This window comes from Bidens hawaiensis, unplaced genomic scaffold, assembly GCF_021521415.1.
Source record: "Bidens hawaiensis isolate Kalapana, Puna unplaced genomic scaffold, B.hawaiensis_p1.1 tig00419438_1, whole genome shotgun sequence".
Classification (NCBI taxonomy): Eukaryota; Viridiplantae; Streptophyta; class Magnoliopsida; order Asterales; family Asteraceae; genus Bidens; species Bidens hawaiensis.
The window spans coordinates 757,994-830,082 of record NW_027504861.1 but is presented as its reverse complement, the minus strand read 5'-3'; the positions used below and the strand labels follow the sequence as shown (position 1 = coordinate 830,082).

Sequence of the window (72,089 nt, the reverse complement as noted above, 5' to 3'; positions counted from 1 at the left end):
AATTTTAGTTTTTGTTTTTAATTTTTTCGAGTCGTGTTTCCAGTGCCCGCATTAAGGACAATGCAAAATTTAAGTATGGGGATGAGACACCGGTGTTTAAACTAATTCTAGTTTTGTTTTTGTTTTTCATTGAGTTTATTTTAAATATATATATATAATATATATATGGGAGGAATATTTTGAGAACCATGTTGAGTTTTAAGAACTTAAGAACTCAATTCTAGGCCCACACATTTAATTAAATGGATTGAAATATGTGGTTGAGATTAAATCTGGCAAAAAAGTCAAAGTAGGAGAGAGAATAAATATGTAAGTGGTTACACTAACTTTTACGTCCGTTACACATGTGTAAAAAGTCGACTCGGTGCGTAAAAAATTCTCTAATTTTTTTACGTGTATCTAACTTACATATATTACGCATGTGTAAAAAAAATTCAAAAAAAAAATCGTTACACTGAGTTCTTTCGAGTTCTTAAACCTCAATGTGGTTCTCAAAGAAATCAATCCTATATATATATATATATATATATAAAGTTTTTTTTTAAATGTCCCTTGAATCTTTTTTTTTTTTTTTTTGCGTTAAAGTGGGAGATGATAATGCTTATCGGAAATTGGTTTTTCAAACTACTAATAATATAAAAGAAAACACACTTAACTTGGGATGTGTCGGTAGGCTCAGCCTTGATAATGAAAGGGAAATTTGATAAAATGGATCGGAAATCTTTTATGGGTAAAGCGTTTTGTCCGTGGAAGATAAGTAATGAAAGGTCGGGCCATACCCAAGCCTCAATTCTTGGTATGAAAAGTGAATGTTTTAAATATTATGAGTTTTAAATTTTGAATACGTTATCATATGATGCTTGGGTAGGTTTAACGTTAGAGTATGTCGTGTAGCCTATGATATAATCCTAAACTGCTTAGTTTTAGTGTTTTACACTTCATTGGCATATGGTTTTATAACCTTAATTCTTGTATTGATGGGATGCCTCGGGTCCAGAGACCATGAATCTGTATGCCATCTATTCATCTGGGTATTCTTAATTCCTATGTGGGGTTGTGAATATTTAAAATAAAGCTAAAAAGAGCAAACCCGCAGTTTTCTGCCACGTAAGTCAATAAACATGATCACTACGTACAAAAAGTACAAATACACTACTGACTTGATCATCCACGATGTTGACCATGTGGGGTCCCCTTGCTCGCGTCTCATTACCATTAAGAAACGGACCACAATGGACACGCTACATGTAAACCCTACAGATGAAATTTTGCATACTCACATATGGTGATGGTTCGGTGTATTGCTTGATAACGGGTGTATGTCATGTTGTGGGGAACACTAGCTATTAATTAATTATACCTTAATCTTATCTAATGGCTGCTTGGTAGACTTTGATGCTTAAGCTTCGGTGGATAAACAATACCCTTGATCGTCTTAACTGTTCATGAAAAAAAAAATAGAGCAACAAAAGTTTTAAATCTGCTAATTTTGAGGTTTAAGTCAAGTTGGGGTGGTCTGGTCCGGTAAAAGCTAAAAATAAGCGGGTCTTAATTGTGTAAACCACTGAGTAATATTATTTCCGGATCTTATTTGTCCTGGTAAAGATTAAGGCATGGGTTTAAGTGGACAAAAATATCGGTGATCGCGGTTTTTGCGTTTTTCTGAGCTTTAAAATTAACCTATATGTTTTTAAGACTGTATTTTCCGATTCTGATCCAACTGCATTAGACTTTTTCGGGGACGAAAAAAGAATAAGTGTGGGGATATTTGATATAATGCTAAATATTTATCTTTCCCGTGTATATTTTATTTAATATTTTAATAGTTTATGTTCGTTTTTAGTCGAGATTTGTATACTACTAACACTTTTATGTTTCATAGGTTTCGGAAGTTGATCGTGATCGAAAAGGGCGAAAAATGGGTCAAAAATAACCAAAAAGAGGATCTTGAACGCGTCAGGAAAGAACCAGTCAGACCAGGCCGGTCTGACCTTTCACCCCACTCCCACACGCCGCGTCGCACGACCCCTGGAGGCACACATGTCACGCGGCGCCTAGTGATAGCTGAAGATTATTTTTTGGTTGTTTTTGTTAATTGTTGGGCCCTGTTTTCAGTATATAAACATCCCTAACTTTAAACTAAACATAACCTGCTGCAACCAGATGAATTTGGAGATTTAGAGAGCTATTATTCGAGTTTCGTGGAGGTTTGGAAGGCACGAGAACAGCCGGTGAAGGGCTAGACGTTCGCGAGTGAAGATTACGGGTTTTATCATCTTTGATTTCCCGTTCTTTATATTTTCACCATGTTTTCGGTTTTATTTGTTTGTTTGATTAAGATTACATGATGCTAGGCTAAACTTCATAAACTACCTAGGTCGTGATGAACCTCTGTTTGGTTTGATTTTGATTCGGATTTCTTTTCCTTATGGATTTTATATATGAAGTAAAGTGTTGAGTTTGTGTTAATTAATGCGTATGATTGCTTGGTTTTATTTAATTGGATTTATTGTTTCACATTGCCTTTCTTGCCAAAACTAACAACACCTTTCCAAGAAGATACCTTGAGAAGGACACGGTCACCAACATTACACTCGATTGGTCGTAGTCGGTTATCAGCGTAACTCTTTTGATGACTACGAGCGGTTAAGAGGTTTTGTCGAATTTGAGCAATTAAATCAGTAGTCTCTTGAACAAGTTCCAGACCGGTGATTTGGATTTCACCGATTTCACTCCAACAAATAGGTGATCGACATTTACAACCATAGAGTGCTCGGAACGGAGCCATGCCGATACTCGAATGAAAACTATTATTATACGAGAACTCAACTAAGTGAAGATGAGAATCCCAGTTTCCACCGAAATCCATGACACATGACCTAAGCATGTCTTCGAGCGTTTGGATCGTACGCTCGAATTTCCCATCGGTTTGAGGATTATAGGCAGTGTTAGGATCCAATCGGGTTCCCAACGCATTTTGAAGTGATGACCAGAAGTGAGAAGTAAAACGACTATCATGATCGGAAATGATACGCAAAGGTATACCACGATGACAAACGATACGCTGAACATAAATCTGAGCAAGTTGATCAACAGAAAACTTTTCGTTGATCGGAATGAAATGAGCGGATTTAGTCAAACGTTCAACTATAACCCAAATACCATCGTGGCGGTTTCGAGTAGTAGGAAGTTTGAATACAAACTCCATAGAGATATCTTCCCATTTCCAAACAGGGACGTCTGGTTGAACGAGCAAACTAGATGGTCGTTGGTGCTCGGCCTTAACTTTAGCGCAAGTAAGGCATTTTCCCACATATATCGCGATGTCTTTCTTCATGTTGGGCCACCAAAATGTGGTCCGTAGATCGAAATACATCTTATCCGCACCGGGATGAATAGAATATCAAGACTTATGAGCTTCGTCCATGATGAATGTGCGAAGATCGTCGCGATTAGGAACCCATAAACGATTGAGGTAATACAAAAAACCATCGCGCTTAGTTTCAAGTTGATTCTCGGCACCATAGGACATTTCTTCGTACATAGTACCCTCGGTGACAGAGACATGTTGGGCTTTGAAGATACGAAGTTGGAGATCAGTTTGAATGGTCACACAATGAATCAGAATTGATTTCACATGGGTCTTTCGACTAAGGGCGTCACCTACAACATTCGCTTTACCAGGATGATAACGAATTTCGCAGTCGTAGTCGCTAAGTAGTTCGGCCCATCGTCGTTGCCGCATGTTTAGATCTTTTTGGTTGAAAATATGTTGGAGACTATTGTGGTCAGTGAATACCACGCACTTAGTGCCATAGAGATAATGTCTCCAGATTTTTAACGCGAATACAACGGCACCGAGTTCAAGATCGTGCGTTGTATAATTCTTTTCATTAATCTTAAGTTGTCGTGAAGCATACGCGATAACTTTACCTCGTTGCATAAGGACACAATCGAGGCCTTGGTTGGAAGCATTGCAATAGACAACAAAATCCTCATTGCCCTCGGGAAGTGCAAGGATCGGTGCATCGCAAAGCATTCGTTTAAGAGTTTGAAAAGCTTAATCATGCTTCGGCCCCCATACATAAGGTTTATCCTTGTGATTTAATGACATTAGGGGCAAAGAGATCTTGGAAAATTAAGAATGAAGCGATGATAATAACCCGCAAGACCAACAAATGAACGAACTTCGGTAGGAGTGGTTGGCCGGGTCAACGTGGTACCCTTTTCGTTTACTATATGCCCTAAGTACGGAATTTCTTTCAACCAGAATTCGCTCTTTGAAAACTTAGCATAAAGTTGTTCCTTCCTTAAGAGGTCATGGACGGAATGAAGATGTTTCTCGTGCTCGGCTTTGGACTTGGAATAAATAAGTATGCCATCAATAAAAACATTTACGAATTTATCTAAGTAAGGTTTGCATACGCGGTTCATGAGATCCATAAACATTGCGGGTGCAATGGTTAGCCCAAAAGGCATAACCATAAATTCGTAATGCCCATAACGAGTCCGAAAAGCGGTTTTGGGTATGTCATCTTCATGCACGCGTAGTTGATGATAACCCGAACGAAGATCAATCTTTGAGAAGCATGAAGCTCCTTGGAGTTGATCAAAAAGATCGTCGATACGAGGCAAAGGATAACGATTCTTGATTGTGAGCTTATTGAGCTCACGGTAATCGATGCACGTACGGAAGGATCCATCTTACTTCTTGACGAAAAGAACGGGTGCGCCCCAAGGAGATGAATTAGGGCGAATGAACCCTTTGTCTAAAAGTTCTTGGAGCGGATTAGACAACTCTTGAATCTCGGATGGAGCAAGGCGATAAGGAGCCCTAGCAATCGGGGTTGCACCAGGCACGAGATCAATTCGAAATTCAACTTCAAGGGTAGGAGGAAGACCAGAAACATCTTCAGGAAACACCTCAGGATAGTCGTGAACAACAGGAATGTCCTCAATTTTTCTTTCCTACTTTTCCACCACATGGGCTACGAATGCTACATACTTCTTGCGTAAGTACGTTTGGACTTGAAAAAAAGTGATAAGATTTAGGCTCGAGGTAGAAGGCTTTTCACCAGACACACGGAGAATTTGACCATTGGCAAGCGTAATAAAAATGAACTTCTCGAAGCAAACAATTTCAGCATGTTGAATAGATAGCCAGTACATGCCTACTATGATTTCGAAACTTCCCAATTGCATAGGAATGAGGTCGATTGAGAACTTGTGGCCATTTAGAGTTAATTTGCAATCTCGAATAACCGAGTCAATTTTTACAGATTTACCATTAGCTACCTCAACAGAATACGAGTTCTTAAGCTTAGATCGGGGTTTAGCAAGTAAAGGCTCAAATTCAAAAGACACAAAGCTCATATCGGCACCGGTATCAAATAAAATGTTTGCAAAGTGGTCATTTACGAGAAACGTACCGTTTACCACATCGCCGTTTTGTTGAGCTTGATTGGCGTTTATCATAAAAGCACACCCAGGATTTTCTTGAGGAGCTTGAGCAGCTTGAAAGATTTGACCACCTGGTGGTGCAGGAGCTAAAATGACGGGATGTGGCTGAACTTGAGCTTGGTTAGCCAACAATGGTGGAACCTGTGGCTGATAAGCTTGCTGGGTTTGATACGTTTGAACCTGGTACAGCGGAGCTGGAGCAAGTTGAAGTGCATTCACATGGCGATTCGTGGACACGCGTTGCGAAAGTGGTTAGGGTCACCACAATTACAGCAAGCTCGCTTTTGGTTAATGGGTTGAGCATACGGTGTAGGGTGAGGGTTGGGTTGAGCAAACTGCTGAGGAGCAGTTGGCGCCATAGCAGTCTCATGACAAGCGATGCTAAGATGCCTAAAATGGTTGCAACGAGTGCATTGGCGACAAGCGGCATTGGCGGGGTGATGACGTCGGCAAAAGTTGCAATACGGATGGGGTCCGTTGTAGAGTTTCTTGGGTGGTGATGCAAGGTTAGTTTGAGGTTGAGGTACGGTTTGTTGAGTTAGCGCATAGTTCTTGCGCTTCTTGCTATGGTGGTGTGAGGAGAAAGCATGCTTTGATGACTCGGGTTTCGATTATGTGGACTCGGTAGAGGGTTTATCGATAAGTTTCTTTGATCCCTTCAATGTCAAAGTCCTCTCTTTAACATGATTATCAGTTAAAGTTGAAGCAAGGTTGATCGTGTCACCAAGTTCTTTGGGAGTGCTACTCAAGACACCATCTTGAACTTGTCTCGGTAGTCCCCGAATGTACTTATCGATGGCATGGAAAGTTGGGGTAACAAGGTGAGGTACCAGCACGCTGAGTTCATTGAAACGAGTAGTGTAAGCTGTGTGCTCACCACTCTCTTGTTTGAGGTTCCAAAACTCAGCTTCCAATTTCATAAGCTCACTTGGAAGGCAGAACTGCTTGGCCATCAGTTCTTTCAACTCGTCCCATGACATAGCCATGGCAGCTTCGGCACCATGGGTTGTCTTTTCCTTCACCCACCATGTAAGTGCCTGAAGAAACACGGATCAACTCCCGTGAGCTCGATATGAGCACAACTTCCCAAAATCCAGTGACTGGAACATACAAAACAAACACCGTGAGCTCGTTATGGGAAGAACAAGAGGGGGGGTCTTCCCGTAACCACCCTCCGGCGTGAGAATAAGTACAACACTGATGTAGAGAAAGTACTTGAATAGTGAGAGTAGATAGTGGGGAGTGAATGAATACCTCATGAAGATTGAAAATGTATTTATAGCCGAAGGATGTGGGAAGATGATTGGGCAACTGTCCTTTTCAGAAGATGCTCTCGTAACCACATGGACACGTGTCATCAAATGATAGGTTCGGCTATATGTCGCATGTGCATGTATAACAACCTGGACACGCGTCCTTATGATATAGGATGATAAATAACCCTGGCCATGTGCCCAGTTATAACGGCCTTGCCAGGTGTCCTTTATTCATTGGTCGAAAGATCACATATTGCCCAATAACAAATCTTGGTAAATCTTCTAGAAAGTAATTAGTTAATTACAGCTGTCCTGAGGCATTACCTCCTGGTTCTTCAAGTGGACGAATACTTTGTCTTGCGGATGACTTCTAAGGGTTCCAGGATGCTTCCACATAAGTCGTACGTGTGACATTCGTCAATTTCGGGTCACTTTTTTATTTGTTTTATTATGTAAATCGACCCGTTTTGTAAACCGAAACCTTCGATATAATCAAAATGATGAATTTTATGTTACATTATTGTTTTATACTTGTCGGGTCTCAAAAACACCCTTTTCGGTCCTCAAAATGGCCTTAAAACGCTTAAAAACAACTCCGGGGGCCAAAACTGCCAATTTTGAAAAGTTCAGAATTTTCCTTTGTGACCTTAGCACCGCGCTAACGTCCAGGGGCATAGACCTTAGCGCTGTGCTAAAGGCAGTCTGCACCAGATTTCGGTTTTTGTTATTTTGTGCTTGTTTTGACCCCTTTTTGCATGCAAATACTTGTTATTATCACCCATCTTTGACCCAACTCCTTCCCCTATATATATACTACCATTTCCACTCATTTACACCTGCTACAACTTCAATTTCTCTCTCAAACATCAAAGATTCAAGGTTAATATTATTGTGTTCTTGAAGAGTTTGACTTCTAAAAGTCAAACTGAGTTTAATCATTCTTTCAAATTTGTTCATCTAACATTATTTATACTTGATTATGGTGGTACAACATATATGTAATACACACCCCTTGTTACCTTTGGTAGTTACTTCTCCGACTCGGGTTGGTTAAGTTTCGGACCTCGTAAGGCAAGGCTTTATGGAGGACTTCGTGTTCTTGATATACACACACACATAACTTGTTTGCACATATTATTTATGACTAACTTCTGCTTATTTTAGTTTATTTACAAGTTCCATGGTGTGGGTTCTAAGAGTCTATGCTTCGGTTTAACCGCATATAGCTCTAAACCGGAAACCGAACTTTTGCTTACTATTTTTGTTAAAAATAGTTGTTTAAACATGTTTAATGTTAGATTTGAGTTTCTAAAATCATTTTTACAAGTTCTTTGATATTAAGCATGTGAATCCATCTATGAACTCGTTGGGAGATGGAAACCGAACCAAACCGAAACTTTTGCTTAAAAGACTTGTTGTAAACTTTTTAGTTGTAAAACTTAAATATTTTTCATATATAAATTATTATACAAGATCTATGATATTTGGGCATGTGGAAACCAGCAATGAACATATTGTGAGATGGAAAACGAACCAATCCGATTTTTACTCGCTTAAGACACACAAGTGTGTTTTTAGCTATCAAGACTTGTATATTTTTCTTTAAAAATAGTTTACAAACTGATTTTAATTATTTTCTTAAGTACTTGGAATTGTTGGATCCAACTTGATCTCATAACATAGTTTGGACCGACAAAACCGAACACTCGCTTAACGTACGTTGTTAGTTCTAAAACATTAGATCTACATACTTGGTTAAGTCTTATAAAGTTTTATTGAGTTATCTCATAACATTCATTATTTTGGAAAGTTGACTTTGGGTTTGACCAATTATCAATACCGTAACCAACAACCCGAAAACTCGCTAAAGACCCGTTTTAGTATCTTTGTCCCAAAGGAATTTGCATTTAACATTTTTTCTCACCTTATTACTTAACATAGGTTAAGTAAATATTAAGGTTAGATACTTTAACCCGGTTTCGAGCATACTTACATTTTTAAAGGGTTATTGTTATAAATTCTTAAATAGTTACATTTTAAACCTTGAACTTTAATTGTTTACTTTTGCAACAATTATTTTATTTAAAGACCTTCAAGACAACCTTTCTAAATCCAAAACTTTATTTTGTTTAGGCTTCATACGTTAAACCCGTCGTTTCGGCAAATCTTCAAATTACCAACTTTTCAAGTTTATTACTTGAATGTGAGTAACTTCATACATCATTTTCTATCTTTTGTTTTGGGGTGATATTTCATACTTATTCAAATCAAATGCTTTATACTTGAGTCTTAAACCACAAACCTTATTGTATACTTTACTTAAATAAATGCACGATTTGGTGTTTTATGCTTATATTATTATATGCTTATGTGTTTACCGCTTTTGGAAGGTTGATTCATAAATCCGTGAACTATCTGGTATTCTCTTATAGCACGGAGCCGTTAATGTATTCTTATTAACGACCACATGAAATCCGAATCTATTTGGTATTCTCTTATAGACGTTTCCGCTAGTGTATTCTTATTAGCGACCTCATATTATCCAAATTATTACTATTTATTTGTTGTTTCGTATACAAGATTGTGGCTTTTTTATTATATACATATATGCTCAAAAACTATGAATTGCTCACCAACCTTTGTGTTGACAAACTTTATTTTATGAAATAATACAGGTTTGCATCTAGGTTGATTTTGGAGTTCGGTGAAGAAAACGTCACAAATACCGTTAGGATATTAGCAAAAATGAACAATATTTGATTTGCTGTATTTTGTTGTGTTTGACTTATGATTATTGTTATGTGACATTTTTCGATGTTGTGAAATAAAATGAGTTGTTAAATATTGTCGCTTAAAATAGTGTCATACACTTATGGGCAATCGTTACACCTCGGCATGTTCCGCCGCCTTTGGTCGGGGTGTGACAGATTGGTATCAGAGCCATGACAATTAGGATAGGTGGTTAGATGTGACGACCTAGAACTGATATGCTTAGGGTCCTATACGTGTTTTCATACGTGTTTACTCAATTTTATTGTTCATATCACATGTTTATTTATAAACTTGTTTAAAATTCACCAATATCCTAAATGTTCACATACACACACTTTCATAGTATTTCCAAGGTATCCTTACCTTAAAACGCAAAAGAAGATTTTTATTGTGTTTTATGGATTACAAGATTAACTTGGATCCCGTTGTTTCAAATCCCTTAAAGGTTGAGTTTATATCGGGTTTGTAGCCATCATAGAAAACGAGACATTATAAAATGACCATTTGACAAAAAGATTCGAAGGATCGAAGGTGATTTACTTACCTGGGATCGTTGAGTTATAGTGCTCGTTTTCTAGGCCAATAATCATGTTATATATGTAAATTCTTTAAGTAGTCGAATGTGAGCGTTCCGGTCGCCATCCTAATTTTCGGTGTTAAAACAATAGAACTACGGTGGTTCGTGGACTAGTTTTTTGACATGACGTTGTATCTCGATTTATTGTGTTATTATTGTTATTTGAGTCTATAACATGAAAAAGTCACGGTGGTTCATGCACATGTTTAGGCTCCAACATGGTGTTTTATAAACTTTTTAGTGTTAGAATATAAAGTCATGGTGGTTCATGCATGATTTTCCAACTCTATAAATCTCAAAATCTCAAATTTTTCAAGCTTTAACCATATCAAAATCATTTACGTTTGGTTTACGGTTTTGTTATTTATAAACAGAGTTTTATATTTTATCTAACACTAACATCTTCTCCTTACTAACTCTAGGATTCACAATAAAAAAAATTGATATCTTATTTTATTTTACACTCATAAATTCATTTCTTTTTACCCAAAAACTTATCCCATTTTCTTTATAAATTTTAGCATGCCTCCGCTAAGACGCCTACCGCGCAAGAACTCCACCCGGCGCATGCCACTCTCGTCGCCAAACAAATGGTCGCTGTGATTCCCGAACTTATAACCCAAATCCAAGCTACCCTACCCGCACCCGTTGTTGCACCCGTTGAACCCAAACCCGCATCCTACCTGCTTAAGAAATTTACTAGTGCTAAACCGTCCGAGTTTCGTGGAACCAATTGTGCGATTACCTTGTTTCAAGGGTTCGAATCGACCGAGAGTGTGTTCCAACACAAAAATGCCCCGACGCGAAAAAGACAAATTTCGCGTCAATCATGTTTAGAGAAACCGCTCTAACATGGTGGGGTAGTGTTATGCACCTCCAAGGTTCGGATACGGCTATGGCTCTTCCATGGGCTGATCTCAAGGCGCTTATGATGAAGAATTTTATCCCAAACACGAGCTCCAAAAGCTTAAGGTAGAATTTTGGAACCTAAAACAAAAAAGTGGAGATAACGCCGCTTACTCACTCCGTTTCCATGAGCTGAGCATCCTTATTCCTCATTTGGTTACCCCAACCGAACGTGAAATTGATAAATACATTGGGGATTTGCCAATGCAAATACGAGACTCCGTCATGAGTAGCAAACCCGTGAATCTTGAGGACGCCATCACTTTAGCCGGTGCGCTATCGGAAAATCATGTGAAGGCGGGTACTCTAACCCTCAAGAAACCGAGTGAGAAAGCCAAGCCCGAGCCCGCACCGCAAGCCAAGGTTGACCCACAACCCCAAGCCATTAACTACTCCAACTCTTCCCGACACAACAATAACAATAACAAAAAGAAACCCAAAACCAATACCGAAACTATACTGTCACCCAACCCCAACCACAACAACAAACACCACAAACCCGAAGACCCTACACCAGTACTTTCCCACTTTGCAACAACTGTCAGCGCCATCACCCATCACACTTACCATGCCGCCAATGCACAATTTGTAACCGTTTTGGTCATCTCAATACCACATGTCGATCCGCACAACCAACCCAACCCAAACAACCAAGAACTACTCCCCAAAATCCCCAAAACCGATATGCACCCTACCCACCAAACCCTCCACAACAACCCCGAGCTTGCTTCAATTGTGGCGAACCTAACCATTTCCGCAACAATTGCCCTCGCCTCACTTTAGCTAACCAAACCATGACCATACCTTGCTACCAAACCCAAGCCTACTGAAGAAACATGGAATGGATCCGGGTCGGATCCATGTCCAAGTTCGCCGGTCTTCAAGATGAATGAACCACCGCCTTGATCTTCTTCTCCGGTTGCTCAGATCTGCCATATAAAAGTGGGGGAGTAGAGGTGACTGCTAAGAGAATGAACTCTTGTTTACAGACACAAAAATATGTGGGAGCCAAGGGTCCAAGAGAAGGTCCTTTTAATGAATGATAAAGGCTCCTTATATAGGGACTCCATGGCTACCATCATGAACCCTAACCTTTATTGGGTCAGGCCCGGTTAGGGGTTACCTCCACAAACCCCCAGCCCAATGGGCCTAATTAGTGGACAATAATAATAATGTAATAAACATAATATATTATGTAATAAATAAAAGGTCGTACCGGGTTTGACGTACCCTACACCTACAAGTCCCCCCAGTCCAGTGCTTCTCCTAAGCGTGCAAGCTGTTTGGTGAAGTGCTGGACTTATAAGGAATGCACAGGAGCGAGGAGTAGTGCTTTTTTGACCCAATGCTTTCTATATGGACCTTTTTGCATGTGCGTCTACTTTGCTTCGGGTTGTAAGAAGTTTTGAATCATGATGGTGAGTTTGGCACGCGGGCCTTTTTATCATAGGATGACACGCATGTCATTAATTCGGCGCGTGGCCACAAGGGTTTTTTATAAGGATTCCCAACCTTTAATTTAGCACTGGCGCTGGCATTATCCTGTAGCTGTGGCGTTGGCATTAGCTTGTAGCACTTATGTAGTAATATACCATAATAGTCCCCCAGTTCATTGCTGCTAAATAATGTTAGTAGCATTGAACTTGTAATAATAAACTTGTTAATAATGTTTCAATTACATGCGCGGACGAGCATAAACAACTTTTTATATCATGCACAAATGATACTTGTTGTCTTATATGCCACATGAGATTATATAATCGCTCAAAGTCATAATTTACCAATAATCGTTCTAAAGATTTGGTAATACTTACGTTTATTAGTAAAGTCTTTGACATCGTCCATTTCATTTCATAAACAAGTATGTAACATTAGTTTATTAATAAAAATGGAAATTGTGTCATGACATGACTTGAGTATCTACTCGTTTTGTTCTATAAATATGTGGAGCATGAAGTTTGGTTTATGTACGGCGGGATGAAATTGATAGCGTGGATGTGCGCCGTGGTGAAGAAACATGGAATGGATCCGGGTCGGATCCATGTCCAAGTTCCCCAGTCTTCAAGATGAACGAACCACCGCCTTGATCTTCTTCTCCGGTTGCTCAGATCTTCCATATAAAAGTGGTGGAGTAGAGGTGACTGCTAAGAGAATGAACTCTTGTTTACAGACACAAAAATATGTGGGAGCCAAGGGGCCAAGAGAATGTCCTTTTAATGAATGATAAAGGCTCCTTATATAGGGAATCCATGGCTACCATCATGAACCCTAACCTTTATTGGGCCAGGCACGGTTAGGGGTTACCTCCACAATCCCCCAGCCCAATGGGCCTAATTAGTAGACAATAATTATAATAATGTAATAAACATAATATATTATGTAATAAATAAAAGGTCATACCGGGTTTGACGTACACTACACCTACACCTACCAAGTCCAAACCTACCAACCCCAACCTCCCCAACTCAATGCACCACTCATCCAACCCATCCAAGCAATCCAAGCACCACCTCCACCTCCACAACAGGCACCTCAAGTCAACCATGGCAATCAAGGGCGAGCTTTCATGATGAATGCAAATCAAGCTCAAGTGGCAAACTATGTCGTGAACGGTATGTTTTTGGTGAAATATCATTTGGCTTCTATTTTATTTGATACGAGTGCCGATAGAAGTTTTATTTCTTTGAAATTTGAGTCGAAACTTGCGATGCCTCGAACTAAGATTTCCCGACCGTTCTCCGTTGAAGTCACCAATGGCAATTCTAAAACCATCTATTCCGTCGTCCGCGATTGTTCTCTCATTCTTTCCAAGAATAATTTATCCATCGATCTCATCCCGATGCAAATGGGAAGTTTCGATGTCATAGTAGGCATGGATTGGTTATCCTTGCACCGTGCCGAAGTCGTTTATTTTGATAAATTCATCCGCATTCCGCTCGTCAACTGTAAAATACTTAAAGTCTTCGGCAACACTACTCCTAGGAAGCTTAATCTCATGTTGTGCGTCCAATCGCAAAAAGTACTTACGCCAAAAGTATGTTCCGTGTCTAACTATTGCGGTGATAAACGACAAAAAGGAAAGGAAAATCCAAGATATTCCTGTTGTTCGTGATTTCCTCGATGTCTTTCCCGATGATGTCACCGGTCTTCCTCCCGTTCGTCTGATTGAATTCTAAATCGATCTTGTGCCCGGCGCGATGTCCGTCGCCAAGGCTCCTTATCGTCTATCCCCGTTGGAAATGCAAGAATTATCAAACTAACTCGAAGAACTTTTCGATAAAGGTTTCATTCGTCCAAGCTCTTCTCCTTGGGGTGCTCCCGTTCTCTTCATGAAAAAGAAAGATGGTTCTTTTCGTATGTGCATCGATTACCGAGAACTTAACAAACTAACAATCAAAAAATCGTTATCCCTTGCCACGAATCGATGACCTATTCGACCAACTTCAAGGCGTAACTTGTTCTCCAAAATTGATCTTCGATCGGGTTATCATCAATTGCGTGTTAGCGAAGAAGACATTCCTAAAACCGCTTTTCGTACTCGATATGGACATTTCGAATTTTTGGTTATGCCCTTCGAATTAACAAATGCACCCGCGGTATTTATGGACCTCATGAACCGCGTTTGCAAACCATTCCTTGATAAATTCGTTATTGTCTTTATTGATGACATCCTTATCTTTTCTAAATCTAAAGCCGAACATGAACATCATTTGCATTCCATTCTCGAGCTACTTAGATATGAACAACTCTATGCCAAATTCTCCAAATGCGAATTTTGGCTCGAGGAAGTTCAATTTTTAGGACATATCGTAAACGACAAAGGTATTCATGTTGATCCCGCTAAAATTGAGGCCGTTAAGGATTGGAAAACTCCAACGACTCCCATGGAAATTCGATCCTTCCTCGGTTTGGCCGGGTATTATCGGCGATACATTCGAGACTTTTCCAAGATCTCTTTGCCTCTTACCTCTCTCACTCATAAAGGTAAACCATTCGAATGGGGTTCGAAGCAAGAGGAAGCCTTTTGTACTCATGCTTTGAAATGCTCCTATTCTAACCCTCCCTGATGGAAACGACGACTTTGTTGTATTTTGCGATGCATCCCATCAAGGCCTTGGTTGTGTTCTCATGCAACGAGGTCAAGTCATCGCTTACGCATCAAGACAACTAAAGGTCAACGAGAAGAACTATACGACTCACGATCTCAAACTGGGTGTCGTCATTTTCTCTCTCAAAATCTGGAGACATTACCTTTATGGTACAAAATGTGTGGTTTTTACCTATCATAAAAGCCTTCAACATATTTTTGACCAAAAAGATATCAACATGAGACAACGACGATAGGCCAAATTACTTAGTGATTACGATTGCGAGATTCGCTACCATCCCGGTAAAGAGAATGTTGTCGCCAATGCCCTAAGTCGAAAGGTTATTGTTAAATCCGTCCTGCTTCTAAGTGTTGTTGTTCAAACTGATCTTCAAATTCGTATCTTTCAAGCTCAACGTACCTCCGTCGAAGAAGGTAATATGTACGAAGAAATGTCATGTGGAGCCGAACTTCAACTCGAAACTAAACCCGATGGTCTTTTGTACTTTCTCAATCGTTTGTGGGTTCCCGATCGCGATGACCTTCGCACTTGTATACTCGACGAAGCTCACAATTCGCATTATTCCGTTCATCCCGGTGCGAATAAGATGTATTTCGATCTTCGTGCTACCTTTTTGTGGCCGGGTATGAAAAAGGACATAGCGTTGTTTGTATCTAAATGTCTTACTTGCTCAATAGTCAAAGCCAAACATCAAGGAAATTTTGGCCTACTCGAGCAACCACCGATTCCTGTTTGGAAATGGGAAGACATTGCTATGGACTTTATCACCAAATTACCCAACACCCAAAAAGGTAATGATAGTATTTGGGTGATCATCGATCGTTTGACCAAATTCGCTCATTTCATTCCGATCCGGGAGAAGTATTCTGTCGAGCAGCTTGCTCAAATATATGTTCGGGAAATTGTGTGTCGACACGGTTTACCATTGACAATCATTTCTGATCGTGATGCTCATTTTACCTCTCAATTTTGGCGATCTCTTCAAGAAGCTTTGGGAACATATCTCGATCATAGCAGCGCTTATCATCATCAAACGGACGGCCAATCCGAACGTACTATCCAAACACTAGAGGATATGCTACGAGCATGTGTTCTCGATTTCAGTGGGAATTGGGATTCTCACATCTCGTTCATTGAGTTCTCTTATAACAATAGTTATCATTCTAGCATCGAAATGGCTAATTTTCAAGCTCTTTATGGTCGTAAATGTCATTCCCCGATTAGTTGGAACGAAATCGATGAAGCACAAATCACGGGACCCGAAATGGTCACCGATGTCATTGATCAAATCCGCAAAAATCTCTTAGCCGCTAGAAGTCGTCAAAAGAGTTACGCCGACAAACGGAGAAAACCGATCGAATTTAATGTTGACGACCTTGTCCTTCTAAAAGTATCTCCTTGGAAGGGGGTAGTCCGTTTCGGAAAGAAGGGTAAGCTAGCTCCTCGTTTCGTTGGTCCTTTCAAAATTCTTGAACGTGTTGGGAAAGTAGCTTATCGACTTGAACTACCACAAGAACTTGCCGGTGTTCATCCGACATTTCACGTTTCGAATCTCAAAAAGTGCCTAGCCGAGAGTAATCTCCATATACCTCTCGATGAAAACATGTTGATGAGTCGATGATCATGGTTGAACGACCCGTTGAGATCATGGATCGCAACGAGAAGAAAACCAAGCGTAGTCGTATTCGGTTAGTCAAAGTTCGATGGGAATCACGGCGTGGCGCAGAATTTACTTGGGAATGAGATGACGCAATGAAAGAGAAGTATACACATTTGTTTGCATCGTCGTCCTCATCTTAATTTCGGGACGAAATTTTCTCAAGTAGGGAATACTGTGACATTCGTCAATTTCGAGTCACTTTAGTATTTGTCATATTATGTAAACCGACAATTTTTGTAAACCGAAACCTTGGATATAATCAAAATGATGGATTTTTTGTTACATTATTGTTTTATACTTGTCGGTTCTCAAAAACACCCTTTTCGGTCCTTAAAACGCTTAAAACAACTCCGGGGGCCAAAACTGACAATTTTGAAAGTTCAGATTTTTCGTTTGTGACCTTAGCGCCACGCTAAAGTCCAGGGGCAGAGACCTTAGCGCCGCGCTAAAGGCAGTCTGCACTTGATTTCGGTTTTCGTTATTTTGTGCTTGTTTTGACCTTTTTACATGCAAATACTTGTTATTATCACCCATCTTTGACCCAACTCCTTCCCCTATATACACACTACCATTTCCACTCATTTACACCTGCTAAAACTTCAATTTCTCTCTCAGACATCAAAGATTCAAGGTTAATATTATTGTTTTCTTGAAGAGTTTGACTTCTAAAAGTCAAACTGAGTTTAATCTTTCTTTCAGTTTGTTCATCTAACATTATTTATACTTGATTATGGTGGTACAACATATATATAATACACACCCCTTGTTACCTTTGGTAGTTACTTCTCCGACTCCGGTTGGTTAAGTTTCGGACCTCGTAAGGCAAGGCTTTATGGAGGACTTCGTGTTCTTGATATATACACACACATAACTTGTTTGCACATATTATTTATGACTAACTTCTGCTCATATTAGTTTATTTACAAGTTCCATGGTGTGGGTTCTAAGAGTCTATGCTTCGGTTTAACCACATATATCTCTAAACCGGAAACCGAACTTTTGCTTACTAGTTTTGTTAAAAATAGTTGTTTAAACATGTTTAATGTTAGATTTGAGTTTCTAAAATCATCTTTACAAGGTCTTTGATATTAATCATGTGGAATCCATCTATGAACTCGTTGTGAGATGGAAACCGAACCAAACCGAAACTTTTGCTTAAAAGACTTGTTGTAAACTTTTTAGTTGTAAAACTTAAATATTTTTCATTTATAAATTATTATACAAGATCTATGATATTTGGGCATGTGGAAACCAGCAATGAACATATTGTGAGATGGAAAACGAACCAATCCGATTTTTACTCGCTTAAGACACACAAGTGTGTTTTTAGCTATCAAGAATTGTATATTTCTTTAAAAATAGTTTACAAACTGATTTTAATTATTTTCTTAAGTACTTGGAATTGTTGGATCCAACTTGATCTCATAACATAGTTTGGACCGACAAAACCGAACACTCGCTTAACGTACGTTGTTAGTTCTAAAACAATAGATCTACATACTTGGTTAAGTCTTATAAAGTTTTATTGAGTTATCTCATAACATTCATTATTTTGGAAAGTTGACTTTGGGTTTGACCAATTATCAATACCGGAACCAACAACCCGAACACTCGCTAAAGACCCGTTTTAGTATCTTTGTCCCAAAGGAATTTGCATTTAACATTTTTTCTCACCTTATTACTTAACATAGGTTAAGTAAATATTAAGGTTATTACTTAACATAGGTTAACTTGCATTTTGCATTTAGCATTTTTTCTCACCTTATACTTTACTTAAATAAATGCTCGATTTGGTGTTCTATGCTTACATGATTATGTGTTTACCGCTTTTGGAAGGTTGATTCATAAATCCGTGAACTATCTGGTATTCTCTTATAGCACGGTGCCGTTAATGTATTCTTATTAACGACCTCATGAAATCCGAATCTATTTGGTATTCTCTTATAGACGGTGCCGCTAATGTATTCTTATTAGCGACCTCATATTATCCAAATTATTGCTATTTATTTGTTGTTTCATATACAAGATTGTTGCTTTTCTATTATATACATATATGCTCAAAAACTATGAATTGCTCACCAACCTTTGTTTTGACAAACTTTATTTTATGAAATGTTACAGGTTTGCATCTAGGTTGATTTTGGAGTTCGGTGAAGAAAACGTCACAAATACCGTTAGGATATTAGCAAAAATGAACAATATTTGATTTGCTATATTTTGTTATATTTTGTTGTGTTTGACTTATGATTATTGTTATGTGACATTCTTCGATGTTATGAAATGAAATGAGTTGTTAAATGTTGTCGCTTAAAATAGTGTCATGCGCTTATGGGCAATCATTACACCTCGGCATGTTCCGTCGCCTTTGGTCGGGGTGTGACAGTACGGGTGTTCCTTCCTTAGACGGTTATACGGAAGATTCATATGTTTTGCGGATGATTCATATGCCGGCTGTCATTGTACCCGACTGTTCACCTTTTTGCTTTTTTGAATTTCCCACGTGACGTGGCGTCTGCCGATTGGATGATGATTTTCTCTCTCCACTGTTCATATCCCATCGTATTAGTTGTGATGGGTATAAATAGTGGAGGCGTCTTCCTTTCGAAGGTTTATTGCCCTTGATTTCTATCCTTCTATCTTTCGATTTTTCTTTTTCCAACGGCTAATATGTCGATTACTCTTCAAAATTGCTCGCTGTTTTCCCTTTCTGACCAAACCCATGGCTAGTCAAATAGTGGCTCCCCGTATAGATGAGATAGAAGTTAGATAGGAGTGATCCGAATATGAAGAGTTACTTAATACGTATGGTATCCCACCGGAGTGGGGACCCGAGTTCCCTGCTGCCGGATCTGTCGTTAGTCTGCCACCCACTGGCAAGATGACCGTATATGCCGACTACTTCGTTTATGGGAATTTCCATTTTCCTAAAACCAAGTTTTTTATGAAGGTGTTAAGTGCCTATGGGATTTACTTATCCCAGTTACACCCTCGTACCGTAATGCAAATTCGTTATTTCGAATTTGTGTGTACGGCCCATGGGATGTTGCCCTGGGTTGACCAATTTCCCGTATTTTATCGGATGACAAACCGCGGTGGGTGGTTTAAATGTCAGCCCATAGCCGATAGGATTATCGGTCATGTGACCGAGGGGGGTTTCAAGGATTGGCACAACAAATTCTTTTGGATTTCCGAGGATGTCGTTCCGGATGCGATGGTTCAACGTCCAGCCAATGAGGCACTTCCAGAAGTTGTTACGGCCAAACATGAGGGCCGAGAGTGGTTCCGCGTTCTAATTTCGGAACCATCTCCGATGCGGGCTTTACAAGAGGAAGCCCTAGTATTGGCGGGTATGAGCCGCCTATGGCCGTATCCAGACTTGGAGCCTGTTTTTATGGGTTTGAACGAACGTGAGCTTTATTCTATTTTTTTCTTCCTCATAATTGTTATTAGATTTTTTATCTAACTTGCTTCGTGTGGCTTTTCTAGGCGAGGGGCCAATGCTGAATGCCTTATTTGAGAATAGGAGATGCACGGGGAAGCGTATTTGCGACGCTAAAGAGATACCCATCTTCTAGAGGACTAAAAAACATTTCCTTTTCCCTACGAGGGTACGTGCCGAACCAATGGCTTCGTATGCCATTCACCTTTCAGGTGCGTATGTCCTTAACCCTCACCCACTCAATGTTCTTACTTCTGACGGAGTGATCGTCATTTTTTCCTCGAGTGACGAATCATCTTTCGGGGAAACATAAGGTTCAGATGATTTGTCTGAGATCTCATCTGTCTCGCATCTGCCTGCAGATTCAGACCGAAAGTGGAACTACTGGTCCTCGCGAGCAAGTGACACCAGTATGAGTCACGCAGCTGCCACTGATGGAGGACCGGTGGTGAAAAAGCCGAGGACACAGCGTCCGCAAAGACAGAGGGTCAGCCTTGCAGATCGCATGAAGGGTTTGGCTGGTACATTTCAAAGACAACTTTCTTCGACCATTTGAGTTTTTACCAACACTTATTTGTAATTTACTTGTGCAGATCTACCCGTAGTAGTTGGCGAGACGAATAAATTACCATCTCCTACGCTTAAGAGTGATAAACTACCGTCTCCTTCTCCCGAAAAAGAAGATAGGCCACTAACTCCTCCGCTTGAGAAGAACCTAGAGGATCCTCTTCCTCCACCGAAGGGGGAGGATCCTTTGGATTATCTGTTTAGGGCTAGAGATGCTTCTAGTTCCCAAGAAAGGGAAGAGAATGTGGAGGGAGCGGCATTCAAAGTGCCGGATTTCTCATCCCAATTTCCACATTTCTCCTTCTCGTCTTCTCCTTTTTTTTCACAAGTGAAGGGGATGGGTCTCAATTTCAACGTCCTCCTCTAGTCGTTGAGGGAGTTGTAGCCCATGGCGTCCCACATCCATCTTCTTCCACCCCTGTAGGCCTCGAGGGTCCAAGTACAGATTATTTCGGATAGCCCAATCCAGGGGAGGATTACAACATGTTTATTCCTCATTGGAATATCATGAATGGGTCTCGCTTTACCAACCCGGACGTCTGTGCAACTTTATTAATTATTTTGTACCGCCTGTGGAACGGATCCATCAACGTGGACGTTCTCACCATGACATCCATATGGATTATTCCTCGTCATTAGCCAATACTTTGGCTTGTGGACATGAAACTTTGCGTGAATGGCGTACCATGGGTGGGAAGTTGGGCGAGATGACTCACTCCGCTGAGAAGGCCAAGAAGGAGGCCGACGAGCATCGTGTGGCGGCTAATACGGCGAAATGAAAATTATGTGACGCCGATATTGCCCTTAAAAATAAAAAAGATAAGCAAACGGCAGCTGCCCGGCAGTGGAAGGAGGCTTGCGACATACAGAATTCCATTCTTCAAGCTGCCCGCGATGAAACCCAGAGGAAAAAGGAGGAACTGGCTAAGGCGCTTGATGCTATATCAACCTTAGAGAGCCAAGTAACCTGCCAAGGTGCCCGAATCCAAGAACTTGAAGCGGAACTGAAGTTGCAGAGAGAGCAGGTTGATCTTAAAGATAAAAATGCTGCTGAGATGCAAACTGCCTATGACTCTCTTCTGTAGGCTCGTGATGAAGCGGAAGCCCATGCGGCTGAATATCTTAACGACAAACAAAAGATAGCTGACGGGTTTCATGAATTCCAAGAACGAGCAGAGCGGGCCTAAAAAGAGCGACGATGGTTGCTGTGTCGAGGTCTCAATGCGGTACGCTCTCCCAATATTCCGCTTGTGATATTACCTGTTGTCCATCAATTGTTCAATAAGTGTTCCTCTTTATTGCATGTGATTAAACATATCAAGGAAGGGCCTAAACTGACGGATAGTTTTGCCTTTTTGCTCAAGGCTTCCTCTCAATCCGGTCGCGTAATAGGGTTTAATGAAGGGATGGAGTATGCCCAAACTGGTCGTGCTTTCGAGGACCATCCGCTTCACGGACTTAACGTTACTCAGGAGTATGATATGCGGATTAATGATTATGACAACCTATCATTTCCTTTGCAAGATAAACTTTCGGAATTTGCTGCGGTGGCTGACGGTGTGCATCAACTAAAGAAAATACTTGGAGGAAGATTCGGAAGATACTTTGCGTACCCCTCCAGAAGACACTCCGTCAACGCCTCCAGAAGATGTGTTCGCCCGGAACCCTTAAATTAGGCCTAGGACTTTGTAATTTCTTTTCCTATTTTGCAATTATCTTTTGATTTATGATGAAAAGGAACTTTTTGTCCTCTTGTGAATATTATACTGTCGCTTTTTAAGATATTATCCTAATGAGATAGTTTGAATTGTATAATGATGAATCTTGCAAGTGGGAAGGTTTTGATGACGTGGCGAAAACAGAAATATCAAGAAGTGATCTACAAGACGTGTACAGCGTCTTTTGACAGCCTGTTTTTAATTTTTTGTTTTTCCCGCCTAACGTGTCAGCCACCAAGTGGTCCATTTTTTCTCTTTCCTCTAGCATTCAATCGGTCTCATTAACTGTAATGCATATAAATAGACCATACCCCCCCCCCTTAATTCATTCTTATCTTTTACTGATTTCTCTTCCCTTTTTCTCTCTTCAATAACAGATCGGAGATTTCTTCGTTCTATCTTTCGATCTTCCAATATAAGTTCTTTATCAGAATCTAATATTTTGGTTCATTTAAATGGTGGGAGATAAGAAGAGTGCTCCTGCAATTCATGAGGTTGTCGTTAACCTCAAAGAGAAGGATTATAACGATGTTGTTAATGTTTACGGTTTGGCCCTTGAGTGGGAACCTAAGCGTCCGGCCGACGGCTCTATTGCTATCGATCCTCCGGCAGGAAAAATGGTCGTGTATACATAACCTTTTACCTCAGGAAACCTCTGATTCCCTGTGACAAAGTTCGTTCAATAGATCTTGACGACATATGGGGTTCACCTGTCGCAAATCCATCCTTTCGGGATACTGAGGATTCGTCATTTCGAATTCTGTTTGCAGGCTCGAGACCTTGAACCATCCGTCGGCATATTCGCAGTCTTGTATAAGATGACTTATCGAGACGGGTGGTTTAGTTGGGCCACAACCGGGAAGGCGGTGATTTCTACTAAGTGGATCCGCAGCCTTTATGGCTGGAAACCAAAATTTTTCTAGATCCGGGAGGACGTCGTCCCGTTCACCATGATCTGTGGGAAATCGGATGATGGAATGCCCACGGTTGCTTCCACCACAGCAGTGAACGCTGCCTGGTACACAACGTTGATCAGCACGCCAACTCCCATGCGCGCGATTCATGAGGGGGCGATGGTGAGTGCTAAGATGAGCCGTTTATGGCCGTTCCCTAATCTGAAGCTATATTACGAGAAACCGGACAAGAGTAAGTATACTATTACTCTATCCTTTATGTTTCTTCTGAATTCTGACTTTTATTTTTATGTATGCAGGTGAGGGTTCCGTGTTCAGTACGCTCTTAGACCATGAAGAGGGTCTCATGGTGCGTCGTCCTATTGATCCAAAGGAGTTTCCGAGGCGATGTATGCGAAAGGTGAGGAATTTTACTTGAAAGTTGAGGGCATTCTATAACCTCAACCTGTTATTGCTGTTACTTCAAGCGGAGTGATAGTACTTCTTTCGTCTAGCGAGGAGTCATCACTCTGTGAAGGAGGGTTAACAGTTGATACTACTAATGCTTTATCCTCGACTGTAGGTCTGACTTGTAAGCAGGATCAGAACCCTACCATGAGCAAGGAAGCTGGTGGTGATGGGGATGATGATGTCACCGCCGAAGGTGAGCGTCCAGTTGCTGATGCGGGTACTTCCAAGGCTGCTGGGAAGCGAAAAGTGCAAGCAACCAAGGCTGCCCCATCTAAAAAACGGAAAAGAACAACACTGGAAGCTCGCCTTCGACAAGATGCTCTTAAGGACACCTCTGCAGGTCACACTATTACATCTCCTAGTTGTGTTCTTAATATGTGAGATACATTTGTTTGATGAAATAAGAATTATTTTACAGGAGATTTGAGGAAGTCTGCCAAGGACCTCGCTGGTCAAAGAGGGTCAACTCCTTCTCCAACTCCACCGTCACCACCACCCAACATTGCTCAAGATCCAATTGTCATAACGGAGACCTCTCCTTTTCAGGAGAAGGGAGGTGGTAACTCCAGAGATCCCCTCGTCTCATCATTCTTAAATGTCGAGCAACAATTTAGAGATCAGGGGGAGTTAGTGCCTTTTCGTCTGGGCCACAAGCATCCGCGTCCCACCATGAGGAGGAGTCTGAAGTGCACCGTCCTCATTGGTCCGTACGCCGGAACTCGACGTTTGGCGAAGTGGACGTGTGTATGGAATACTTGCAGGAGAACCTTCCTCCCGCTGAGAGGGAGCGTCAACGCCGTCGTGTTCACCAAGAGCTACTAAACTCTTATTCTTACTACTTGGCGAATACTGTTTCCACCAGCCAGGAGATATGTCAAGATTGGCTGGGTTTTAATGAGTCGTGGGATGAGTTGGAAGCTAAAGCGGCCGAAGCTAAAAAAGAAGCCCTAGGGTCTATGAATGAGGTTAAGGAGAGCCGCTTAGCTGCTGAAACTGTGGAGCGTCATCTGGCGGATGCCAAGACGGCTCTGGAAGTAGAGAAGGTTGGCCGAACTGCTGCTGAGGAAGCCCGAGTTGTTCTCCAACAACAGCTAGATGAACGCGATGCATTGATAAAAACTCTAAAGGCCGACGCAGCAGCCAAGGACGACCGTCTTGCCACCCTTGCTACCAAAAACCGGGAGCAAGCCTTGGAATGTGTTGGGCACAAAATGGAGTTTGTCCGGGCTAAGGCGGACAAGAAAGTCTGTTGAGGAAAGGAGTTCCCGAGGTATTTCCCTTATTTTTAATGTAAATATCCATATCAACAACCAATCATTCATGTTTGTCTGTTTAAACAGGTTATTGCCTATGTCCGAGAAGGTGATGAACTCGTGAATTGTCTTGCCTCTCTTTTGAATGCTTCTTCCTAAGCCGGTCGTCAGATGGGTTTCCAGGAAGGCTATAAATTTGCCGAAGAGGCCAGGCTTCTGGAGGAATTCATCCTGCACAGCCAAAATACTGCTGCGATGCTTATCGAGAAAACGAAAACTTTCAATAATTTAAAGTTTTCTATTGAGGAGCAGATATCTGAGCTTGCAGACGAGGAAGACGGGATAGGGCAGTTGAAAGATCTCCTTGGTCTTGATGAGGGAGATGAAGGAAATCAGACTGACGCGGAAGGCGAAAACGCGGAACACGAAGGCGCGGCGTCGTAGATATAGCTTCTTCTTTTTTGTAATTTGTTCATTTATTGTAATCCCGTTTGCACATATAAAAGAAGTTTTGTTCCATCCGATACACTTTGTCTTATTCCTCATAATATAAGTGTTTGTAGGATCTTCTTGCTTGTCAATAAAGGATTACATAACAATGGAAATACGTATTACATTAGACTAGAATAAAATTTTCATAGATCAGGCATAAGCCAAATTACAAAAGATGAAATTACATATTTTTGACTAATCTATTTAGGCACGTAGGCCAAAAAAGAAGACATACTATATGTAGCACTTTTTTAACTGAGCACCGTTCCAAGTTCTAGGAACCTCAGTCCTGTTTAACTTTTCTAACTTGTAAGCACCTTTAGATAACACTTGTTTAACTTTGTAAGGTCCTTCCCAAGTTGGGGCCAAGTTTCCCGGAGGTTCCTGCCCGGAAGCATCGTTGTTGCGGAAGACAAAATCTCCCGCATCAAATGTGCGTTTTTGGACCCGCGAGTTGTAATATTTCTGCAGTTGGCCTTTATAATTGTGATCGTGGATCGATGCCAGTTCCCTCCTCTCTTCAAGATGGTCAAGATTCATCCGGAGTTCGTAATCAAAATCATCGATCAACAAGACTCTTACGGATGGAATCCCAATTTCGGCTGGGATCATGGCCTCAGTGCCATAGGTTAAACTAAAGGGCATCTCAGAATTACTAGAATTCTTTTGAGTGCAGAAGGCCCAAAGTACTTGGGCCAGTTCGTCAACCCAGCCCGTCCGTTTAGTTCCTAACCTCGCTTTGATCCCTTCCTTAATTGTTCGGTTGGTCCGTTCAACCTAACCATTTGCTTGCGGATGAGCTACAGATGTAAAGTTTTGAATGACTTGAAGTTCTTTCAACTATTCTTGTAGTCCGCTATCCGCAAACTGGGTCCCATTTTCACTTACCAATTCCTGCTGAAGACCAAACCGGCATATGATGAATTCCCAAAGGAATTTCTTAACGCTTGATGCCGTGATTGATGCAACTGGTTTGGCTTCCACCCATTTGGTGAAGTAATCAATGGCCACTATAAAAAATTTAACTCGTCCAGGGGGTTCTGGGAAAGGTCCCATAATGTCAATAGCCCATTCTGGAATGGCCAAGCAGACGTCACCGGTATCAGCTCATTTTTTGGACGCATGGTGTTGGGAGGATGACGTTGACAAGAATCGCATTTCCTAATTTCTTGTACGGCGTCTAAATGCATTCCTGGCCAGTAGTACCATGCGTTCATGATCTTTGCTACCACCATCCTTAGGCCCGCGTGTAAGCCACAGATACCCTCATGAACTTCTCTTATCAGATAGTTCGCATCTACACATCGTAATAATGGCCCAGGAAGGACATCCGGTATAAAACGCCATCAGTCATCTGCTAATTCAAAGCCTTGTGTTTGATTTTTTGAGCTACGGTCTTCTCAGCTGGCAAACTTCCCGATGACAGATAGGCTATAATCGGTGTTATCCAAGATTCTACGCCAGTTTGAATTACCAAAACTTGATGTTGTGGAATGGACGGGTGATCCAGGACTTCAACACGAATATCTTTAGCAAAGTGCTCAAAATTTGTTGAGGCCAATTTGCTAAGGGTGTCCGCTGACTTGTTCTCGCTCCTCTTGATATGAATGACGTTGAAGGAGGAAAATTGACGAATCAAGTCTTTTGCTTGTGACAGATATGAAGCCATAACATCATTTTTTGCTTCACAAGTTCTGTTCATCTGCCCAGCAATAAACATGGAATCCACATGTGCCTCCAAATGTTTCACCCCAAGTTTCTTGGCTATCCGCAAGCCTGCCAGAAAAGCTTCATATTCCGCCTCATTGTTAGTACTTTGAAAGTCTAACTTTATGGCGTATGTGAATTCATGGGCCTTCGGGATTGACTAGCATGAGGCCTGCGCCAGATCCCTCACTGCTTGAAGCTCCATCCGTGAACAATGACCCGATCTGTCCGTGTTCAGGAGGTGCTTGGGATTGCTGCTCAATCAAACATTCTTTTTCTTTGTTTTGCGGAACTTCAGTGACGAAGTCCGCCAACACTTGCCCTTTAATTGTTGGTCTGGATTTATATTCAATCGCGTGTTCACCCAACTCGATGGCCCACTTTGCCAATCATCCAGACAATTCCGATTTACTCAGTACATTCTTGAGCTTGTATCCTGTTAACATTTTGATGGGGTGACCTTGAAAATATCTGCGGAGACGTCGAGCAGCATAAACCAGTGCTAAGACTAGCTTTTCAAGCATTGAATATCTGGTCTTCGGGTCTGACAGCGTCCTACTGACATAGTAAATTGGAGTTTGAACGTTCTTTCTATCTGTCAAAAGTACGGCTCCAATGCCGATGTTAGAGGCAGACAGGTATAGTGTCAAAGGTTCTCCTGCATATGGTGCTGTCAGAGTAGGCAACTCCATTAAGCACTTTTTGACCTCCAGGAAAGCTTGTTCAGCTTCCTCGGTCCATTTGAAGTTTGCCTTTTTTAGGCAATTTCTCAGTGTTGAAACGAACGGGTAAGATTTAGCTGCATGGTTTGCTAAAAATCGATTTAGTGCAACTAGTCTTCCATTGAGTGTCTGAACCTCTTTGAGGGAAGAAGGAGAAGGCATGCGGGCTACGGCCTGGACCTTATCAGGATTAGTGATGAAGCCCGCACCCGTAACAATCACGCCAAGGAATTTTCCTTCCTCCATCCCAAAGGAACACTTTGCTGGATTCAGCTTCGTATTAATGCTTCTTAAGGTTTCAAATGTTTCTTCGATATTTCTCAACATTTGGTCTTCCTCAACGCTTTTTATTACCAAATCGTCCATGTGGACTTTCAGGTTTCGACCAATCTGATTCTTGAACACTTGATCCATCAACCGTTGGTATGTGGCACCCGTATTCTTCAGTCCGAAAGGCATCATTTTGTAACATAAAGTACCCTAGTCGGTACGAAATGTTGTTTTTTCCTCATCACCTACCGCCATGCGGATTTGATGATAGCCTTTGTAGACATCGAGGAAGCACTTAAACTTGAATGAGGCCACAACGTCTACCTTGAGATCAATTTCTGGCAATGGGTAACAGTCCTTAGGGCATGCCTTGTTCAGATCTTTGAAGTCTATACACATCCGCCATGTCCTATTACTCTTAGGAACAATGACCGGATTAGCCACCCATGTTTGGTACTTAATCTCTCGGATGATTCCAGCACGAAGAAGATCTTGCACTTGCTCATTCATCGCTTTTGTCTGTTCTGGACCCATCTTCTGCTTTTTCTGGACAATTGGTGTAAACATCGGGTTTACCCTTAATTTGTGTTCCGCAATACTCCGCGGGACACCAGTCATGTCCGCGGGTTGCCAGGCGAAGATGTCCATATTCTTGGTCAATAACTGCTTTAAGAAAGTTCTCACTATCTCAGAGATAGCAGGTCCAATCACAACTGTCTGATCGGGAAACTTTTTATTCAACACCCACTTTTCTGGCTCGGTCCTCAGAGTTTGCTTTGGGAATTTGCTGGGCTTTGAGCTTTCTGTCGTGAAGCAGTGTCGATTGACATAAATGATTGCTACGCAGGTGCGGGTTGGAACTTCTACCGCACCATGAGCTATGGACAGGTGGGCATTGAAGTCGCCAATTGCTTCCCGCCCCAAAATAATGTCATGCTTGGAAGTTGCTGGTAAGACCAAAAACTCTACTTCCTCGGTTCTTGAATGAGTTCCATCACTGAGCGTGACTAGAATAGATATAACCCCTCGTGGGTGCATCACCTCTCCTCCAAAACCAGATACTGGAGCGTGAATAGGTTTTAGCCTTTCCTTGTTTTCATCATCAAGTTGTTCGAAGCACTGTTCGTACATAATGTCAGATGTACTACCAGTGTCGAAGAAGACGTACTACGATCTGTAATGACCAAAGAGAGCGATAATTAAGGGGTTCTTGTTACACAGTCCGCCTTTAATTCTTGGGAAGATCACAGTTTCATTCCTCCAATCTTCATCTAAAAACTCTCTCCTCTTCCCACCGACTTTATGTCCTCCTTGAATCATGTGGACATTTAAGTCTTTGACTTGTTTTTTGGATGGACCCTGGTTATCTCGCACGGGAGCCTTACCAGTCCCTGGTTTCGCACCTTTGACTAAATGCTCAAGTTTTCCAGACTTCACAGCCGCTTCAATTTCATTTTTAAGGCCACACACTCGTTTGTGTTGTGTCCGATATCATTGTGAAATGAGCAATGTTTCTTGGCATCAAGGAATGACCTCGTAAGTGGCTGAGGTTTCCGGATAATCACATTTTCGGTGGTGAGAATTTCTGAGGGAGTTTTCGATGGTGGAGTCCAATTATTAGAGAACCGTGTTGACGCATTCTTCTTGTGTTTATTGCCAATCAAAGATCTTGCATCAAATGGTTTTGATACCTCAGCAGTCGGCTGAAGCCTGGACCAAATTATTCCTGTTGCTTGTTTATTTGGCCGTGGAGTTTGAAATTCCACCTTCAACTTCTTCTTTGAATTGTTATACCCCAAGGTTTTCTCAGTTCTAGCATATAACTTCGCCGTAGTCATAATATCATCCTATTCTTGTGGCATTCCATCTCTGCCAGTTAATGTTCGAATCAACGCATCACATCTAAACTTCTTGTGGAAAGCACAGCGGAGCATGTCTTTGCTGATTCCGCCGATGTTTAGACTGTCATCATTGAATCGAGTAAAAAAGTCTTCCATGAATTCGTTATCTCGGCGGATAACGTCCAGAATTTCTGACTGATCATGAGTGTGCTTCTTTTGCTGACTGAACTGCTGGGAAAAGTTTTTCACCAAGTCATCCCGGCTGGAAATCTGACCATCTGGTAGTTTTTCAAACCATTCACGCACTGCCCCTGTTAGTGTCAATGCAAACATGTGACACCAGTAAGGGAGCGTCCATCCGCTAACACCACCTACCGCCACAAAGTTTTGAAGATGATCGTTTGGATTAGTCATTCCAATATATTTGCCAACCGATGTAGGTATTTTGGCGTTAACTAGGAAAGGTGTTGTTGCTATGAGTGCTATGAACTTTGAATTTTCAGCAAAGGCTGCTGGGCGATAAGGTTTAGTAAAATCTTCTTCCGCATCACTGTGATACTGAGTATGGCGAACTACGTCCCGCGGGCGGCTGATCTCCTCCCGCGAACGCAGTCTGCTATCACCACTATAAAAACTGTAACCACCTGGGTGATATGTTGAATCATAGCTATCAAGCTCATCTACTTAAGATGGCATCCGCATGTCCATATGAGGACGGGGACGCAACCTCCGTAGTTCATCAAAATCTTTGTTGACTATAACGGATCTGACTTTCTCTCACTATTGGTGGAGGGAAAAGAGATCTTATGGGAGATTCATCATAAGTCAGAGTGCGGGCATGGAAACGTTCGTTGCGCACTCTACGCTCATATTCGGCTGCAACATTCTCTTGTTGAATGCGGATCCACTCCTCCGGAGACAATGGTCTCCTAGATCTGGAATTATGGCGATGAGTTCTCGCCGGATCAGAATCGCCAGAATCTTCTTCCAGACCCAATTTTGAACGAGTCCGGCGAGTTTCCCTCATAATTCGTCCGAGGTAACCCATATTCGAGCCTTCTGGTGCCGTGACATGTCCCAAGTCGGTAGGAGTTGGTCCAACTGGTGTTGTAACACGCTTGAGGGTATAACCTCCGGGTGTTACGTCAACAATTCGTGAACCAGGAGCCGTGATACGTGCAAAAACACTTGAAGCAAAACCTTCAGGTGCTTCTGTACCAGTAACACGTGAAGCAAGCGTAGGAGTTCCCGTCGGCCCTTCAGGAATTTGACTCATATCGTACAACGAACCAAAAATACAGAATTATTTTTGTTCTAACAAAAGCACAGATGACGCCAATGAAGAAACACGGATCTACTCCCCATGACGGGTCTTAGATATGATAAATCTACAGGGTAGGATACGGATTTCAACCAACTACCATATTAGCACAACTTCCCAAAATCCAGTGACTGGAACCTGCAAAACAAACACCGTGTGCTCGTTACGGGAAGAACAAGAGGGGGGTCTTCCCGTAACCACCCTCCAGCGTGAGAATAAGTACAGTTCTGATGTAGAGAAAGTACTTGAATATTGAGAGTAGATAGTGGGGAGTGAATGAATACCTCATGAAGTTTGAGAAGGTATTTATAGCCGAATGATGTGGGAAGATGATTGGGCCAGCTGTCATTTTCAGAAGATGCTCTCGTAACCACCTGGACACGTGTCCTCAAATGATAGGTTCAGCTATACGTCGTATGTGCATGTATAACAACCTGGGCAGGCGTCCTTATGAGATAGGATGATAAATAACCATGGCGATGTGCCCGGTTATAACGGCCTTGCCAGGTGTCCTTTATTCATTGGTTGAGAGATCACGTATTGCCCAAGAAAGCATCTTGGTAAATCTTCTAGAAAGTAATTAGTTAATTACAGCTGTCCTGAGGCATTACCTCCTGGTCCTTCAGGTGGATGAATACTTTGTCCTGCGGATGACTTCTGAGGGTGCCAGGATGCTTCCGCATAAGCCGTACGGGGGTTCCTTCCTTAGAAGGTTATGCGGATGATTCATATGTTATGCGGGTGTCTTACGAGGAAGAATCCTCTGACCCGTGGGAGGTTCTTAAGGGTATTTGGGTCATTTTGGTACCCTACCTCTATAGTACCCCTTTTGCATAACACTTGTAGCAAAACGGGTTCGCTTATCATCAGGACACTCAATATGGAGGAATTTGCTCTCCATTTGTTCGTACCACTGAAGTAGGGCAGTGGCACCTTCGGTACCGTCAAACTCTGGGGGTTTGGTACTGGTGAAAGTCTTAAACGAACAGTGAGATGGTTTAGGCTTGCTTGAAGCAGAGGTGTTACTAGCAGAGAGATTATGGTGAATTTGGGTCATCATGTCGGGAAGACCGCAGCTAGTTGTTTGGTGATTTGAGCGGACAACTTGCGACTAGAGGTTCCGGAAGAACGGCGCTTGTTGAAACGGAGAGACATTCTGCGAACAATGGTGACGAAAATTGTGAGACTCGGAATTGGGTATGGTATAAAAAAATCCTTGTTAAATTTTGCTTTAAAAGAAATAAATAAATAAACATAAATAAATAAATAAAATCATAACAATGGTAATAAATATTGTGTGGAACTTTTAGAGTTTTCATGAACCACCATGGACTCTTATTTTCCAAAATATCAAAGAAACTCGAAATCAAATCAAACTGAAAACTGGGTATTCGTATACAGACTTCCAGTTAAAACACATTGTAAAACATAGAGGGTCGGAGTCACACGTCGCATGAACCACCATGACTTACGCGACATCCTTAGGAGTGCAACCATATTCTTTTCACAAAGAGAACATGGTCAATTTTGAAAACTTAAAGTGGTGATTCATATGGTTTTAAAAGTGGTATGCTTTGGCTTAATAAAGTTCATGCTCTTTCCTAACTCTCCAGGTAAGCAACCTGGTCCCGCGTTTGATTGGGATTTATACACATTGCTTATCCTTAGGTTTCAATAACCTTGGTGTCAAGAGTTTCGGAAAACAGGCACGTCCCCCTTACAGTTTACTACATACCCGCCATATAGAACCATCTTTAAGAAAAATAAATATTGGAACACCACAATAAAAATCAATAATTGAAAATGTTGTAAAACTCTTTGTTTTTTAGGCATAAGCCTTGGACTTGTGTGTGCTTTGTGTACATGAGGCATAAATGAATTGACAATAAAATATTAAGCAAGTGCATTGAACAATCACATAATGCCCACATAATTTTCTAATCATGCAACCTAAACAATTAAGCAAATAAACTACAACGAACTAGAACACTACGTCAAATGTCCTATCTTATAGTCACGACTCTGATACCAATCTGTAACACCCCGGCTAAAGTGGAATACGCCCGGGTGTGACGTACAGATTGCCCAAAACACATGTGACACTATTAAGTGGCAATAATATCATTAATTCATTCAAATCCAAAGTACACAAGTTTATCAAATGAACATATACAAAGAAAAAGGAACAAAACCGACGTCTTCTTGTGTATTTTTTAAATAACCTAACTTCTATTATCTTTCACCATTCCATCCTCTAATGTAAGTACCCGTAGCATATATATAAAATAAAGTCAACTAATTGAATAGTTGGCGAGTTCACACAAGTTTGACACAAGTACATAAAAACCATACAATTCCATGAAACTTAGTGTAGTAATAGCGCAAGCAATGTCTTTTCCATTCGGTAACAACCAAATGTACTCGGATCGGAGGCATATTCCACTCATAACATCGAGGTCCTGAGTGCACATGGGGCGTATGATCATACTTATTGAGGAAACCATGAGCAAGTAGTCTTTGAGCAAGTAAGCAAATAAGCACACAAGTACATGTAACGAATTGTAGTTTATATAATAATAACGAAATTGGATTGTTGATAGGGTATATATGCTACCCCCAAAATAGTTAAAAAGGGAGGGGTGTGAGAAACTCACCTTTGAATTGGGATGACAAACTTGAAAATGAAACGGAAAGCGCGTAATATGAAACCGAATGATCGAATCTCCCGAGCTAAAATAATAAACACGATAATTACTAACTAAATAATGGAAAATAAAAGGTTGGTTTTAAGGTTCGTGGATTTTTGTTTATTTATATACTTTTGCTTATTTTATAGTATTGTAATATTAAGGTTTAACATATTTTAATGATTTATTATTATAATATTATTTATAAGTTTTATGCTAAATTTGAATATAATAATGTTACGAGATTTTAGCGTTACAAGTATGATTATCAGTATAAGTGTTTGTTGATTTAGAATTTATGAAGTTACAACGACACTATATATATATTATCTATATAAATATTTAACGAGTTTTAACGAGCGGTTTGGGTTTGTAAAAGTTGATACGTGACGAAAATGCTAACAGAAATTAAACAACTTTTATTTAATTATAAAACTAATTTTATTTATTTTGTATGATTTATAAATATATATTAAATTTATTATAACTAATAAAAAATGGTTTTCAAAATAAAATAGAATGGGTCTCCTGTGACCCGGGTTCGAACCCGGGTCTCCATGACCACACACAACATACCCAACCACTGGACCAAACAGCTTTTGTTGTTAAAGGATGAAAGCAAATAATTATAAACACAAACCCAACTTCATCTTGTTGACATAAACCCTAGGTTTTCAATTCCCCAAAACTATTCCAAGTTTGATTGATTTAGGTTAGGGGTTTTGGACGGCCAAAAACAATACTAATACATATTACAATTACCTTCCAAGGTTATGATTTGACAGAGAACCGTAAGTTGGCCGGAATGAGATGATAAGAACGAATTGATGATATAAACGAGTTTGTTAGTGTAAAATTATGTCTGTAGCACGTTTAGAAGGAGATTATGATGCTATTTATAGCCTCAATTGATCAGTTGGGTGATTAAATCGAGTTATTGAGATTTTAATATTATTCGACGATTTGGGATTAAATACGAGTTAATTAGTTTGTAATTGACGAAATAAATCACGAGTTAATGTTTATAATTAGTGGAAAGATCGTTTGGGATGATTAACGAATCAAAACGAAGGTCAGACGTGGCTTTTAGAAAGTCGCCGAAAATATTACGCCGCCGCCAGCGGTGCCCTTGCCGGAAAAACGTGGGAAAGAAGGGGGAAGGGGCTGGGCTTTTATTTATTATTATTTTAAATGAATTTTACACTTTAAGCCCCTTAACTATCAATACTTATATGGTTTGTTTTTTAAACTTTATTTAACCTTTGAACCTTGAACTTTATACATATATATAACTAGATAAAAACGTTATATACTTTAAAATCTTTGGTTTGTTTATGTTATACACTCGAATATGTTGGAACTTGATTATTTTATAAACATTTAAGGCTCGGAGATTCGTTAATTGAACAGTATAAATATAAAGTGGACTTAAACGAACTTTAAATCATTGAAATTTATATAAACTCATTACTTTCAAAAACGAATATATTGAAACGACAAAACGGGTCGGTTTAACGAATACAAATACAAATATGAATACGAAAATTGACAAATGTCACACCTTAATGAAGCTGATATAAATATAGGAAAGTGTAATGATGCATCCTCTTATAATGAAACCATTAGCAGGGATCAATCATCCGAATGGAATAAATCTATGATTGATGAGCTTGATTCCATGAAACAAAATGATGTCTGGGAATTGGCTGAATTACCCGATGGTGTAAAACCCATAGGTTGTAAATTAGTTTACAAAACCAAATAAAACCAAATGGTAATGTCAAAAGCCACAAAGCAAGATTGGTTGCAAAAGGCTATACTCAAAAGAAGGGATTGATTATCAAGAAACCTTCTCATCTGTATCAAAGGATTCCTTAAGGATTGTTATGGCATTAGTAGCGTATTTTGACTTAGTGCTACATCAGATGGATGTCAAAACCGTTTTTTTCTTAATGGTGACTTACATGAGGATGTGTTCATGACTCAACCTGAAGGCTTTAAACATGATGGTAAAGAACATTTAGTCTGCAAGTTAAAGAATTCCATATATGGTTTAAAAAAAACATCACGTCAGTGGTACTTAAATTTAATGAAGTTATGAAAAAACAAGATTTCATTAAGAATCAAGTGGATCAATGCACTTACCTCAAAATGACAGGGAGCAACTTTGCTATACTTTTCCTTTATGTGGATGATTTATGTGGATGAAGTAATAGTTTAGATCTGTTGCATGAGTCAAAGCGGTTATTCTCGCGTAATTTTGACATGAAGGATCTCGAAGAAGCTTCTTACATAATAGGCATCGAAATATTGGTTCATGACCCTACCCAAATTCAAATGAATCGATATAAGCTAGATGTAAATAAAATCTCCAATGGTGTTTTGGTGATGGCGGTGGTTTGCACAGAATTCAAAACACGATCATCACAATTCATGAATTAGTTTAATCACAGTTAAGTTTTTAGAACTAAAATCTGCAATACAATAAAATACTAAACAATACAGCTTAAATCTTTTAAACACACATACATGATGGGTAAATCAAACAAACTAACCTTCATCGTGAGTGGTTGTGATGTTTGTTTTATATGTTATTAACACTTATCTGGACACCAACAAAGTGGTTTCTAATTATCCCACTATTATGCTAATAAACCAACCCTTGATTGAAAGATTCTCCGCTTCCACTTCAATTCAATCGATTTGCAGGTAACAAACAAACTCTTACTAGAATTCTCATCTCCTTCTGTTTATAATCAAGATTACAACAATTATCATAATTCTTTGTTAATAGAGTTTATTTCGATTGTGTTTTATGTAAGCATGTTTCTAATTGTTTACGCTTATAACTTTTAGATGATTTCTGTTGTTAATTGCAGATGAATGAAATATGCCATCTTCAATTAGAATCACGTCTACAATCTGAATATTTATGTTTTTGCCTTGTTAAGCTAAGTTAATTGGTGGTTCTAATATCTGTTACCAGTACTAACCTTGATTATGTTATTATGCATTGTATGTTTTTATTTATCTTGCTCTTCGTTGGATACTCGATGAGGGTGTGTGGATTAACGTATGAAAATGTTAGTTGTATGTTCGTGTTAGCTTAAACTATGAGTTTATCAATTGGGTTTATAAATATTATAATTGTGATTTTATCAGTTACAAACATCTAATTCTTTATCAACCATTTTTTAATTGTATACATTGAACCAAATAGAACGATTACTAGATGATACAGCAAGGTTTTTTAATTAAAAAGATAGTAGCAGAAAACTCTAAATTAACCTCTATAAAAACTTAATCTGCAGGTCTTGCTCTTGAGTCACCGAAGAACAGGTTGAATTGCGGAAACTTGAGTTGCAAGAATTGGTCAACATGCTCCACCAAAAAGCCGAGACTCATGCTCAGGTTCGCAAACATTTAGCTGCACAATTTCTTAGTTTGATACAAGTTTAGTAGACTTGCAATTTTTTACGGCATAATGTGATTGGATCTTTTTTTACAAATTAATATTTGATGATTATAAAGTCATCTGTGAGGTGTTCGGATATCCACTCAATATTGGCAGGCAGTGATGGTTATAAAAGATGCTTCATGTTCGTTGTTTTGGTAAGGAACCCTTGATGGTTTGCTGCCACAACTACGTACTCTTTGTTAAATCATATGTTTGTGAGTATAAAATGCATGTATTTATTTAAATCAAAGGTGGTTACATATGCAATTTAAACATATTATACATTTGGATATTATTGAAAATTGATGTTTGCCTTTAAAGAAACGAGTAGCGAATAAGCGTTTACCTTGACCTTTGTTGTGGCGGATTATATGTCTATGGTTTTACTGGGTGGTTTTGTTGCTTTCAATTTTTAGAGCTTTAAAGTTCATTAATTGGATTTTGTTTTCTCCATTCTAATTGCTTATTGGATTTTTCATTTTCTGGATAGGATCCGACTTCCTCAACGCATCTGCATTTTCTGTAAGTATGCTTGCTGCCACTACGTCTTAAGTTGTTTATGTACGATTCAGAAAAGCTCAATCGAGAATACACATTATGTAGTCGTTTATCCGTACCCTATATGCTTAGTCTGCCCTCTAAGATACATAGGACAAAATAAACCGTAGACTTAGTCAATTGTTGTAGTCATATACTAGATGCTAAATTTCTTCAGTTTTATATTGCATGACTTATTATACAGTTATAGTTCATTGTACATACTTTGTATAAACATTTGCTATGAATTTGAATTCCTGTGTGTTTTATGATCATTATGCTTCTGATTGATGTTATCGTGTTAAATATGCTGTCGTCGGCTATTAACATTACCCCTAAGTGAAGCTCCAAAAGTCTTCATACACCAATTATGTGGTCTTTTCAATCTCAAACATTCGAAGTCTTTATGTTTTGATATTTTAGCCTACATTTGTTTGACCATACACACATAGTAGAGTTTAATGCATGTGGCCAGTATTGAAAAATGTGCATTATCTGTTACATGTGTTATGTTATGTGTAGAATAAGACTGAGTATAGATTTGCATGCTTGTGTGTTGTGTTCTATATTTTCTTTTATACTGACAAGTCTTACTTCAGTATAGATTTGGCAAAACCTGACTATTTATACGGCTGAGACATGTTCTAACATCAAGTCTCATCACTTTTTTTTTGGTTGCTAAACTTGATTTGTTTCTGAAAGTCTACAATAAGTAATAATAAAAGAAAATCTAAAGTGTTGCGCCAGGAAACTAGAAGCGCATTTAATTCTCTTCACCTGAGAATTGCACCTAGGCGCCCAAGGCGCTCACTTTTAATAACAATGATTTTTTTTTTCACTTTTAAAACTTTAGCTACACATGTAGGTTTTATAAATAAACAAAAAATTTTATGTATATTTTTAGAATTTTTAAAGAGAATTAGAGATGATTATAAATTGCATTTTAACCATTTTTTGTATTTTAAAATTGAAAATTGAATATTTTTTGTATTATTTTTATGTTTTCTGTTTTCCAAAAAAGTTTGCTTATACACGCACATACATGTGTATATATTTCTGTTTATAAGAAATTTTCTACTAAAAATATTGTAATTTTCAATTAGCAAAATTGCAGGCATCCTCCAATAAGAGCAAGAATCGAGTTGTTACTTAAGCAGCAAAAGCTGACCAAAAAGGATGTCAAGAATGTGCTGCAGGTATATATATTTTACTTTGTTCCAGAAATATATTATTATTTTATTTTCGAATTCTTTGTTCATGGTCTAACTATCTACGGTATATGTGTAGGAATATCATGACAACATTGGCGACCTGGATGGTCCAGATGAGAAGGAGAAAGCACAGGCCAAGATTCAGAGATTTATCACAGCTTTGTCGGATGCCCGTTAAGCATTCTGTACACGTGTTGGTATTTTAGAGTCAAAATTTGCTTTAGGTGCAAGGCAAGTTGGGGATAATATTAAGGGAGCTTGGGTTTAAAAACTGACATGTTGTATGATTGTGAGCCGAATCGTTGACCGATTTTAAGATTTGGTTATATGTGAGGCACTGATTTTTAAAATTTGCTGTGATTTATTATCTCTTTTTCGATGTGGAAGATGTTTAAATATGTAGAGATAACTTGAGAATGATCTATAAATATCTAAGCTTTTGGTCTGCAAATGGATGATTTGAGTATTATGTGAAATAACATCTTTAGATAAGAGAAACAAAAAGGATGTAAATAGTGGTATTATTTTTTTAAGTGGTTGAGTGTTCGACTTTAGTAGTGGACAAACTTGTAGATTTAGGATTATGATTAGTGAGTGTGTGACTTAACTGTTATGAAAAAAAATTAAGAAACAAACTCTGAAAAACGTGAGCACATGCCACATTTCGACCGTTCTTTATTCATGCTCTTTGGTAATTCGACTCCAAATACCTATTGTATTTTTATTTCAGCCTATGTGTTTTTTTCGCAACTTAAAAAGAACGAGAAAAAACGTCTTAGAAATATAAGTATTGACTACACCTCTATATATTAAAATGCAACTTATGAACTTTTGTTGTTTAGAGTTCTGTCACGATACTTTTGTTGCTTAGCTTTTGCCAACATACTTTTGATGTTCCTGTGAGGTAATCAGTGGAGGCATTTGGGTTCTTTTGCGAATCAAATTCAAGCCGCCACAACATGCAAGTTCTCCAACTTGCTATATTTCAGGCTTAGTGCTCATAAAGTGAAACAAGTTAAGACAATTTTCAACTTTGGTAAACCATTGTATTTCAGGCTTAGTGCTCACGTATTGAAACTACACTATCCACATACTATTATTCCAATTTTTCTAGGAGATAACTTAATTTCATGAAGTGCCAAAATAATCATGTTGTTAATGAGAATATCATGTTATGGCTAACACTATTGTTAGAGTTGTCTGGATCACACATCTTCTTTGGGAACTTCATGCTTTGGCACCGGATGTTCCCATAATCGTAACACCATCTTCCTAAAGCAATATCCAATCTTTCACAAACGAGCCACGCGTATAGACATAGACAGGGCCGTCTCCGATAATTTTTTAAAATTTGGGTTAAAGGCGAAAAAAAAATTGGCCTTAAGTAAAAACTGGTTTTTTTGTTGGGTTAAACAATTTAATTTTTAAATATGCTTACTTTGTTATGATTTGGGTTATGTAACTATGTTTTGCATGCAGGTTTTTCTTTGAGCCAAAGGTGGATCCCACTATAAGCAACCTCTCTATTTCTTGTGATGTATGTATGGCTTGCCTAAATCATGCATTCTCTATATCTTACTAATAGCTTCACTACGAGTGAGATTTTACTTGGTATGATTGTTGTTGTTGTGGTATCAAAGAGAGTATATATTTTGGTCTTTGTTTGTTTAAATAAACCCATTGCAATGCATTTGAGTTGGGTTTGTGACATTGATTATAAGTTGAAGGAGAGAAACATGCGAGAGAGTGGCTAATTTAGGTTTTACATATTGGCTTAAATATGGAGAAAGTGTGGTTTTTGTTTTTATAATATATTTCTTGGTATTTTCACATAATCAAATATATAATTTGGAAACATTGTTCCCGTGTAAAGCTCAAATCATATTTAGGATATCTATTAAATTTAATGTGTAGTTGAATATAATTTAAATAATTTATATTCATCCAACAACAATCATAATAATAATTGAATTCAAATCCCTATTTAATCTAGGGTGTATATAGATATACTACAAAATATATGGAAATCAATATAAATATACATCATCTATTTCTTTAACATCCACCAATACGTGTTGCAAGTTCCAAACAAATCGTTCAATCCAGCTACATACGGTATGTTAGATTATTGTTATACTTAAATTAGTTGATGTTATAAATAATTACTATTAGTGTTGTAGGTTATATTATAATTAAAAGAGATTGGTTAATCTATATGACCATGAATCACTTTTTTCAATTCGGTTTGATTTCTTCAGTTTCTGTTTATAGCAATTCTGAAACCGAACCAGAATCTTTTTTTTTTTTGAAAAACAAACACAAGTGAAACATGATCTTAATGATGCATATACACATAATTATAGAAGAGTCATAGTTGCAACTGTTGGAATGATATCTAATATTTATTTTTTTGTTTATGAAAATTGTTTTCTTTTTCTTTTTTCGGTCCAGTTTAGGTTAGAGTTGTAGTAAATTAGTCGAGTCTGCTTAGCTAAGCTCGAGACAGGCTTTTTGATGGATTAAAATACTTTCAGTTTGCTCTTTATTATTTTTAATATTTAACTAGTATTCCGACCCCCAGCGTTGCGGGGGGTGGGGATGAGGATAAACAACGAAAAGAAAGTGCAACTTAAATATTAAAAATTGTTGACCCGAGGCTCGGATTTGCACCATGGCTGCGACATAACATATCACACCAAAAAGTGAAGCATCATCATAGGGATTGCAGGTCTAACCCATATACCGATTTCAAAAGTAGCGAGCACAGTCTTTAGACAGTTTAAACTTGGTCATGTGCTACCACTTACAAAAAAATTATATACAGCTTTGACCAATTGTGTTGCTTCAACTTTATGCCACAGTTTTCTTTAGATAGTCCCTGCATGTTGTTCGCTTACCAAAAGTAGTGTTATAAAATTTTTACGGCTGCAAGTAGTTTATATTTTGCATAATATTGATCTTCCATTAGCAAAAGTGCCTAGCACCATAGTCTCTTTCCTTTTGGTTCATTTTTCACCCCTGCTTGCATCTGCAGTAACATTGTTCTACCAAGTAACATTGTTCTACCAACATATCACAACAAAATCAAAGTTAAATTATCGTATACTATTAGCTATATATCATAATACTATTAGGTACTAAACATACATAATTCGACACTTATTTACCTCAAAGCAAGCTTCCTCAAGTGTAGAAATTGCACATTACACAAAATAATAAAATACACAATTTAAGGTGCTTCCATATGGTCAGATTCCCGCATTTCCACACTTGCCTTATGCAACTTCCTCAGGTAGAGAAATACACTGTGAGATACAACAAAAGAACGAATGATTAAATACATATTATCAATTATTAAACAAACAGAAGGACAAAGATCTTACCTAAAACCAAAATACTACACATCAGTAAGAAATCAAACAACCTATCATAAAAAGATCAAAGTTAAGTAGAGAAATTACTCGAGGCTCAGATCTCCGCCATCTCTGCAATATAGGCTGCCACGCCCACGCCAATTAGCAGTGTCATCATAGCCTTACTGTATATTTAAGAGACAACTCGAGAAGAACAAAAAGCAGCCCGTTATCATAGTCTATTAAGAGTCAAAACAACCGAAACATATGAAAGCTATGGAGGTTCAGATGAAGGCAGGATCATCAATATAACCTCTATCAAACAGACATACTATGGTCATCATCACATTCACATTCAAGGGTAAAATTGATATTCACCAAGCTTTCAGGAGTAAAATAACAGAGACATACGAAAGCTATGGAGGTTTAGATGAGGACAACATCATCATCATAACCTTTTACCAAACAATTCTAGACTCAAATCATCATCACAATCACATTCTCACCAAGTCATTTGTACGTGTAACCCAAAAAATACAATGAAATAAGTACAAAGTACAAAGCATTTCATACAATTGTTTAAGCACCATTGTTAAGGAACAATACAATCGTGAGTGACAACCAAACGTTGAAAAAGGCTCGGAACCGTATCATGGCCGCAACAAAAGTTGCCATGCCAAAAACCAAATCATGACTGCAACAAAAGTTTTCACGGCAATCCCCGAATAATCATCATAGCCATGAACCGTTTCAGTGAACAGGCCCACAAAGAAGTCGTTTTTAATGCAGGTTTTGACCAATTATATCTGATCACAGACCCTTGAATGAAGGTACAAACAGCCCATATTCAGTCAATAATAATAAACACTACATGCCGGTCGAATTGAAGCTCAGAAGATCGTCATAGCTTCTACGATGGCCAAACGGAGGCAATAATCGTCTTCTAAAGTAGAGACATAACAAAGAAGCTTATGTCACCATGATTGTTTCAACTGCAGTACAAAGTACAATTGTTAAAGCATTGGTTGTAAAGGAACAGTAAAAGTGTGTGTGTTTAAGAAGTTGGTATTTATAATATATATATAATTTTTCCTTGGCTTTAGGTTTTTTATGTATTTAAAAATATAACTTTATAGTTATACATGAATTTATGATACATTATGGCTTCATAAAATATAGTTTTTTTATATATTTTTTATAAATAACCTTAAGCTATTGTTTGTTTGAACGATTTCTTATACAAGATTATTTGCAGAATGGATACTAAAAACTTTAAGATGTTGAATGATCTTAGTGATGCTAATAACAAATCAGTTTTATTGGTAAGGTACCTAAGAAAGTGGATAAACCATGTGCTTGATAAACCTCTTACCATTTCTCTTGATTTAATCACATAAACTATTATACATATGAGACGACAATATCCCTTATTAGTTTGCTTCGTTATGACAATAAACAAAAGTCAAGGACAGTCATTAAGCAGGGTGGGTTTGTACTTAAAGAACGATGCGTTCTCACACGGACAACTGCATCCCGCACTATCACGAGTTACCAGCAAAAAGGGTTTGAAGATACCGATTCTAGACAAAAATGGCAAACAGACAAAGAAAACCACAAATGTCGTTTTCAAGGAATTTTTTTCTTATTTGAAATACAATTAATTGTTATCACTTACAATATTGTAATGTCTGGATTTAGTAGAATTTTATAAATTCATGATGTACAACAACAAAAATAGCATCACAACAACAATGATTTATGAATTTAGTAGAATTTTATTAACTCATGATGTATACTAACAAACATAGTATAAGGTAACTCAAAGATGCCCTCTCCCAACACCCCGACTTCATCCACAGCGTCCAGAAGTTAGCCGACGCCCACCGAAAGATATTCGTCCACGGCCTGGGCTGGGACACCACCTCCGAGACCTTACTGACCGAGTTCGGCAGGTACGGAGAGATCGAGGTTGCAGGGTGGGTACCCGAATCAACAGGGCGGTGAAGGAGGTAATAGGCAGCAGCAGGGTGGTGCACCTTACATGGGCCATGGTCACTAGGTGAGTAAATTTGCTATCTTTGTATGCTTATCCTGTTACAGTTATGTTGCATCATGTATGATACTCTTACTAAAACCTATTCAAAGATTAAAGGTCGGTCGCTAACACTTTTTGAAGATTGTTTTTCATGACAAAAGTTATAGTCAAAGACATTGTCTTTGGTGCATTTAGGTTTTAGTTGCATGATAATCAAAGATAAGCAAAATATGTCTCCTGGTCTTGTTTCACCACCATAAATGGGATTTTGAAAACAGCTTGCATCGTTTTCTTTTATAAGTTTCTTTTTTCTTTTTTAACTTGTTTTATGGGAACAGCTATTATGATATTGCTTTAAAATTAAAAAAAAAATCTTTACTTTTAAGCATAACGCTTCAGGGAGTTGGCTGGCACGTGAACGTTTTTCCAAAAGGTTTTTTTGAGAGTGCTTCTCTATTTAAAAATTTGTTGCAGTAACTTTTGATTTGCTCTGCTTGATGCTTTGAAACAAAAGTTGGAGCTACAACAAGGTTGCTTAGTATTGTATTATTATTCATCATGCATACATTACTTATGCTGTTACCTTACTGTTCATAAGATTATGCATTTGTATTTATTTATATCTATATGCATACACACACAATGATGCAAGACATCTTGGCACCTGCACCTCTATATAGGTTTTGTGGGGATTTCTCTGTTTTTGTTTTTTATTAAGAATTTACCTATGCTTGTGTGTGGTTTAAGATTATCATCATTTAGATTCTACATATTTTTTAATATAACTAATCTTTGTCTACAACTTATATTATATCTTCTCGCTTACATATATGTAACTGTTATAAAGTTTTATATCCTAAAATGACGTTTGTATTTTTTTACAAGAATTTTGGGTAAGTATTCAAGCTGTTCTTCAAACTCATGAATTTTTTGGTTCTTTAGTTCATAAACTGTTTAAAGCTTGGAATCTTGTTTTTGAAATCAAGTTTTTATAATATACATATTCATTGTGCAGATTTGACCATGTTTTTGTTTTGGACTGCTGAATCTTCTCAAGTTCCGGAAAGTTATGCAAATGAAGTCTTTATTTTCTGTTGAAAAAGTAACCGTTTGTCTTAAGAACAGATTTGTAAACCCGTATTTTTCTATTTTCAGTTACTTGAACGGTTGAACTCTTTTGAAACTATGTAGTATTGATTCTCAAAACATTGTTTCTAATAACTAGAAGTTTTATTCAGTATTTACCTATGATTGTTCTTTTTTCATGCCTTATGATATAAGTTTATTTTATGGTGAGGTCGCACTATAATTGCGTATTTAGCAATGTGGTGTTATTGCTTTATCAGCTAGTGTTCTCTATGCTTGTGTTTTAGAATGAGCCTGGCTCTAGCAGCATAAATCCTGCACTTGTGGCTGTGGCTGTGACAGATATTTTGATTTTTACAACTGTGAGAACCAATCACCGGAGAACTGACTGGGCCCGCCATTAAATACTGTGCAAACGCTGGGACTGGCTTGCATTATGTAGGTGGCCTCAGATGGTTTAAACAGTGGAAGCTACCCCCCTTGAAGGTTTGTACTTTCTTTGTGGTCTAAACTTGTGTGTGAAAAACACAAAAGGGGTTTGGATTCTTTTATGTTCTTGAAAGGATGTATTTCATTTTGGGCTGAAGTGGTTTGAACACCTTACAAAAATATTTAGGTTTCGGGCTGCCTTATCTAACCTGTTTTAAAAATAGATTGTGTTCAGGTTGACCTATTAAACCGTTTACGACCCATGTAACCCTTTTTTTACTACCCGCAAACTTGATTAACGTGTTTACAACTTGGTTATTACCTGCAAACCTCCTTGAGACGTTTAAGTAAATGTGTTAAATGGGTCGTGTTTGGTTTACACAATTATAAGTGTGTGGCTTAGGGTTGATGTTTTTTGACACGAAAATATGGTCATGTTCTGGTTGAACAATTCTATTTGCTAACCTGTAACCTGTCTACCTGTCATGATTGACACTGTTTGTTTCAAATTTTCTAATACAGCTACAAATGTGGTAAATTTTTTTTATGCTTTGAATAGTGTGAATTCTTGGTTACGCTATTCTACTTTCAGAACTGAAAAATGCAACGGGTCAAAATTATTTAACCAAATTATTATAATTTAACCTTTTTTTGAAGTTACCCTGGCCAATTACATGCATCTATTTCCCATGATTTGTTAAGGATTTTCGATATCATCTTTTAGATTATTTTATTGGAAGTCTTGAATTACAAGGAGCTTAAAGTGTGAGCAAATTAATAAAAAAAGATTCATTTTGGTCTTGTTGCTGTTGATGAAGGAACATAATAAGCATCAGAAATGAAGATGAAGTGGAGGGTCTGGAGTTGGAACAGCAGCCGCTGGTTAAGCAAATTGAACAGCAGCTGAAGGTTTCCATGGTGTGGGTGGTGGTTGATTAAGTTGGTCAAAAGCAAGGGGCCTTCGGCAGCTTCAAGATTCGGAGTTACGAAGCGGCTATTGCATTCTTCCATCAACCATTGACTTTGTTACTTGGTTTGTAACCAACCCAACCTATAAGCATCATACAACAAATACCTAGATATTTTATATCCGGGCGATACAAATACATGTCTATAAAAATATTATATATATACACGAGCTATGAATAAATCACCTGTCAATGTGTTATTTTAGTTGATTTAGGTTTTGGAATACTAGGGATCGGTTATGTGATAGGGGGAGTAGTGTTTTTGTTTTCGGCTGAAGACCCGTTTTTGGAGGATTTTGAAAGAAATGTGAGTGTTTATGTAGTCCTGAACTCACGGTGACCAGTTTAGGGATTGGAGAGTGATCTTATCTATCATGGGGTCTTTAGGCTGATTGCATGTAGGTAAATACAAATAGTCAATCTTGACGAAAACATGGATGAATCCAGTTGAGTTATCGAGTGTTAAGAAGATGTTTCCTTAACGATTTCACTTGGAACATTCCCGTAGATCGAGTACTACTTGTTCTGCATTCTAGAAATTAAACAGGCTTATGAATTTACGTATTTTGAAATCAAGCACTATTAGGAATAGAATTGATGCAAAATGACTTTGATGATTGGTTAACGAAATTGGCCAACAAGGTCTTAACTTCTGTCCGTGTTTTATAATGGGTTACTGATGAAGACCGGCTTTGGTGAAGTTCGTATACCAAGTAATTAGTCGCTTTTTGATGAAGCTTGCTTGTAACTTTATATTATAAAAAGCCTAAAGTAACCTTAAAGAAGATGCCCAAATTATATAAACTTACAACGAAAAGTCAGTAATTAATAAAATAAAATTTGCATCATGAATCCCAATCTAAACTCACCCTTTTGTTGTGGTTTAACACCCATAGGAAAGGAATAAGCTTTAACGCCACCCACCATCCTTTCAGTCGAGCACATTCTCTAATTAAAAACACGCTTTCAAATAGAGGACCGTACTCCTTTTCATCTCTAGTCCAAATAACCTCATCAAAAGTCTTTCATTTTCAATCGTCTAAACCTATTTACATATAACAAATCGAAGAATAAGATACGGTCAACTTCTCATCTTCATGTCTAAACCCATATACAAACTGACGGAAAACAATTCGAAACAGAACTTAACTAATTTAATGGAAACTACATACCCAGAGGCTAGTACTGCAAGGTATAATCACTAGTACATACAGTATTATTGATGTTCCAGTTATATACAATAATATGATGATGTGAATTTAAGTGGATTCAACGTCACGTATGTTCAAGGTTGGCTCTCAAGGGGTGCAGGGTGGTTGACGACCCTACTAGGCCCGAATTTTTTAAAAAATCTATACATATTTATTATTTTTCTTAATGTTGTATAAAATTTCCATCTTATTTAAATGGTTTAAAGGAGACATAAAAATTAGTTATAACTGTTTTGCATGGTTTTATATCTTGAGCTTTTTACATATCATTTTGATCATATCATATGACTTATTTTGTATTTTGTTCCGGTTGCTATAGCGTATGTTGGTACCTTACCGGTACCATAACAAATATTGCCCCACGTCCATGCCATGACACATGGATTTAATAGTATCGACCAAATTGTGTCCCGCCCACAACACGCTGGTTCAATAAGCACTCGTTTTAGCTAATTACAAAAAATTCACCATATGTGGTTTCCAAGTATTCTCCTTTTCAACTCATATATTTGGAGGGTTCAATACAAAGTAATAATCAGGGTGCGAATTTATCTAAAATTAATAATCAAAACATGACCATTAGACCATGTATAGCCAAAACGCCCCACCCTAGACATTTTGCGGCATGTGGCATCCCCGTCACCAATTGAGAGCTGCAAAAAGTGACGTAGTGAACAAAACGTCACAACTCTCTTACAATAATTACATATATTCCCCTCTCCCCCCTCTCTACACACAATTTTATCAAAATGCTAGCCATAATAACGATTTGTAGGAAAAGCCTCCCCAAAACGCCAACCCCAAAACGCCTAAAGGGCGGTGGTCCCCGGCATTCTCACCCCCCCCAAAACGCCACAACTTGGCCGACTACGGAGGGTCTTAGACCACATCACGTAACCATATATGCAAAATGTGCAGAAAATTTAATGTTTTCATATATTTATATAATTGGAATTTATATATATGCAAAAACACTGAAAACTTATTATTATTATTATTATTATTATTATTATTATTATTATTATTATTATTATTATTATTATTCTTTAACAGAGTAGATTTTATTAGAAAAAAAACTACCAAGACGCAAGAATAAAGAGAGACAAACCAAAGACCGATTATGTATTGTGAAAATACAACCCACTATCACATCAAAGGCCGAATATACATGTGTAAAGATATAATACCCAACTTTCAGTTCAGAAAAAAAAACAGATTAACGAGTTACATGGTCGTATGCAGTGTCTTCAAATGATATACACCCCCTTTCTGCAAATAGTGTAAAAGTTGCAGAAATATGTCTTGAGAAAGTGTATGAACTAACAAACTACTTGAAATGCAAATTGCAAAGGATTGAATTCAGTATGTCGGCATGGACGGATCAGCCTTGAGCGCATATGCATGAATCCCCCCAGCAATGTTGTATATTTTTCTAAACCCCTGTTATAAATACATACAAAATATCATTCCTTGCATATTGAATGGGCAACTCACATTACAAAAGGTGATAAGCTGCAGCATATCACCTGTGTCTGCAACCATTTGGCAACTTGCAGTGACCGCATCCCGTGGTGACACTAAAAACATCATAACTTCTCAGCAGTAATAAAACAGACAGATACCAACTTAAGAGGGACAACCCGATTTACACCCTCTTTATTTAGAAAAAAAAAATTAGATTGTGTTTTGTAGACTGTAATATAGTGTTCGTAACCATATTTTATACATTGATCATATAAAAAATTCAAATAAAATCAACAAAAAAAGTTGACTCAATGACTGGTCAATAAACTGAACGAACACGAGCAGGGCATGCTCATGTTAGTTCATTTAACTTTAATATGTTAATCGTATAAACAAGCAGTTCACGTACGAATGTATTCGTACCGAACATAGATGAACGAACATAACTACACGGACACTAATTCAAAGTAAACAAGAACATTAATATGTTGGACCTAAAAATTTATATACTAAACTAAATTGTAATCGATGATATTTTACTTTAATAAAACTAAACTAAATTGTAATGTGCCTAATTGTTTTTCAAAAGTATACGTAAACAAACAAACATATGCTGGCTGATATGCATGCAAACAAACAAACATAAACAAACATTCACATGTTCATTTAACTAAATAAACAAAAAAAAATGTTCATGTTACTTCATATTATTAAATATAAGAGCAAAGACGAACTTCCCACCGGACTGTTCACTGAACGTTTGTTTTATTTGCGGACCTATATACTGAAAACAATCTAACTGTATGAGAGAAGATGGTTGTACCAGAACATAAGTATCCTTTTGAGGATCTAACTTTGTAGTGATTTCCGGACCCCAGCTTCCAAACTGTTGCAAAGGGAAAACTTGAAATCCTGATAAAGAAGCTTTCTCTCTGCACAATGATGCATATATTAATCGTTATTTTAAGTTTAAAGCTTTATATACAGTAAACAACCTCCATTATATTTAAGTGACACTATCAACTTACACTTCATGTGGTTCTCTAACATCAACAAATTGAGCATCTTCACGGAAATCAGGATCTTGCAACTTTGCATGAAGCTCTTCAGGTTGAACGTCTGCAAGTACTGATTCTTCCCTGAAATCCAATTAAAAATATTTAAAATATATGTACAGACAGATATATGAAAAAAAAATAATGGATGCTATACCTCTCTGATAAAACTTGCAATAAATGCCATCCGAACTGAGTTTTACATTTAACAACTTTGTTTAACGGCGCGTTAAAAGCAGCATCCTCAAACTCTGGCACCTGCAATCATTCACCATAAATCATTTTATTTGAAAGAAGTAGATTATTATTTTAACAAAATCAATCTTAAAATCATATTAGGTAGTTTGATTTATATACCATTTGGCCCTTTTTGACCCAACCAAGCATACCACCATCCTGCTTGGATGGACAAACCGAATATTCAACTGCCAAGTCACTTAAATCCTCCCCTGTAGGTAACAAAATATGAAAATAAAATACAAAGTTATTTGTAAAATTCCTGATATGAATATTGAAGAAAAATAAAGAAAGAAATTCATGATTGACTGACGAGCAAGCAACCTCGTACAAGTCTTTTCTGCAGGTCAAACAAAAGATCTTTATCTCCGTCTTTAACGAGCAAGTGTTGCACCAATAGTTCTCTCCCAACATCAGGACTGCTATCAGTGCTATATGATGCTGGTAAAACAAAATGCAAAGTTAAAAAAAATGTTAGAGATAATAAAGACGATAAGCAGGATGTTATTACGGACTAAAAGTATCATATCATAAAACACCCTGAATCCATATGAATTAGTAGGTTTTAAAACCTATGAATCTTAAACTTGATTAGAATTCCGCCAAGCTAAGCTATCTAATCTACAAAACAAGTTTGTCTATATATTATAGCACGCCAAAACTTGTGATAACTATTAACTACCTCCCCTATTGGGTTACCATAATATCTTCATATACCATCACTGAGACAGATGTGTTCTGAGTTCTGACTTTGCCCTAGACGCGTCCACTTGTCTATTGAATAGTTTGGAATTTCTATTACTATTTACTAAACCAAAGGGAGGATGACTAAATGCAAACTCGGAAAATGGAAATTCTATTACTATCTACATCTCAGTTTAGTAAAAGGAAAAAAAAAGCATATTTTAATTTCAAATACTTTTGTATCATGAAGAAATAATAGGGTACATGGAAGGTGTTGTTCATTGTAATGAGCTTTAATGATTTTTGAAATACATAACTTAGGTAAGGGTTATTCAAAACGCATACATGTAAGCTCAGAATCATATGAATCATGCGCATTGAAACAAAGAAGATTTCAATGCATTCACCAATGTTTTTTAAAAAAATCATGACGGTACAAGCCGTTCCAATGGTGGCGATGGAGCAATTCTTATGTTTCTCGCCCCCGACCCCCTGAAAATTTTAATGTTTGATTGTGAAAAATGAAAAACAAAACTAGTAGGAATTCATGCCCGAAATATTTACTCAATTAATAATGTCACTCCCTAAACCCTAACCCTCACATCTCTAAATATGCAATAAACAGAGTATGAGTATGAAGTTTATATACAATAGTAATAGTAATAATAATAATAATAACAATAATAATAATAATAATAAAGATGCAATTAGGAATAGATAGATACCTGAGGGTCTGGGAGAAGAAGGATGACTACTACTAGTCATGATGCGTTTAAAATTACAAGAAGAAGAAATTAGGGTTTTGGAGGAAAGAGGGTGAAATGAGATTATTCTTCTGGACGAAGATGAAAATGAAGATGAAATTGTGGGACAAAGAGAGAGTTTAAGAGCACAGATACTGATAGCAGCAGCAGCAGCAGCAGGTGATGATGGTAGTATATTACTGTAAGCTCTCAACATTATTATTTATTATTCTTTCTTGCTTCTGATTTCAGTTTAATTTCAAAGCTCTGGTTGTTTAGGGGAAGAATAAGATGATGTTATTAGCTATTTATTGGGTCTAATTTTTTTTTGTTTTTGGTTTTGGTTTGGGCTTTCAAAATTAGTGATGCAGAGTTAGTCACTCACTGTGATATTGGTTTATTAGGCTTAACGTAGTGGACGATTTTGGGGGGAACACCGTCTCCCGAGTGATATTGGGGCAAAATGGGGCTGGGGCTGGGGCGGGAGGGTTTTGTCGCCGGAAGGAGGAAAAGAATATTATTATTATTATTATTATTATATTACTATGTGTTATTATTATATTACTATGTGTTATATATATATATATATATACTATGGAAACCCGCGCGATGCGGCGGAATCCAAAAGCGACTTACAATACGAAAAATGTGGTTTAATACAACCCAAATTGACTATATAAAACACTAATTGTTAATGGTTGAAAAGAGTTCGATTAAACCATGAATACCATTTATTCACTTCAAAACCAAAAACCATTTTCACCTCTAAATTTGAGTAAAGAGATGCTGTTTTTAGTTTTAACTCCCAATGCCTTCAAGAGAGAGTAGAGTAGTTTTAGGGCGATGCAAGATGAACTAAACAAGCTAATGATAATCCCAAAAAAACAGTACTAATGACAGCAACAACCTTAGCTGTAAATAAACTATACAAATAAAACTCATTAGATAGTAGATACAACAAGAATCAAAGCAGCATTCTAAACAACCATTTATTTTACCAAAAAGGAAAAGTGTTCTCATAAACATTTTCTTATACTCCACTTATTGGAAAACACAACTTTTTAAGGGCACTCTTTCTCGTATATCTCCCTGATGTATTTTTAATTAATCACCTTTCATGTTCTTCAAGTAATCCTACTTCCAACTTTTGTACTGCAAATAAATAATATAAGCCGGAACATAAAAAACTATATGCTACAATAATGTGGAGGTTGGAATTTACAATATATGTAGTTAAATTTTTAAAAAAACGTTAATTATATTGAAATTCAAAATAAAAAAATAAAATTCATGTCGCCACTCAACGTCAGCATAAAAATAAAAGATAAAAAGACTTCCTATGTGAAACAAAAAAGAAAAAGACTAAAAAGAACATGTTAAAACCTTTAATTAAATAAAATATGAAAGTTGGGTGACTTAATTGGAATACTTTTTAAAATTGAGTGACCTAATTTGAATACTTTTGAAACTTGGTTACTATTTTATGAAATTTCCTTTTTGAAAAATGAATCGAATATTACTATGCCGAGACATCTAAGTAAAAATTAATTATAAAATTGTTTACCATGAAATCCTACGTGTCGCTCTCAGGTTGCCCCCACCCCCAATTTTCTAGAGCCATCAGATTGCTTGATTTCTAAATGAAGGTTTCTCATGCATTTGACCCGAAATCGCGGGTATGATTTGCCTACCATGAAATCTTATGTGTCGCTCTCAGGTTGGCCCCCCATTATCTAGAGTCACCAGATTGTTTGATTTCTAAATGAAGGTTTCTCATGCATTTGACCCGAAATCGCGAGTATGGGTCTTACCAAACTCAGATAGTCTTTTAATATGTTATAACATCTCATTTATTTGTGAAACTCTTTCATAATCAAACAATAATGTTCGCGGGTCATGGGTCTCACTAAACCCGGATAACCCTTAAACGGGTTATAACATCTCATTTATTTTTGAAATAACCCCTTAATCATCAAAGAATAATTTCCACGGGTTATGGGTCTTACCAATCCCTAATAGCAAATGGGTTATAAGATCTTATTTTTTGGTAAATATTTTCATCCTAAAACCCTAATTTAATTTATCTTCTTTACATGTTCTCCATTGTTGGTCTATCATCTCCATCGCTGGTTAACTTCCGATACTACCCGCCATCATCAACTACATTAGCGTCCCATTTTTCATTAAACAAATATTTGTGTTCATGTTTGTTCATTTAAAAAAATCAACATGTTCGTGTTCATGTATTTTTGTTCGTTAAAAATCTAAAAAACCTACGCATCTCAATTGAAAATATCCTAACGCAAAAAAAAATATATAATAACAAACTAATATATATATGTATTAAATTAAAACAAACTACGTTAAAAAAATTAAAAAATCATCATAAAATAACAAAACGATTAAAAACTAAAACTTAAATAAACTCCCGTAACACAAGAGGATTAAACTAGTATAATAATAAAATAATAAAAGTAATTAAGTCACGAAAATAAGCTTCTAAATGCATGGACTATTTCATTGACTTGCAAATACTCACCTAACTAACATGGATACATGTTCAAACCTTATTGGTTTATTACATAAATTATAGTTTTTGTGAGATAACAACTTCCTCTTCCCAATATAATGTTACATAGGGGTATTTCTACAAACAAATGGTGTGCAAGAAAGCATTATCAAAACATATGTTTTTTTGTTGGCAATCAACAAAATTTGGGTAAAATCATGCATTCAAATTTTCGATCTATCCGTAATTGCAATTAGGGCACACCAAAACCTAGGGAAAATATCAACATCGAAAGCAAGTGATTTAGCAAGTGAATCACTGCTTGTGTCTTCATTAGATAAGAAAACCCCCATCATATTCAGGACGATGTGAATGTGCTATATTCTTGGCTAACACCAAACCCAAATCCTTCTCCCTTGTTATTTATTTGAAACATCGATTTTATTACCAAATCTTGATGCATCATTATTCCCGTTACTGGAATTTCCGTAATACCGATTGGATTTGGTGACGGTAGAAGAAAGAGCCATTGACGTTTATTTTTCATGTACCCGGTTCCGGGTATGTAACCGGATTCGGGTATGACCATGTATTGGAAAATCGGGTATTATGTCAAAAATCATACTCTATGCATCGGGTTCAGATCGGATATAGAACCAGGTATTTGAATACCATATTTTTAGATATTGTAAAAACCCTATTTTCGGGTCTAGATTGGATTTTTTAAGGGCTTGCACTTTTTTGGGGCATTTTTCATGTATTTTTTGGGTAATTTCGGGTATAGATCGAGTATTTGAAGGACCTTGCTTAGGGTATTGGAAAAACCCGGTTCCGGGTATGAAACCAGTTCTGGTTTTTGGGTATTACTGGGTACAAATCAGGTCCGATTCGGGTATGGGTTTTGGTAGCGAAATGCATACCCTATATGTACCATACATGTAGGGTCGAGTACGGGTTCGTGCATTAACAACCCGGGTGTAAAAAAACCCATTTCAGGGTTTTTTTTCGGGTTCCATTTTAGGTTCGGGTTTTTGTGCATCTCAAGGTAGTAGGTAATAGTAGTGTAATAGAAAGAAAGTTGTAAGTAAGGCTTATACACTTGTACATATGAATAGTAAAAACAACACACATTAAGGATCCTCTTTTTAATATATACTAAGATTTAGGACCCGAGCTTCACGAAGGGATCGTTAAAACTAACAAAAAAACATAAGTAAAAATGATAAACCATAAACTTGCTGCAAGTCGATGGGAAGTCAGTCTGTATCAAGTTACGGCATCGAAACTAAACAAAAGAAATAAACCCGTCAATGCCAAAATACAATAAATTTTCATATGTGGAACCAAAAAGACCGGCATGTTACTATTGTAAACAAACACAAATTCGGTTCGTATCAGCGGTACGAACACAAATTCAGTTCGTATTAGCGGTATCAACACAAATTCGTAAACATAAATTAGTAATCCTAAAAAAATATTTTAATGGCGAGCTAGGTATCAAACGTTGACACGCGGATATAAACCATAGGATGATGAGATTTTCTAAATCACGAAAAAAGTTTCGGCCATTTTAAAGACGACTTATAAAAAATATGAAAGCAAAGTTTAAAAAAACCATTTTACGAAAAATAAGATATGTAAAGCAGACACTTGTCCAAGTTTAGTGTTTAAAAATATAGTTGGTTAATATTTTAATTAGTTGACAAAAATTATAATAAAGGAAGTAAAAACTATTATTTATATTTTTGAAATTTAGATTAGTGAATTAATGGTTATAATAATGAATAAAACATTCAAAAATGAATAGTAAAAGGAATAGTGACTTTGTGAGAGGGATTTAATCCCCTTTTTAATATATATATTAATTAAAAAATGGTCCTGGCGAGATACTGAAATTGCTATTGTTTAACTTCACATGGCTTGGTTTCAACACAAGAGTGCATCAACTTTACAACATTTAAAAAAAAACAGAATTACAGAAATTGTCATTTATGTTTGCATCAAATTTCAGTGGTTATCCTCTATCTTTAAAATTAACATAATTTGTACTTTACGTTTCAAAATGTTACATTGTTTGTCATTTGGCTCTAACCCAGTTAGTTTTTGTCGTTAACTCTGGTCTTGTGTCTTGCACATGAGGGCAAATTGGTCATTACACAATTTAATTAATAATATTTTAATAATAATACTAATTATATTTATATATAATATAATAAATATAAAACATATAAAGTAACCCCCTCTCTCTCTATCCTTCTCCCCCTCTCCTTTCTCAGATCACTCTCTCTCTCTCATCTTTCTTCTTCTGCCTCCACCAACCCACCATCAAAACACCACCACAATGTCACACCCCAATCTACGGCGGAAATGCCGGGGCGTGAACTAATTGTCATAGCTCTCAAGGTTACTATCATGCAACATTATAAGTTTCAATATCTATTTATTAATTTGAAATAAAACAAATATTCATAACATCCAAACAAAACAATAATGTATCAAACAATCAAAATCATAAATAATATTGTCTCGTTAACTTCTCTTCTAGTATAAATCCTTAAGTGATCTTCTAACTTCACTTACTTCTCATCAAAACGATGACCGGCATATGCGTTGAAAATAAAGTAGATTTGTCAACACAAGGTTGAGTGAGTAACACACCGGTTTAAATGTACATATAATATTTATAATAATAAGTAATTGCAACAAGTCATATGAGAATAACAAATTAACCAAATGAGCAAGTATAATTGAGATGTCTAGAAGCACAAAGATGTAACGACTGGCGTATGATCATACTATTCTGAGATTACGTTGGACTCTCCGAATGCGGTTCATGTAAAGCATATAAGCACATAAACAAGTAAGGTATAAGTTGTTAACACATAAGACAATAGTTGCAGTTTTCTGTATAAGTATATATGAGAAATATAATTTACGCATATGTCCCTAAAACGTAGAAAACGAGTAAAATAGGGGAATGTGGCACTCACCTCAAAGACGAACAAAAGACGATTAAGATAATGAGAAGACGGAAAAAGTCACACACAAACGTTAAAGCCTAAAAGAAACGAGAGTAACGGATACGCTTAAGTATAAGGTTTAATTACGGAAATTAGTTAATCAGTAACAAAATGATATAATATTATATTTACATAGGATTTATTATATAAACTATTCTTTTTGACTTAGGAAAACATACTTAATAATTATTATTTGTAATTGTATTAACATATAAAATTTGTTTAGTTGATTTTTATATATATTAAAACATTAGTATTTAATTTATAATATCCATTATATATATATATATATAAATAATTATACCTTTGTGTTAATGCGTATATACATGAACGAAAACGAAAGTTATGTTGGAATCGATCTGCACAAGACACATATTTGAGTTGATGTGGCTAGTACGTAATGATCCAAGTCGGGTCATACCCAATAGCAAGCTAGACAAATGCCACGATATTTATTATTAGATATGATCTAAGTAATGATTATCAACACTTTATATTTGAAAAATGGGTTTTCTAAATATTTGCAATTATGTGTAAAATAAATTATATGGATAATTTATATATGAGAGATGCTATTTATTTGGATAAATAACAAAATAAGTATAAGGAAAAATAATAACAAAGTGGGTTTGAGTTTTGGGGGGAAAACCACCCAAGGTGGCCGTCCCATCTCTCTCTCTCTCTCTCTCTCTTGTTTGTATTTTTCCAATACATGCAAGGTCCTCCATTAGGAGAACATTAATTCTTGGGTGAATAATTCTCTACACCTTCTCTCTCACACACAACTCTCTCTTCTTTCTCTTCATTGAAGCCGAGAACAAGAAGAAGAAGAAAGTGATTTTGTTCTTGCAAGAGTGTAAGGACCATAGCAACCTTGGTGTTTTATGGAGCTCGTTGGGTATACAAGCTTGAGGTTTCCTCCTTTGGAAGCTAGCCATTCAACTCATTCATCCCTTTCATTTTCGAACTTGGAGGTATGTATGTTAACACCCTATGGTTGTTTTGATAGTGTGATAATCGTATATGGATCCTGGATTGGGTTTAACAAAACAGGTTTATGTGTAATGGTAAAACAAGATTTAAAACTTAATTCTTCCGTTGTGTTTCCTGATAAATGGTTTATTTTGGACTTTGATAATCTTGTTAAAACCCAACAATGGCATCAAGATCCGCTTATACGATTACATGCTTCAAAATGGGATCTAAAGTGCTCGGGTTTGATGGTATTTTTTACCATATTGGCCGAGAACTTTAGGTATTTTGGTTTCCCATTAGTTTTTCCAGATTGTACCATACATGCATGTGGTATAATCTGGAAAAACTGGTCATTTGGATGATGTTTCTGTTTGGACAGAATCTGGGTTTTCAGCTCTAGCTGAAAACTCTCAGACCCTCGTTCTCGGTTGGACCAAGAACTCATGGTTGTCAACCATGGTTCTCGGTTTGACTGAAAACACATTCTCGGTAGAGTTCTCGATTGACCAAAAAATCCGGGCCGAAAACTCTGAAGCTTTGGCTTCTTGCCCGAGAACTCTATGTTCTCTGTTTTAGGCCGAGAACAAAGGGTTAAAGAGGAACCATTCTGGTCAAAGGTTGACCTGTTTGTGTGGATGTTCATAACCTAGCCAATGATCTTGTGTATATTGAAGAGACTTGTTGTGATTTATTCATTTGTCTGTAATATTCTTTATTCGGGTTTGTAATCTATTTATTCTTTCAAATGGTTTGTAATAATAAGCAGATTAGTTGTATTTCTTTTATTAGACAAAATGTATTAGGATATATTTTATAAAAGAAGATGCAACTACAACACCATTTTGGTTGGAGCCCAAGTGGAAGCCCAAGTAAAGAAGAAGGATCACAACAAGAAGTGAACACTTGAAGCATAAAGATGCGGAGTCAAGTGGGAGTTCACCATCTCATACCTTGTGTCATGCTTGTCCATTATGAGAGACCTTATGACACACTTGTTTCGGTCAACAAGTGTTGTCATAGGTGGCTATGGTTATGGACATGTGATTGTATTTTATGTTTGTGTGGTTGATTTATGCTTATTGTTTTATCATATTTGGATGTTAACAATTAAAATCGACAACTAGCATAAAATTGATTCCTTTGAAATTATTGAGTCATAAAATTGGTTTTATTACCTATCAATGATTTCATAATAAAATGGGTTTTATTAAAAGGAAATTGAAAATTGGTTTTCGAAAGTTACCATACATTTGAATGCATGCAAATGGAAGGTACAATAAATGGTTTTCTAATCTAGAATTTTGAAAACTTAAATCTCTTTTGAGAACAAGTTGAACACCATCCTTTTATACGACACTCAAGTCACTTGGAGACTTAATGTGGGATAAAGGTCACCTAACCACTTTAAGAAAACTTGTGATTTTGAGGTGGATTTTCAATACTTGTGGAATAAAGGTCACCTAACCACTTGTATGTGTAAACTCACACGTGTGTGTAAGTAGGACGACTTGATTTGGAAACCATGTGAATAGGGTCACCGAAGCATGGAGTACAAAGGTGTTGATGGGATTAAACATGCCAACTAAACATATGATGTTTAACCGATCCCATAAAACTAGAAGAGTCAAAGGGTTGCAATCGTCAAACGTTGACTACCTTGTTAATTTGAATAGTGGGATAAAGGTCACCTAACTACTATTTGAATGAAACGTTGGGTTCTAGATTTTAATCATTAACTGTCTTGGAGACATTTTAGGGTATTAAAGATTAAAATTTTATTGATATCGAAAATACTAAATCAAACTTTGTTAAGTTCTTTTATAGATGGCCGCAAACAATCCACAGAACGCTATTATCCCACCCGTGCATAATCTATCACTGAGATCCATTATGGATAAGGATCGTCTAAACTATAACAATTTTATGGATTGGTATCGAAACTTGAGAATTGTTCTCAAGCAAGAGAAGAAATCCTACATTTTTGACGATCTTATTCCCGATGAACATGATGTCGATAACTTGGATGCCTATGCGGATTGGTTGAAATACACCGAGGATTCGGAACAAGTTTCTTGCCTCATGTTGGGAACAATGATTACCGATATCCAAAAGGATTTCGAGAATCATGGGGCATATGACATGATCACCCAGTTTAAGGAAATGTTCCTTACTCAAGCTAGGGTGGAACGCTTTGAAACGGTTCGAGCGTTTCATGCATGTCATATGGAAGAAACCCAATCTGTCTCATCTTATGTACTTAAGATGAAAAGCCACATTGATCGGCTTGAACGGCTTAATTGTCCCATCTAAAAGGTTTAACTAAATGGCTTAACTAAAAGGTTTGAGACATTCATCATGAATTACAACATAAACGGGTGGGACAAGAGTATTGGTGAGCTTCACGCAATGCTAAAAACAACCGATGCCGAAATGGGTAAAAAGGTTTTACCCGTTCTTGCGATCAATGAAGGTGGCTTGAAGAAGAGGCATCATCCAGAACCCAAGGCAAAGGTTTCTAGTGGTAAAGGACAAGTTAAAGGCAAGTTCAAGGGAAAGGCAAAGACGGAACCCAAACCTAAGAAGCTAAAGGTTAGCTTCGAGGATCCGTGCTGTGGTTGTGGAGAGATAGGTCACTGGATGAGAAACTGTCGGACCTATCTCAAGGAGTTGAAAGCTAAGAGGGATGCGGGGCAAACCTCAGGTGTAACTTTCGTGATCCATATTGATCTTAATATTGTTTCTTCTAACACATGGGTATTGGATACCGGATGTGGAACTCATATATGCAATTCATTGCAGGAGTTCAAAAGAAGAAATGATTACAAGAAAGGAGATATTAGTCTCTTCATGGGAAATGGAGCAAAGATTGACGTCCAAGCTCGAGGAGATTATGTTTTGAAGCTTCCAAATGGTTTGGAAGTTCTTTTGAAAAACATTTTGTATTCTCCTAGTTTGATTAAGAATATTATCTCTGTTTCTTTATTATGACAATGTGGTTATGATTTTTGCAAACAATGATATTTGTGTTTTGATGAATGATGTATTTTATTTTAAAGCGATGCCGTCTAATGGCATTTATGAATTAGTTCATGATAATACATCCACTGATAACTCGTTGTACCAAGCTAACCCTAAGAGACTCAAATTGGTATTGAGTGAATCTTTTCTTTGGCATTGTCGTCTTGGTCACATAAACAAGGATCGCATTCATACACTTCAAAAGAATGGTCTTTTGGAATCAAATGACGATTCATTTGATAAGTGTGAGTCTTGTTTATTGGGAAAGATGACCAATGAGCCCTTTAGTGGAACTAATGAAAGGGCGAAAGATTTATTAGGTATCATACATTCGGATGTATGTGGTCCTTTTGAGACAATGACAAGGAATGGTGACAGATACTTTATTACCTTTACCGACGATTATAGTCGCTATGGGTATGTGTTCTTGTTAAGACACAAAGATGAAGCCTTTGAAATGTTCAGAGTCTTCCAAAATGAAGTACACAATCAACTTAACAAAACAATCAAAGTACTACGTTCCGATAGAGGGGGTGAGTACCTCAATGATGCGTTTCTAGATCATCTTACGAGTTGTGGGATTGTCTCACAACTTACTCCACCTGGAACACCACAACATAATGGTGTGTCTGAAAGGAGGAATCGAACTTTATTGGATATGGTTCGATCCATGATGGCTATAAGCACATTACCTCTATCATTTTGGGGTTTCGCATTGATCTCCGCAGCCCATATTTTAAATATGGCACCAACCAAGAAAGTGGAAAGGACACCTTTTGAAATATGGCATGGAAGGGTTCCATAATTATCATATTTAAAGGTGTAGGGTTGTGAGGCTTATGTCAAGAACAACACCCAAAACAAGCTTGAAAGCCGATCCACTAAGTGTATCTTTGTAGGATATCCCAAAGATTCAATGGGATATTATTTCTACAATCCAAACGAGCATAAATTGTTTATCGCTCGAAAGGCTGAGTTCTTGGAAAGAAGGTTCCTTATGGAAGGAATTGATAGGACTGTGGAACTCGAGGAGGATCGAGAACCACAAGCCGATACACGTCTAGTTGACACTAGCAATCAACAAGAGGTTGTTGAGAATGATCAGATGGTTGATCAAAACACACAAAACGTTCGCAAATCTGGTAGAATTAGCACCCACCCGAAAGATATGGATTTTTCATGGATGGATGATATGTGGTAGATTCGGATGAACCCACCACATACCGAGATGCAATGTCACTATCTGATTGTGATAAATGGCTGGAAGCCATGAAAGTTGAGATGCAATCCATGCATGAAAATCAAGTATGAGACTTGGTTATACCACCTCTTAATTCCAAATTGGTTGGAAGTAAGTGGGTTTTCAAGAAGAAAACTGATATGCATGGAAACTTGGATACTTATAAAGCTAGACTTGTAACAAAAGGTTTCACTCAAACTCAAGGGGTTGATTATGATGAAACTTTCTCTTCTGTGGCAATGCTAAAGTCTATAAGGATATTGTTTGCCATAGCAGCATATTACGACTATGAGATATGGCAAATGGATGTCAAAACTGCTTTTCTAAATGGACACCTTGAGGAAGATGTCTATATGGTTCAGCCTGAAGGTTTTGTCGATCCACAACATCCTAATAAAGTATGCAAGTTGAAGAAATCAATTTATGGATTGAAGTAAGCATCTAGAAGTTGGAATCACCGTTTGGATGATGAAGTTAAGAAATTTGGGTTCATAAAAAACGCTGTTGAAGCTTGTGTGTATAAGAAAGCTAGTGGGAGCATCATTACCTTTCTAGTATAATATGCCGATGACATACTACTATTTGGAAATGACATTCCAACCATGGAAGGCGTAAAAGCCTGGCTTGGAAATTGCTTTTCCATCAAGGATCTTGGTGAAGCCGCCTATATTATGGGAATAAGGATCTATAGGGATAAATCAAGGCGGTTGATAGGTTTGAATTAAAGTGCATACATTGACAAAATATTGAAAAGGTTCAAGATGGAAAACTCTAAGAAAGGCTTGGTACCTATCCAAAGAGGAACAATATTGAGTGCATCTCAATGTCCAAGCTCAAAGGATGAGCAAGACAAAATGAATGGAATCCCATATGCATCTGCTATAGGGTCCATCATGTATGCCATGATATGCACTAGACCGGATGTGTCATGCGCTTTGAGCATGACAAGTAGATACCAACAAAATCTGGGAACTAGCCATTGGATGGAAGTTAAAAGCATATTGAAATATCTTAGGAGGACTAAGGATATGTTTATGATATATGGCTCTGGTGAGGAGGAACTCGTTGTAAAGGGTTACACGGATGCGAGTTTCCAAACTGATCGAGATGATTCTCGATCACAATCGGATATGTCTTCGTTCTAAATGGTGGTGCTGTCTCTTGGAAGAGCGCAAAACAAGACGTGGTAGCCTTGTCCACCACTGAATCAGAATACATCGCTGCCTCCTTGGCAACTCAAGAAGCTACGTGGATTAGAAAGTTCATTGCCGACCTAGGGGTAGTCCGTACCATTCAGGACCCTCTAGAAATATTTTGTGACAATGAGGGTGCGATTGCTCAAATCAAGGAACCCCGTGCACATCAAAAGACGAGGCACATTGAGCGGAGATTCAACTACATAAGGGATGAAGTTGAAAAAGTAAAGATATGTATTATCGCAAATTTCACATTGATCAAAACATTGCGGATCCACTCACGAAGCTACTTGAAAGGCAAAAGCATGAGGGTCATACTTGTGCCTTGGGACTTCGATATTCTAGTGATTGGATTTGATCAAAATTTTGTATTTGGATATCAGAACAATTTTATTTTAACTCAATCGGTTTTGGTTATGGTCATATTCTTGAGTTATGTTCCATTTTAGCATGTTTAAATCCGTGAATAACTTGATTATTCTAAATGCCCATAGTCGATCATAGTAGTGGGAACAAATATGAAAGTAAGACTATTATGAACTTGGATTGGTAGTTATTCATAAGGCATGAATATAGCAAGGGTTGCTGCCAAGGTTCATAGATATTTATGGGATAAATATTGGACAGACCCGCCCTCAATTTTACTGCATGGAATCCTTGTGATTTGTGATCATAAGTAAATATGATTAAAGGCGAACATCATAGTATCCTCCGACCTGAGATACATATTGGGTCTTGATATTCACCAACTATTACACTTTGACTTAGTTCTCCGCTGCTCTGAAATATGTCAGTACATAATGCTAAGCTCAAGTATAGTACAAGGTGATAGTGAGAGACATATGTAGTCAAAAGGGGATTTGTCCCTCTTATTCATTGAAAGTTAAATGTCTAAGGCCTGATAAGTTAAATCAACAGAGAATGATCGCTCTGTATCTCTGGATTTAACATGGCATTTGTGGCAAAATGATAAATGATAGTTTCACCTAAATCATTTCAAGTAAGGGACTTAAAGGGGATGATGTTATTGAATGGCACTTCGTCATGTGTATTAGGGATAGTAAACCATTGTTAGGTGGTATTTGCTATTTGCATCAATCTTCTATGTATCTTGTGCAAGTGGGAGATTGTTGGAATCGATCTGCCCAAGAAACATATTTGAGTTGAAGTGGCTAGTACGTAGTGATCCAAGTCGGGTCATACCCAATAACAAGCTAGACAAACGCCACAATATTTATTATTAGATATGATCTAAGTAATGATTATCAACACTTTATATTTGGAAAATGGGTTTTCTAAATATTTGCAGTTGTGTGTAAAATAAATTATATGGATAATTTATATATGAGAGATGTTATTTATTTGGATAAATAACAAAATAAGTATAAGGAAAAATAATAACAAAGTGGGTTTGAGTTTTTGGGGGAAAATCACCCAAGGTGGCCGACCCCATCTCTCTCTCTCTCTCTTCTTTGTATTTTTCCAATACATGCAAGGTCCTCCATTGAGAGATCATTAATTCTTGGGTGAATAATTCTCTACACCTTCTCTTTCTCACACAACTCTCTCTTCTTTCTCTCCATTGAAGCCGAGAACAAGAAGAAGAAGAACAAAGTGATTTTGTTCTTGCAAGAGTGTAAGGACTCTAGAAACCTTGGTGTTTGTTGGAGCTTGTTGGGTATATAAGCTTGAAGTTTCCTCCTTTGGAAGCTAGCCATTCAACTCATTCATCCCATTCATTTTCGAACTTGGAGGTATGTATTTTAACACCCTATGGTTGTTTTGATAGTGTGATAATCGTATATGAATCCTGGATTGGGTTTAACAAAACGGGTTTATATGTTATGGTTAAACAAGCTTTAAAACTTTATTCTTCCGCTGCGTTTCTTAATAAATGGTTTATTTTGGACTTTGATAATCTTGCTAAAACCCAACAAGTTAAACTAGTGTTACAAAGTCGGTTTTTATTGAAATAATCATTATTTAGTTATTATTTTTATTAATCAAAATTAATTCCTTAAAAATAATAATTAATAAAAAAGAAAACGGGGTGTAGGGAGGGTCTAACCCGCGACCCCTGCCCCCAGACGTTCAGTAGACCATCAAGGCGACGTGCGGTAGAGAATAGTTTCCATAAATAATAAACAAACACTGACTAAACAAGTTTAATACATAAACCCTAGAAATCTGATTTGATCCAATCATTTACAATTAATCAAAACGAGTTTAGTTTTTGATCCTTGTGTAAACGCGATCGAAACCATGCTTTCAATTACCTCAAACGAAGATCAGGAGGGGGAGAACGAGATCAAAACAGGGCCGTCTGAGATGAGGTGAAGAACGAGTAATTAACGAGTAAAATGATTCAATTAAATAAGGAGGTTTTGTCGGCGTCTATACAAGGAACGCATCCATACATTTAATTTAAATAGAATCAACGATATCGTGTCCATCAAGAATTAGGGTTGTCATTTAGCTAAACATGAAAAAACGGATCAATTTGATATTATTTGCTTGTATGAAACGTCGGTGAGGCCGCGTTTGACATATGCGAATGATTTCCTAGATCAAAATTTGATTACAAACGGATTTGTTAGCTTAATTGAGCGATTAATTGATTCGGGTACAAGAAAACCCATATAAACAAGGATATGGGTAAACGAATAATCTAGCTTGGAAATGGGTTATATCATAAAGTTACAATTTGATCTTTGGAGTTTAAGGTTGGATATATATAAGGTAAGAATATATATTTTGGGCTAAAAGTGTACAAACTTTAAAGATTATATTAATAAAATAATCAATTTTGCTCGATAAACACCAACTATATTTAAAAATAACCCGAACATTGAACCGAGTTGGGTAAAAGTATAAGTTTGAAAACCCGAGTTGTTACAGTCTACCCTACTTTAGAGAATTTCATCCCAAAATTAAGGAATACTATAACAACACCGTTAAATAAAAATACATAATACAGAACTTTAGATAGTTGAAGTAAACCTCCAAATGAAAATCCGATAATGACACTTATATATAGGATGTACCAGCGGCGTATCCACCATGTCCTTATCATCTTTATATTCGTACCGTTATCTCAACTACTTCCGGTTCTTTATTATGACACACAACTATTCGGATCATGATTTCTATGCGAGGACTTCGATAATTATGTATGCATCCATAATTACTTAGATCGTCGGATGATCCACATAACTCGTCCCATTGTGGGGGTTATAAAAAATTTGAGTAAAACATGATTTTGCGGAAACAAAAACTTTAAGGAGTTTTAATCAGAAAATAAATGTATAAAATGATTCCAAAAGTTGCAATGGAATTATATTAAGACATCGCATAAATATAAGTATTTGAAGAAGACATAACTTATGAAGGTAAAATAAGATAAAAGTAAACGTTAATAAACAATCTATTTAAACAAAAAGGAACTTTATTCATAAGATAGAAGATAAATAGTCCAAATACGGAAATAATCCAAGGTCATAAAGAGGCGTTACAATACGAAATTAAGAAAGACAAAATAAATTAAGATAGATAAAGGGAGCGACAAAGGTCTTCATGATCGTTGAGTAGCTTAATTGACGTGACTTAGGGTACCATGAGGAGTTGCAGGAGTAGGAGCAGTTGAGGTAGGTTGACCTGGAATAGCTTGAATAGGTTGAGCTTGCATAGTAGGGGCTTGAGAAAAGTAGGCTTGGTACACTTGAGCTTGCGGACGCGGGGTCTGAATAAGCTGGGGTAGGTAATGCTGACCTTGGTTGATGGGTGGAGCTTGAAGGATATGAGGTGGTTGGGTTTGAACTTGATGAGCATGGGTCAAGTAGCCGGGTGTAGTCATGGTTTGGGCTTGATGGGCATGAATAAATTGAGGGCACATATTACGAAGATGGTTTGGGTCTCCACAATGATAGCAAGAAGGGGTATTATGAGCACCGGGTTGAGCACGTGGGGTGGATTGTTCATTTGGCGGGATGCGACGAGTGTTAGCAAGGTGGCCATAAAGGTTGCATTGGGTGCATAGTCGGCAAGGGGTTTGGGCAGAGTGATGAAAGCTACACTTGGCACATAAAGGATGAGGAACAAGGTAAGTCTTTTTGTTTGGGACAGTTTGGTTTTGGTTAGGAGGAGGTTGGTTAATGGCATAGACTTTACGCTTGTTGTGGTTGTTGTTGCGGTGATTGTTGTTTTAGGAAGCAGGTTTGGGTTCGGCTTTAGCATCAAATGTTGAGTCGGTTTTAGTCTTGTCGGGATTAGGCTTGGAATCCTTGCGAGACAAGGTTCCATCCCTAACATGACTGTCGGTGAGAGAGGCAGCTAGGTCCATCGCCTCACCAATGGTTAACGGGTCACGAATCATCACGGCATCATGAAAAATGATTGGAAGACCGCGAATGTACTTCTGAATACCGCGAGTCTCGTGGGTTACCAAATGGGGTACAATACGGCTAATCTCGCGAAACCGGTTAGATTAAGTGGAATTATCCCCATCAAACTGCTTAAGTTTCCAAAATTCAGCCTCCAATCTATGTAGTTCGTGTTCCGGGCAAAATTCCTTCTTTATTGCCTCCGTAAGTTCTTCCCAAGACATAGGCACAACCAAATCAGACCCTTGGTCATTCCTTAGGGCATTCCTCCAGATGACAGCTTGACTCTCAAAACGGCTAGAAGCAAACTTGGTCCGTTTGGCATCCGGACATTCGCAGTGGATGAAGATGTTTTCCATTTCCTCGAACCATTACAGCAAAGTGGTGGCATTTAACTCACCACAGAAGGATGGGGGTTTGGTGCTCAAAATGTTACGGAAGTCTTGATTATTTGGTGCAGCCTGATGACCGTCGTTCGAGTCATGCAAAAACCTAGTTAAACTATCTAGATAGGATAAGTAAGGTATCGTATCCACCAGGAGTATTTGGTTAATGTAATTCGTGTAAACAAGTTCAATGTTATGAAGTAACAAGTTTTAGTGCTGACCACACAAGCAATAGTTTGAATTTAGAATTAAGCAAACAAACGAGTAAACAAGTTTCAATCAATTAATAAAAGCAAATCACACCCGGGACTTCAAGTAAGCAACCTACAGTGATCTCATGCAACCTAACATATTAATTATTAAAGGTTAACTACAGACTGATCAATCAGACAAAACCTTAGACATCAACAATCGCTTTACACACGGCGCTGGTTATCAAACAGTCCTTGCCACTGTGACTCAGTTAAGGGCAATCATATGTTTTATCGTATTCAATCTAATCAAACAGTCATATGATCAATTATTATAGAAACTGGTAACGAATCGTTCAGATCAACGTAAACCTAAACCAATTGAACACACAGAAATACCAAACATCAATAATTATATATCAACCATAAACAATTATACATAAGTGTTCTTAGTCACATGAGAAAACTGAAAGAGTTACAAACTATACATTCCCGTGTGAGATTCTAGGAGATTAGCCGAGCCTCAACATCATGGAATCGTCAATAATGAAGAAGTGGAACATCTATGTGGTCTTGATACGAACTGGAATGACGGAATCACCCTCCTCAAGCTCTGGAAATCGCATCCTTTGATAAAAAACGAGTTATGGCCTTCATAAGATGAACTTGATTATAACCCTAAATTTCCCGTCTGCACACCCCATCGAGATATGCGATGGGGTCTTAACTGGTCCATCGCGATACATTCATTAACATCCCATCACGATACGCGATGGGTACTCAAGCAAGCCCATCACGTATCGGGATGGGTCTTGTCACCGGCAACAATCTTTAATATTTCTCGTTTTGCATGCTGGGCGTCCCGGGTCTTCAATACATGCATCAACAGGTCCAAATTAAGTACTTTAACGACTGTGACTTGAAATACAATAATACACGTATGAAGTATCGAAGTTCCTAAAATAAATGATTAAAACAAAGAAATAAACGAACTAAAGCATATACAATTTAGCCAACCATCACATCCCCACACTTATCTTTTGCTTGCCCTCAATCAAACTCTAAAGCTAACATCAACCTCCATCATAGGTATGTAAATTATCGCCATTAATACTAGTAAGGTTTAAGGTCATACCCAGTTTCCCAGACTGACACTTTCTAGATTGACATCCCACAAATAAGGTTAAATGATATAATAAAAACAATAGAGCCGCCCGGACGAGTGTACTTTGTTTCCGGTTAAGGCACACATGCTCATACCCCTCATAATATAACATCTTTCCTCTCGGTTTAATATTTGGACTAGCAAAAGATGTGCTAGTATCACTCTGCTCTCAGTACCAAGTATCAACAACTGTCCACCCATATAACTGCTTTGATACAAATGCAAATCAAGAGGGCTTAAAATGGGTTGTAACGGGGCTAGGTGTAAGGGTATGGAAGGGAAATTTTCAAGTAGCTCAAACGATCCGACCCGGCTTATTACATAACAACTAAATAAACAATACTAACATAAACACATATTTCAGTTTTTTTACCACAAACAAACTGCTAATTACGTAACTGAATATAAACAGATATCTTTTTGGCTTTTTGCTATTTTTAAGCATAATAAACGTGATGCTTAATATTGGAACAAATACAAATACAAAAACAAATACAAAGGAACCTATTAAGCCGGATCGTATCGCAATATAACATCGGGGTTAATCGAATGAAAGAATAGGTCTAAGAAATATTTTCTAAGGGAACCAACCCCACGCCCCTCACATTACCCACGCTCATATGTATAATGTATGAGGCCCAACCCCCAGTACCCACACTCTCACTCATCCAGACGAGGCTCAACCTAATTGCCTCTATCACTTTTGCATTTATGCCAAACTACGATCTCGATCCATGAGACAATCAAATCACTCTCGATGAAAGCACTCAAATGACATGTGTATACTATGTATTATATGTGTGTTATATATATGTGGTCAAACTCACACACGTACCTGAGGAATTAGGCTGCCGACATGAACATGTGTACTTGTCCCCATGACGCGTTATCCCCGCCTAAACGACCCCATTTTCAACTTCTCGTTATGAAAACATTTGTGAGTAAGACTATCAAGAAGCTAAAAAAACCAACCATGACCAGAAACCTATACTTGGCATTAATGACAGTAATTAACAGTTAACAACTTTGGTCACCGGACACTCTTCGAGGTATTAAGTGGCTAAAATTTTCAAATTTCCCCCATCCCCACACTTGAGGTCTATATTGTCCTCAATGTTAAAATATTTAATCAATTAATGAACATTTGAGGGACGGGGTTGAAATTGACTTTTTGATTGTTAAACAATTTAAAACTCGAGGTTCAAATGTGATGGTTCTACTAGCAATTATACAATTAAACTTTTAACATTTAAACTAATAAAAAAAATAGATTATGAAACTGAAATAACCTGATATCAACGAGACTAGAAATAACCAGTCGGCTCGCGAACTCTCGTAAACACTCGTATACTCTCGACAATCGAACCTGCAAAATCTCGAGACGTGTAGAAGCAAGCTTCTCACAGGTTTAAGACATAG

At 37.7% G+C, this 72,089-nt stretch overlaps 2 protein-coding genes and 1 long non-coding RNA gene across 3 annotated transcripts; 1 reads left to right on the top strand and 2 right to left on the bottom strand.

Moving 5' to 3' along the window:
• Positions 1–25,807: 25,807 nt before the first annotated feature.
• On the bottom strand, positions 25,808–26,218 carry LOC143608831 (uncharacterized). Its single transcript, XM_077083759.1, has one exon. The coding sequence runs from the start codon at positions 26,216–26,218 to the stop codon at positions 25,808–25,810; it is 411 nt and encodes a 136-aa protein (XP_076939874.1).
• Positions 26,219–44,643: 18,425 nt separating this feature from the next.
• On the top strand, positions 44,644–47,337 carry LOC143608835 (uncharacterized). The gene is made up of 3 exons (XR_013149334.1): positions 44,644–44,738; positions 45,730–46,286; positions 47,074–47,337. It is a non-coding gene; the product is annotated as an uncharacterized LOC143608835 (long non-coding RNA).
• A 2,238-nt stretch (positions 47,338–49,575) lies between these two features.
• On the bottom strand, positions 49,576–52,848 carry LOC143608832 (rhodanese-like/PpiC domain-containing protein 12, chloroplastic). Its single transcript, XM_077083760.1, has 8 exons — positions 52,574–52,848; positions 51,489–51,605; positions 51,285–51,376; positions 51,085–51,185; positions 50,901–51,011; positions 50,696–50,804; positions 49,935–49,985; positions 49,576–49,848 (listed from the first exon to the last, which is right to left on the bottom strand). Exons 1-8 carry the CDS (start codon positions 52,806–52,808, stop codon positions 49,768–49,770), a joined length of 897 nt encoding a protein of 298 aa, XP_076939875.1. The 5' UTR covers positions 52,809–52,848; the 3' UTR covers positions 49,576–49,767.
• Positions 52,849–72,089: the final 19,241 nt, after the last annotated feature.

Excerpts from the sequence above, each read along its gene's own strand:
- LOC143608832 (XM_077083760.1), bottom strand. The coding sequence starts at position 52,808 with ATGTTGAGAGCTTACAGTAATATACTACCATCATCACCTGCTGCTGCT. Across the intron at positions 51,377-51,488 it reads GCAGAAAAGACTTGTACGAG|GGGAGGATTTAAGTGACTTG; the intron begins GTTGCTTGCTCG and ends TGTTACCTACAG. Across the intron at positions 50,805-50,900 it reads GTTAGAGAACCACATGAAGT|AGAGAAAGCTTCTTTATCAG; the intron begins GTAAGTTGATAG and ends ATCATTGTGCAG.
- LOC143608831 (XM_077083759.1), bottom strand. The coding sequence starts at position 26,218 with ATGCCCTTTAGTTTAACCTATGGCACTGAGGCCATGATCCCAGCCGAA.